This window comes from Teleopsis dalmanni, chromosome X (assembly GCF_002237135.1).
Source record: "Teleopsis dalmanni isolate 2A chromosome X, ASM223713v2, whole genome shotgun sequence".
NCBI lineage: Eukaryota > Metazoa > Arthropoda > Insecta > Diptera > Diopsidae > Teleopsis > Teleopsis dalmanni.
In genome coordinates this window covers 69,450,383-69,522,471 of record NC_051848.1, presented here as the reverse complement: position 1 = coordinate 69,522,471, position 72,089 = coordinate 69,450,383, and the positions used below count along the sequence as shown (strand labels likewise).

General features: G+C 27.5%; 3 protein-coding genes across 7 annotated transcripts; 2 read left to right on the top strand and 1 right to left on the bottom strand.

Annotated features, from left to right (window-relative positions):
• The first annotated feature begins 1,491 nt into the window (after positions 1–1,491).
• Positions 1,492–17,955, top strand: LOC119689007 (uncharacterized protein YJR142W). 4 transcript variants are annotated; one of them, XM_038103728.1, is made up of 6 exons: positions 1,492–1,779; positions 11,612–11,745; positions 16,826–16,948; positions 17,023–17,560; positions 17,619–17,779; positions 17,830–17,954. In XM_038103728.1, the coding sequence occupies exons 1-5, from the start codon at positions 1,701–1,703 to the stop codon at positions 17,756–17,758; spliced, it is 1,014 nt and encodes a 337-aa protein (XP_037959656.1). In that variant the 5' UTR covers positions 1,492–1,700; the 3' UTR covers positions 17,759–17,779; positions 17,830–17,954. The 4 variants fall into 4 exon arrangements, with proteins under 4 accessions (XP_037959656.1, XP_037959657.1, XP_037959658.1 ...); XM_038103727.1 differs by having other exon boundaries at positions 1,528–1,544; positions 1,650–1,779; positions 17,619–17,955; XM_038103729.1 differs by having other exon boundaries at positions 1,504–1,779; positions 11,612–11,742; positions 17,619–17,954.
• An 11,225-nt stretch (positions 17,956–29,180) lies between these two features.
• Positions 29,181–31,843, bottom strand: LOC119662762 (intracellular protein transport protein USO1). Its single transcript, XM_038072509.1, has 2 exons — positions 29,949–31,843; positions 29,181–29,858 (listed from the first exon to the last, which is right to left on the bottom strand). Exons 1-2 carry the CDS (start codon positions 31,827–31,829, stop codon positions 29,259–29,261), a joined length of 2,481 nt encoding a protein of 826 aa, XP_037928437.1. The 5' UTR covers positions 31,830–31,843; the 3' UTR covers positions 29,181–29,258.
• An 11,479-nt stretch (positions 31,844–43,322) lies between these two features.
• Positions 43,323–71,329, top strand: LOC119687812 (UDP-N-acetylhexosamine pyrophosphorylase). 2 transcript variants are annotated; one of them, XM_038102314.1, is made up of 3 exons: positions 43,323–43,550; positions 53,710–54,685; positions 69,418–71,329. In XM_038102314.1, exons 2-3 carry the CDS (start codon positions 54,349–54,351, stop codon positions 70,530–70,532), a joined length of 1,452 nt encoding a protein of 483 aa, XP_037958242.1. In that variant the 5' UTR covers positions 43,323–43,550; positions 53,710–54,348; the 3' UTR covers positions 70,533–71,329. The 2 variants fall into 2 exon arrangements, with proteins under 2 accessions (XP_037958242.1, XP_037958243.1); XM_038102315.1 differs by having other exon boundaries at positions 43,334–43,371.
• Positions 71,330–72,089: the final 760 nt, after the last annotated feature.

Sequence of the window (72,089 nt, the reverse complement as noted above, 5' to 3'; positions counted from 1 at the left end):
ACACGAAAACTATTTTTTATTTTGCATATTTTTTTTTTTTAAATTATTATGTATACCTGCAGGTTAAATAGTTTGTTCTATAATTGTATATTTATAATTATGTACGTATATAATAATATGTGATGTAGTATAATAGATGTTATATTAAAAATACATACTTTTTATCAATTTTTTCTTTGAAATTATGTATAATTATTATTGAATTATTAGAACAAATACTAAACAAAATTTGGCTAATCACAATACAGACATGTTTTTGGGCGAAATGACAATTTTTCAAATTTAAACAACTTTGAGTGCTAGTTCACACATCATATGTATATATGCATAGTATATCTTTGCACATGTTCTTATTTTAAAAATGTTTGTATACATTAGTGCATTAACAATAGAGTGTTATAAATTATTCACAATAAAATGGCATAACCGGTGTGTATTTGGTCCTCTATAGTTTTCTTAAGCATGCGCAAAGCAACATATGTATATAAAAATATCCTTGTTACGTACATATTTGTTTTTTTTTTGTTTTGTTACGATGGGATACATCTTCTGTATTCAACAGATTACAATGCGGCAAATATAAGATTCACGAAATTTTTTTGTTCATAAAATATTTATTTAAAGAAAAATATTGTTATCAAATACTTTGTTTAAATCTAAGATCAAAGCATGTTCTGTAAATATTCTACAGATTGGATTTAGAACTTCATGTTTTTATTATTACTAATATTAATACTATCATATTACAGCAACTGTTGAGAATAGCGGAATTTGGTTTGAGTACGATTTCTGGGGTGTTGCGATTTAACGATAAAGATCATAAATCTGTTTTCACTACGCTATATCGTCATAGCTTAATTCTCGAGATATGAAGCTTTAAAGTTTCAATTTTTTACGTAGAAACTGCTACTGACAGATGATGCTATAAGTTGTTAGATTAGTAAATGTGCTAAACATAAAGTGTCGCTAATTAATGTCTTTAGTTGTTGTTTTTGTAATCACTGCAAAAAGTTAATTATATCAAAGATCGATATTTCAAAAACCAAGATATATTTTAGAATGAAACTTAGCAGAAGGTGGTTATTAAATTTTTACACCTCAAAATTTGTAATTTAATAAAAGCAAACAGTATTCATATAGTTTTTTAAATGGCAAACAAATTCACACCGTACATTTCCATAAAGGGTGATATTTAAATGGAATTTGCACGGACTTAATATTTTCAGAGTCGTGGCATTTACTAAAACCTCTTGTATTAAATTAGGCATTGTGTGGTAAAGGATTATTTTTCCAAATGCGTGTAATATTATATTGAAGTCCATATATTTTTATTTTTTTTAATATATTTTATATTGAAATAATAGAATACTACAAATAAACACAAAATGTATACAATATTTTATATAAAAAATATTTTCAGTTTTATTTTTGCACGAAATGCAACCCTGTTTCAATGTCTTTATTTATGTTAGACATCTGCTATTATCTTCATTTACTTGTCGTTGGCCGCTGAGTTCGGTTTGGTTGTTCGATTCATACTAGAAGTTGTGACGATATTTTTTAATAAAAGTTGATAGGAAATTTGATTGACAAGTTTTTTATTAGAAATATAATAAAAATAAATATAGGTATTTTTTTTTAATTTACAGTTTAAATATTTAGATATATTTTTTAAATATAAAACCTCATTAACCTTGGCGATGGCTTCAGGCGATGTTAATGTTAAACTTTCCCGACTATTTCGGCTCGCGCAAAAATTTAATAATTTCTATTTATCAGGTAAGTAGAAATTTTATTTAAACATAAAGATTTCTATTGATTAACTTAGAATAATTACAAAATAATAGTTTTATATTGTAAATATTTGGTGTAAAAATGGGTATGGCTCGGCTTCGGCATTCAATTATCGATTTGTGTGTGTGCTAACGATGATGTCCTTCCTGTTCGTCATTAATATGTGGTTTGATGGTAGTGCTTGTTATCGGCAGTGGGCGGTTGCACTTTTCAACCCACATACTGAAACTACACTAAATTTTTATACGAATTAGCAGAATATTTACTATATTAAAATTTAGTTCTAAAAGACTTTTTCACACCATAGTCAAATAGCAGTCTACCATATTTTGTTTATCAGAAATATAATTCAACAGGATAGTGAAATATATTGAACTGTACTGGGCGTTTTCCATTAGATATCCTTGAATGTTTAAATTGCATATACTTATGTGAAATATGCATGTTTAAAGTGCAATCTCTCTCTATTTGTTCCTTCCTTTTTGCAATTATCATCCACAGCAATGTAGTTGAAGTGCTCAATTGTCCTTCATTATATTATGCGCTAATCAAATAACTGAACTAATGCAATGCAAATAGACTAGAAAAAAAAATGTTAATTAAATGAAGTCCATACATAAGATTTTTGTATTAAGACGTTAATTGAAATATTGTACAGCTAACTTAAAAATAATTATTTTGAAATTTTATGGATAATTTGTAAGATCTGGTAAAATGCAATATTTTCACATTATTAAAATTGATTTTGCTTTTGATTGCAAAATATGTATCGACACACAACATTCAAAATCTGCTGATGCAGCTGTTCCGAAGGTCCATGGTTTTGCGTATTGTAAAATTCGTTTAAATGACAAGGGGAAGGGTTTTAAGTAGGTTCGAGATATAGCATTTGACGAACGAAAATTTAAATTTTTTTTTCATAAATTAAATAGATATTTAAATTAAAATATTTTTGTAAAACAAAATAATTATAATGAAGAAATATAGAAATTTAATGAATGTGAGAATAGCTTTCATTATATATGTATTTTGTATGTCGCAGTATTTGTTACCTCATTTTAGGAACACTCAACTATTATATATGTACATAAAATGTTTTTATATGATTTATTATTTATACTTTTTGGAAAAATATATTATTTATATAAAAGTAATACAACGTTTACCGGTAATGATTTGCACTCCAATAAGTACAATTTGTTTAAAAAAAAATTTAAGAATAATTTATTAAGTAATAGTTTCTTTATCGATTATGATCGTTTATGTGCATTATGAAATATTACTTATTAAAAAGTAAATTTAAGCAAAACAATCTGAATATAACAACATAAATTGTTTACAATATGGTTATGTACTAAAACCTATTTGGAAATCTTTTCAGTTTTATCAATGCAATCTATACAAATATTAATCAAAATTGGTTTTAAATCGTGCAATAACGATAAAAATAGTTAAAGATAATTTTTAATTAATACAAACAAAGTAATGTTACTGGTTTAAACAACTTTTACTGGTTGCAACTCAGAGAAGCTTCAGTTATATTTAAGGATTACTAATTACTCACTGATTGTGTTTATTTCTTTAGCTATTTCTTTTTCCTATAAATAAATAGAATTGGATTTAATTTTTAAATCTATATTTAATTAATTAAATTATACTCAGAGAAACTTAAGCAAAGTTAAAATCGGAGATTAATGGCGTTCGATTCTATATCTCTAATGCATGTTGGATGTGAGTTTAATCATTGAGTTACATGACTCTAGTTTACGTTGAGTCACAATCTGCATAAGAATTTCACAATGTGAAACCATATTTGAAAGTTTAAAAAGGTTTTTGAATAGTTGTGTTGAGATCATGCAGTAGCTTTGTTTAAAGAATGCAATTCTAAAGTGTTTTTGCATCATACAAAATCGGTATGACTGCAGTTGCAGTCATACTGTTTATAATTCCATACATATACATATACATATATATATATATATATACATTGTGTTATTCTTAATATTTTTGTAATATGTTATATTTGCCATTAGATAAAAATAAATTAACTGAAGCAACATTGTAATAGCACAAAGTTCCGATTCCAAAAAAAAAAATTTAAAAGCTTTTCGATCAGTTTTACATTCCTTCCTTTATACATTTATTTTATTTCTTATTTATTTATTTATTTTCCCATTCTTTCTTATATTGCATCATCAGTGATCACAACAAAACAAAAACAGCTGTGATATGAAACTGTTTCACTCTGAATAAGTTTAACAAAAAAAAAAACATCTTTTGCAAGCAAAAAAACAAAAGCAAAACAATAAGTCAAAAAAAAACACTTCGTTTAAACAACTTGATTGTTGTTTTTCTTCTTTGTTTTTGTTATTGCAGTTGTTTGTTTTATCGGTAGCAGCTGATCGGCATAAAAACAGCCAAGCCAATTGCATATTTTGGTTGTGTTGTTGTATTATTGTATTTGTTGTTGATAAATTAATGCTTAGCAGCCACGACGCATGTGTGTTTATTCACTGTCATTGTTATTGGCTTTCTTCTTTCGTACTTCTTTCCTTAATTTCACCCTCATCAAGGTGATTTAATACAATATATTATTAAGATTTTATATTAAATGAAAACAGACTAATGCGGCGAATGTGCTGAATTATTTCTATTTTATCGTAAAAGAAAAATATGAATTCAATTCATTCAATTCATTGATAAGCTTCAATTAAGTTTAAGTTTATTTATTGTTTTTTTCTGTAAGGCCAACATTTTTTCTTATAAAGTTTATTTTTGCAATATAGTAAAAATCTTTGCAAATGCAAAACACATTTTTATTTATTATCATAACTAAAACAATTAAATCATTTAATAGGTTTAAAAAAAACACCTTTCATTTAAAAACAGTCGGCATATCTTATGAAAGGAACACACGCTTCAACCTGTTGTTCAGTGTGTTGGAACGTGTATTATTATTATTATTATTGTGACATGTTCTATAAGTTACAATCACAATTCAATAACTTAGCCTATTCACATATACTTTCCAGATATCCCTATTACGCGCTAATGCTCTATGCTCGCTGAATGATTTCTTACTTTCCCTATTTATCCATCTTCTCCATGTGCTTTTTGGCCGCCCAGTATTCCTTCTACCTTGTGGGTTCCATTCTAATGCTGAGTGTGCGAATTCACTAACCGGTTTACGCAGGGTATGTCCCAGCCAGCCATATTTGGAACGTGTATAACGAATACAAAAAGTTTGACGCAAATTAGAAGATATTGATTATCGTTTGGCAGAGTAGAGCTAAGTAAGTCTACTGTGGTTTTGTTTTCTTTTCAAGAATTTGTCCCATATCCAGAGATGTAGAGAAATGTTGTATGAAAAATTAGTTTAAATTTAATTTAAATTTTAAAAGTAATTAAGTAACCTTTAAAAACACTTAATTAAAGTAATTGAAAATGAATTTTCACCTACATTCAACATAAAACCTTGAATATTTCTAAAATGTCCAAACAAACTGATTATTAATTATTATTAATTAATTATTATTAATTGTTAATATTAACCGAGATACAGGGTGTCGCCTATATTCAACTTAAAACTCTGACAATCTCTAAAATGTCCAAACATAATGTTTACAAAATAGGAACTATTTGTTACAATAATCCTTAAAAAATGCAGTGATAAGTTCCCAACCCGTTTATAATCTATTCTAAATAGGAACTTGAAATATACATACAAAGATTCAACCTCAAAAAAAAAAAATATTCGCATTTAACAACAATATATATGGATAAGACATTATATATCGATATATAGATAATGGATACGACAGTTTATATTTTTTTAAATTTGTGTTTGATTTGAAAATTTGGCATCGGAGATAAATGGGTTGCTCAGAACCACTACATTTTTAATTATTTTCACAATTGTCAATACTGACTTGTCAATCTTAAAAGACAAAAATTTCGATTGTGAAAAGAGTTTATTTAAAAAAAAATTTTTTTTTAATGAAATTTAATTTTATATTTAAAAATAATATCAATGGCTGACAGTAGTAATGAATACAACATCATTATTGGTACTTTTGAAATAGTTAAATGAGTATAAGTACAAAGTACTTCTTAAAAGAACATATATAAGTGAGGATTAATCATTTTAAGTATTGTGTTAACTCTATATATATATATAGTACATGAAATCCGTACTGATAATGGCAATTCGTTATGCCAATTTATTTATAATTAAATATCTGGAAATGGTATTACGTATCGCAGTAAAACATGAAAGCACATAAAATTTAGAATTATCTAGAACGCTTCGAAGAATATTAGTATCACTGCTACTGAACGAAGTTTGATTGTATAATACTGTAAAAATATGTAATGAATATAGATATATTGTAGAAATCAAGACAATTTGAGTTTACATTCAAAATTGTTCTACAGAAAAACGACTCAAAGAACCTTACCTAGTCCTTGTAGAACTTTAAGTCAGATCACAACAACTACAATAAGGTTCATTAAGTAATTTGCTTAATATGACATGTTTTTTGACTGAGTTCTACGATATTTTTATAAATTTTATAATTTATTTATTTATTTATAAGTATATTTTTTCTTTTGGAAAACAATCAAGATAGATTATATTATGTGCGTATTAGAAGGCCGAAGTTCTGATCTTGCCAACAAATGCTAGTATATTCTCCATTTTAAGATACAAATTTTGATTGCGATACGGTGTTTAATTTAATTTTTCATTAAGTTGTTTTTTATATATTTAAAGAGCAACTTCTTGACAGTTTAGACAATGTCATTTAAACTTCACAACTTTATTTAGTAGTTTGGCACAATTAAATGGAAGTACACCTTCATTAGCTTCATCTACTTATGTCGCCCTTAGCTGTGTTTTATATTCTAACAGCCCCTTTTATTGTCTTCTCTTTGTTAAATAATATGTTATATTATCTGTTTAATAAGGCTTAAATAGTCTGTTGATTTGTGATGGATATATATCGATTTCTTTTTTAAAAGAACTCTCCAGAAATAAAATATATGTTCTGTAAAGCCTAAAGGCACATTGCATAATTCGTATAAGTTTGCCATGATTTTAGTATATTTTAATGTATAATATATTAATATATTTAAAGAGTTCTTATAATTCGCAAACCATAGATTCCGTACATTTATTTTTCGTGGACCAAGTTTAATAGTTAACAAAACCGACGCTACGATTTAAAGTAAACCTGATCTATATATCTGTTCCATGCATCAATATCTTTTTAGTTTTTGCGTTTTAGTTAAAACAAAACTAAGATCTAAGAACCTATTAAACACTAATAATCACAAAAAAAAAACATTTTGTATTTTATGATAAAGAAAACGTTTGTAAAAATAATGTTAACAATTTTATTGCATTATAAAAATAAATACGTTTTTATATTGGTCAAAATGTTATTATCATAACGTCAATAACTTTGGAAGTAATCTGTGGAAATATTTGTGCAAACGTGCTGATAACGTTCAAACATTAAAGTGTATATAAAATAAAACTTCTCTTCGATTTGGGATGCCCATGCAATAAAACATTTATCAACAATTTATATACTCTTCATTATTTTAGCTTTTGTACTATTAACAAGAGGTATATTAAATTTATCAAGACGTTTGCAAAGTGCTTATAAAAACTTAGAAAGTTTATAACTTTATAACTTTTATATATATATATACTCATTTATTAGAATCGTCGATATAGGCATAGATGACTGATTACATATCTGTTTCAGGATAAACTTATCTCTTAAGTTTTGAGATAGTTGAAGCTTAAAACTATTTTGAATAAGGATTATAAAAATTATAAACGAATCACCAATATTTATTATCTATATCCTGTAGTTACTGTAGATTCTGTAGATTTACATAAAGCAAACAATCAAATATAAGTTTTCTTCATCGTTAGTGAAATATTTTTATTGTTTTATATGAATAATATTTAATATATTTGCAATATGTTAAATACAATATCTAATAGTTTAAGAATCGCCTTTGTCTTTCGAATATAAATTCTATTTTATTTAGTTTAAAAATATTAATTTAACAAAACAAAAACACTTCACTCCCTTTAAATGAATACTCGTCATATATATATTTCGATAATGGCTTAATTGCGGACGCTTTCCACCCTATAGACATTAATGGACTAACTTCTTACAAAATCGACAGGTTCTCCAGTTATTTTTTTGTTGTATTTTTTTTTTTATAACGTACAGTTTCGTTTTTAGTAAAGTCGATATTCCTAAACTATTAGTTGCATTTGTATAAGTCGAAAATAGAAAACTTTAAAGGTTTTTTGAATATTTTTATATACATTGTTGTTTATATTTCGACCAAGTATACCTAATGAATATTCCTATTCCTACCTAATGAATAGTTTGTAAAAAAATTAAAAATGTTTTTTTTTTTTTTATATAGAAATATATTCTATATAGAAATATTCTTTTCTTTATAAAATGAAATACAGCTTCTCTTCTGATCCTACCAAAAAAGAAATAAGGAAAGCTGAGTCTTAATCCTCACTACAACAAAACTAAACCGTTTTGTAGACTTTCTCATAAAGTTTTAAATCACCAGTGGTGGCTAGATGATCAAGTCTAATAAGTTTACATAGCTTCTCCAACTGCTTCAAAGAGTATCACGATGTTTGTAATAATCAATAAACATATGACGTATTTCGTCCAAATTCAGTATTTTTTTTTTAGAAATTATCTCTTATACCAAAAGCCTTATCTATTATTGAGATGACTGCACAAAATCCACTCGAGTATAATTTTAGTTTCATTTTTTCAGGTTCAAAGGTTGATGAGCAATTTATATCTAGTATTAAGTATCGATCGCCCCAATAGTTGGTGCAGTCGAATTAGTGTTTTATTTATTATGTAGTTCCCTTGGTATAGTGATTCTAAAGTTTTCAAATATTGCTGATTAAAAATTTAATGCAAATTATGCTATTTTATAAAGAACCAAAGGGTCTTGTGGTATTCAATAACAACCAGTACAACGCAACCTAACCTAATCTTATGGTAATTGTGGGTTTATAATAGATAATTCGTTTGTATGTTAAAATTCATTTAAACATATATATATTTATATATTAATTTTTATTAATATATATATAGCATAGTACAATATTATGTTGTTGTTGTCTGTCCAATTCAACTTATAAAATTTTTATTCATTTATTTATTTATCTTCAGCAATATTTGACATGTTTTCCATAATTATAAATTTCACTGTTTCGTAAATTTTTTTTTTTATTTCAAATATAAATATCCATTGAAAAAAGAAATAGAAATTTTGGCGAAATGGCATTTAAAATTAATTAAATTTATTCACGCTGTTTACATTTGCGAATATGTCAATAATTTTTATAAAAATATGTTTACCCTTTTGACGCTTATCTTCGCAAATAATTTGTTAATGTAGCGATAATTAAGCTTTCTTGCCCCGATATGTTACTGCAATTATACAGATACATATGTATATGTATGTCAAAGAGACGGACGTGAGTGATTCACCTAAAATCATTTCAAAGTCACAACAGAACACACAAAAAAATTATATATAACTGCAGTCGGCTGTGAACCAATTTTTCCAATGTCTAGTTTAAGGTACTCTCCGACAAAAACAGATGACATTGTGCAGAGATTGTTTTTGTGAATATTCTCGAATATATATCTGAATAGTGTATCAACAATTTTTCTTTTCAAGTTTATATATGTATTTGCTTTTTTCATATTCTCAATAGTGATTGAAAATGTTATGCTATTATTAGTGAGAAAAACAAAAATTAATTTTAATATAAAATAATTACAATTAGTGGATAGAAAATGAAATAAGTTCAGGATTCTAAAACACTTTTTAAGCTTCAAGATAAGAAGAAGGAGAATGCAGTAGAATGAATAGGAAAATGCCGATTCAGAAATGATTATCTTTCAAGGCAACACTTAATTTTAATTATATATCCGTATATTACTTCAATTAAATACATATCAAAAAGTAACGAATAATTACAATTTTTTTAAAAAATATTTTTTAATTATAAATAAATATTATATATATATATAATATATGCAGCTATATAATGTATATATATAGAGTTTGTTGCGAAGAAGAGTGGCATTCTGTGTCACTGTGATACTCGCGCCAGACTTTAGACTTCTACACTTATCAACTGCCTATCCATTTATAATGGAATTAGATAATTAGGAAATAGGAATTATGTCTCTCTAAAGGACATAATGGTGTTTTTCACTGCTATTCGTCTATGGGACTAAAGTGGGTAAGTTACAAGTTTCCAACCCGTTTTTAAATCTAATCTAATCCAATCCAATTTATTATGTGTATTTCATATATTCTAAAGTAGTTCCCCTTTTATATTATGCACTAATCTTCAGATGAGCTTGTAATTTCATCTTAATATTATCTATTTTTAAAAAACGTTGTGCTTTGAGTATTTTCTTGATTTTGAGAAATTTAAAGAGTCGCATGGTACCGTATGTGAAGAATAGAGTGTTTGAAACATTATAGTAATATTATATTTTCCCACAAACTGTTGGATGAGCAAAACGGTATTTTGTAGCTTCCTAACGAAATTGTCTGTTACTCATTTATAAAACATATATAAAAATCAGTTCATATATGAATCATATGACATTACTTTTTTAATATTTCTTTAATGAACTCTCTAATGATAATTCTAAGAGCAAACACATTCTATGCCCATTTCTATGACATTTTCATAACTTCATTAACCTATCTAATAGTACTTCTTGTATTGGCGAGTATAATCTATTCAATTTTTACCATCATAGATAGACCTTTTACGGTGCTAAGAAATAAATTCATCTTAACAGTTTTTTTTTATTTTCTTGAAAGCATTTGTACCATTTGTAAATTTTAATACATATGTTACTGCCAGTACAATCAATGTATAAAAAAATTTGATACGATAAACGAAACACAGCGTGCAATAACAAAGTTATCTTTACTATTTTAAACACATCCTGTATATTGCTATATATATGTTCTAACTTCTCTACCCTAAATCACTTTGATCATGAAAATCTTTAATACTCGTATATTTGATGAATTTACGGTACATGCAATGTAATTGAATGTCTTTTTATCGATTATATCGAAATCCCTTTTTTTTAATTCAATCGTACCCTTGCCGCTTATATGTCTTCTTATGATATCCAAGAATTAAAAAAATTAAATAACTTTTTATATCAACTGACAGTATTGCATTATTGTCGCAGCTGAGTTTCTTATACGGAGACTGGGTGCGAAAATTTGTATTGTATTTATACATATATATCATTATAACAATCATATAAATAATAACTATGTATATATTTAAATATTTAGGAATGGTTGGTTGGTTAATTGCAGTAAATAACCTTCTAATAATTACCTACTTGCATTGTTCAAACCAACCAATAAATCCATGCCGCTAAGTTTATGTAATTTAGGACATATAAAATCACCAGAAGAGCTAAACTATATGTTTTTATTCTCTTCGATGTTCCTATAATCAGGAATCCAAATAAAAATAATGTCAGTCAGTTGCTTTAAGCCGCCGATTTCTGTTGTTGTAGTAACCCGCTGGAACCTATAAGTAGATAACATAAAAGGATATAGAAGACGATTACATGGGTGGGGAAGGGGTAGAAATTCTCTTACTAACTTTGATTTATATATATACATACTATATATACATTTCGTTTTAAACTTTTTAACCCATTTATGTAATAATATATCATATATTTTCTAGGATTTAATAAAGGTGACATACGACCCTTTTTAGTTGACGGTCAACAAGTAGGATTGGTTAAATCAGATGTAATTAAACAACTTTTAAAGTATCCTGAAGTATTTTGTGTACGTGATTGTGAATATACCAAGGTGGTAAGTACAACTAAACTATAAATTGTTTTTTTTTTTTAAGATACCAATATCTTCCTTTTTTTTTGCAGAATTATAATTTTATTTGGTTTTCGGTGCAAATAGATATTTAAACATTAAACATTAAATTTTGGCAGTATCATTAATAACATTGGATCTATGTTTACATCATTCCATAATTTTTTTAATTTTTTTGTTTAATTAATATTGTTTTATTAAAAATAACAACTAAATTTGAAGAATTTATCAAACTAGTTGCAGTTATGATTGCCAGCAAATAATTCATGCATAACAGATTCTCTGTTAAATTGATAACTAATGTTGTTAGCCAGACAGCTTAAGTACTGTGATACTCAATAATGACGTCGCATTATTACATCTTATATATGATTCAAACGCCTTAAAGTTATGACGTAATACAAAAGATCAAGTTAATATAAAAAAAATAAAAATAAAATTAAACATAAGCACGATCAATATTCTTTACACCTTCCTAGTCAGTAGGCTTGCTAAAGAATTGTGTATGGAAAATAATGCTTTCAATTATTATTCTCCAAAAAACTTCATGTTTTGGACGTTATTTCTTTGCAAACTGACTGGTTTGGATTTCGTGATAATTAGATTCGCAATGGCAGTCAAGAGTTCTTGGTCAGTATGTAAATATAAATAATGTATTTATTTACCACTTCATATTATATGATGGTGTGATTAATTACCATGTATTATGTTTCCTATTGAAAAAAAAAAACAATCTGGCCAAAACAATTATTATAATAATTATTTTAATTTTCTGAAAATATTTTTTAAATTTGATTATTTAAAATAAATTGTGTAAGTTAATTTTAGTTCCTTACCCGCTTAGTTTTTGAAGCGCCCAAAGATATATATAAAGGACAAGTTTTAACTTTCTCAGAAAAAAAATAAATGTTAACCTTAGCTTACTCTTCGACTATGCTTTGTAGTTTAAAAAAAAACAATAAAATTGATCATTTATAACTTATAAGTATCAATTAAAAGAACGTACCACAGTACCAGTTCAAATGACAGAGTTTTTATTTTAATTATAGAAAGAATTCAATCCAAGTGAGCAAAATTTCGACGACCAAGGTCAGCAAATTTTTTTAACGATTACTGTTGGATTAGTGTTGTGATTCAAAGGAAATGTCACTTATCTGATTTTCATTATTTATTATAGATTTCACTGTACCATTACTCACTTAGTGGGCTTAAGTGACAGATTTTTTCATGGGTGCATAATTTTTTTGTATTCTTTTCTTATTTTTTGTTACATTTTTATATTTTTCTTTTTGTGTTTTTTTTTATATTAATTTGTTGAGTTATTACTTTTTGTCATATTTTTTTTTTTGCTTTTTTTTTATTTTTTTAAAATTTTTTTTGTTATTTTTTTGAAATTTGTTTATTGTTTTTTTAATTTTTTTCTTTTTATTATAATATTGTTTTATTTTTTATCATTTTTTAGTTTTATTTTTTTATATTACTTTTTATCGTATTATTTTATTTACGTATTTTTATTTTTTTAAAATTATTTTATTTTTTTTTATTTAATTTTTTTAAAATTATTTTACTTTTATTTATTTTTTTTATTAAATTTTTTGTTTATTTTATTTTACTTATCTTTTTATATTATTGTCTCTTTCTTTAATATTATTTTCTCTTTTTTAATTTTATTTTATTATTTTGTTTTTTTTTTATTTTATTTAATTTTGTTTTTTTTTTTTATTTTATTTGATTTTGTTTTTTTTTATTTTATTTAATTTTGTTTTTTTTTTATTTTTTTTTTAAGTTAATTTTATTTTTTGTATTATTACATTTTTTTTATATTATTTTATTTTTGTTTATATTATTTCATATTATTTTATTTTTTTTTATTTTTTTTTATATATTTTTATATATTTTATTTTATTTTTATATTATTCAATTTTTTTTATATACTTTTTTTGTATTAATTTTTTATTTTTTTTTATGTCATTATTTTAATTTAATTTTTTATATATTTTTTTATTTTATTTAAGAAAAAATTGTTTTGTGTTGACTTATACGTAATTTTTGTATATTATTTTGATTTTAAACATAAAATTAAATTATCAAATTTTTAAACATAGATTGATTTATATTTTTAACAATGCTGAATACATTTGCATTTTAAAGTATTGCTAAAATATATTATTCGAAATTAATTTTCATGTTTATATTTCAATTAATATTTATATCAATTATAAATTATTCACATTTATTTATTTATGATTTTTGAGTACAAAATATCATTGCACTTTTGTCATTTTATTTATCTCCGTGTTTGGTGCTTTTGTGCAAGTTAATTTGGATGTTTGAGAAGTCTTACCTAATTTATATATTATTGATTTTTTCGATATGATTTTAATTGTAAACATTTTTAGATTTCGGTATATTTGTTTATTTTCTATATATTATACTATTATTAATTATAAATTATTATAAATTTTAAACTATTATAAATTTTAAACTATTATAAATTGTTAAATTCAATTGTTTAATTACAAATTAAATTAAATGTTGTCTAGTAATCTCACAGTGATTTTTGCGAATATTTGGTCTATTTTTATAAATCTGTGGATATGTAAAAATGTCCAAAATAGCATTCGGAATAAGTAGCAAGTTGTTTCCTAAAGCAACTCTGCTGTAGGTATAGTTAGCAGAGTTGCTTTTTTATATGGAGTTATACGTCAATTTTTGTGCGAAATTGATGTCAGTATTAAGTTTTAGGTGTTAATACGGTTATTGCTTATTGCAGCTTTATATAGAAAGTAAAAATATTGATTTTGCTCCGATAAATGATACTTCGAAAGTAATAAATTGTTTTCAAAATAAATGGAGTTGTAATGTTCTACAACCATTACAGCGCTTTATTTAATTTCCTACACATTTTTCGTAGGTTGACTGAGATAGAGTAGACTTGAAGTATTTCAACCATTTTACTTTTATGGTAATCACCTTAAAATGCCTTTTTCATAACAAAAAAAGTGAAACAAAGTTGCTAAAAACTGCTGCAAAACATAATATTCCTTACACATTTTTTACTTGTTGTTAATTCCGGATACTTTTGACACATAATATATAAGTTGAAACTATTATTTTAATAACATCTATCGATTAGCGACAGGTTTCCATTTTTTTAAATGTTTGTCCTACATATCCATTGATTTGTGTATAAAAGATATTGCGTGTATATCCAAAAGACGACGTGCCCAACCCAGTTTCCCCTCCCTAAATGTTTAATTGTCATTTTATATTGAAATCAGATGCCAGAATAAGTGACACTGGAGACAGTGTTGCCAATTTTAAAATAAAATCTCAAAAAAAGTACCGTTTATATCTACTTATGTTTTAGTGATTGTTATTGAGTAAAGTGTGAGATGAATGAAGTGTGAATAGATAACTTGCTCATAATTTTATTTAAAATATGTTTATTCGTAACGATTTATTTCAAAATCGGTTTTGTGTTTTAGAATTTCAACTTTAATTTCGATTGCATTTTTTTGTGTATTCCTATAGGTATTTCGACAAATTCGCTTTTGTCTCCATCAGGAGAATTCCTAATATTCCTAACATTTTTCACAATAATGAAAACAATAAACCAATTTTATTGTTTTCAAAATTAAATACTAAAAATCTAAGATCGACCTTTATACTTTTTATTAAGAACGTTATTATTAATCGAACTATACGTCATAATATTTAAAATGTATATACGAATCCAAAAAAAGCACTTGACTTATATATCAAAAGCCTTATTTTAACTACAAACGTTTCTTCAGTTTAACGGTGACGCTGTTTAATAAATAAATTGAAATCATTTATTTTTTGTTATTTATTTCCTAAGTCCAAACACTCAACCTTTTGCCCTGTTAATAGTTTCATTATCAGTTAATCTAATAATCATATTTTAGTTTAGGTAGTCATAAATAATGTTTGTTTAATTCATTTGGTGTACTTTAGATTGCTTCCAGAATTAAAAACTCTTCAATACAATAATATTATATTACATACATAATTTTACATACATAAAGTTCTTTTGGAATCATAATAATTCATTTAATTATTTTATTATCATTTATGACCAAACAACTTTAGTTAATTACAAGTAATGGGGGTGAATTATTAATGATAATTCATCGATCGTTTTTCAAATAAATTGATAGTCACACCATTTTGAATAAAAAAAAGTATATAAAATCTAACTGAATATCTATTATACAGAAACATCTATATAAAAACAAAAAAAAATGTCAACAAAATCTACTTATTTCGTCAAAATTCACAACGTTTATCTCATACTAATAAAATAGCCTTGTATTTTTTAGAAGTTCTCTTAAGCAGGAACACAACTTCTTCTTCAGAATAATAGAAAGGGATTGAAGTTTTGTTTTTGTCTAAATTAAAAGTGTTTATATGGGAATAAGCAAAATGTTTAAAAATATATATAATTGTGTGATGTACTTTACTTAGTTTACTTTAATATTAATAAACGACACGATTTCGATTTCATAGGCACACCTATTTGACAACGGATTTTAGTAAAGACCAGCTATGATGATCTATTTTCACAATGCTATATGTTAATAAAGCTTAGATGTTGAGGTATTGGGTTTTAAAATTAAAGACATGAACAAGTAAATACGCCATCTGTTTCTATATTGTTGTTGTTTTTAATGAAGACCGCATATATCTGACAGTGTAGTCCGTTTTGGACTTCTCAAGCACTTGGCCGTCAAATTCGACGAGAAGCCCCGGGACATAGACCCGGACGTTCTTGAAACCATACTCATTATTGGTGCTATATCGCGTATGTAAAGTTTGTTACTATAATCAGTTTATAACCTTACAACTTGATACCATCTTAAATTCTAATCTGTATTGGCGCATAAAGTAGTGGAAAAAGTTATTCAAAATAGTTGATTCTAGTAAAATTTGTTGTCTAATCGAAGTGCCCGAGAAATCAGAGTCACGTTCAATAAGCGTATCTACATAATACAAACAAAATATGTTTTTGATTTTACTTTAAATAATTATTAAACTTTTATAGGGTATTGTAGAATTAAATCCCGCATTTCGTGATTATTCTGAGCGAACTAAAAATCTCGATATAGTATTGCGGCAGCTACGTTCGCAAGGCATATTTTCTGCCTTACAAGGATGGCGTGAAGAGGTACTCGAAGAAAATATTTTTCTTTTTGTTCTTGAAAACGTATAATTACATTTGTATCTCTAATTTTTTTTCAGTACTATGAAGTCAAGTCGGAATATAATAGCTTATTAAAAATGGATCGTTCGGCAACACCATTATTTGGTGTACGCAAATATGGCGTTGATATTAATGGTTATGTACGGCATCCTACTCATGGATTATGCATTTGGTTGCAGCAAAGATCAAATACCAAGGAAACTTGGCCAGGTAAATGGGACAACATGGTCGGTGGAGGTTTATCAGTTGGATATGGCATCAAAGAGACTGCAATTAAAGAAGCCGCTGAAGAGGCATCCATTCCTCATGATCTCGTAAAAAATCTCGTTTCAGCTGGTTGTGTATCATTTTTCTTCGAAAGCGATCAAGGCTTATTCCCAAATACTGAATATGTATTTGATTTGGAATTACCACTTGATTTCACACCACATAATGCCGATGGAGAAGTTCAAGCATTTGAACTACTGCCAGCCAAAGAATGTATAGAACGAGTCTTTACTGCTGATTTTAAAACAACAAGCTGTCCAGTTGTGATTGATTTCTTAATACGTCATGGTTTTATAACACCTGAAAATGGTAATATCTAATTATTATCTTATGAATTTATAAAAAATATTTATTTTTTATTTTTTAGAATTTTATTTTACGCAAATAGTTGAACTATTACATGTGCCATTGCAATCGCTCTATACTTACAAAAATCAACGGCAAAAGCAAGAAATAGATGGAAATATAGGAAAGAATTGTGAAAACGGACACAACATTCAACAGTAAACTATATTTTATACAAAATGGGTAATTATCAAAATTTAATTTATGTGTATTAATAACAACGAATATTGCAGATATAATCGTATTAATACTGATTTATTTTTATATAAGTAAACATTTTCATAAAGAGACTGCAAAATTCACGCAAATTTAAGCGCACGTATTAGCTTTCTTCCTTTTACCTAAAATAAAAAAAAAATAAAACAATATTTTATCATTGTTTTTTTCCCAAAATAAAAACTTATTAGTTTGAATATATAATTAATGTGCTCTAATTCGAATCGATACATAATTTTCGTTTAGAAATACATTTAACGTAAACACCTCTATAAGTTATGGTTATTAGCAAATTATAAAATATTTAAAATATACTTATAAATACAAGTATTTATCATTTGAACCCGCTAAAACCACCTCTAAGGAATGAATGGAGAAGATTTTCACAGCATTCAGAAAACTTCATTTCAGTAATCAGGGGAGAGAGATGTGAACATATGAATGTTAGTAAGTGAAGTTATTAGTAAATCGCACAGCAGTTTCTTTGTTTATAATAATAGCCAAAAATATTTAATACTAAATTCACAATAATAGAAATATAAATTACAGATAGGTATATTTTATTTTATATATTTTACATAACTAAACTCAATTCACTGTCAAAAAAGTTGCCATTATACTAAGCAGGGAATACATTAAACTTTATTATTAAGAATATTGCACTTTAATATAATAAAGTTTTTATATATAGGGCGAATGATCTAGCAGTCCAGTTTCTTATTATTAGTTAACTTTAAAATTAATTTTAATGTTAACTAACAAATAAATTAATAAATATATATATATTTATATATATATAATTTTATATATATATAATTTTATATATACATTTTAATATATATTTTTAAAGTTTAGAGTATTCTGTGCTAAGTATAATGAAATATTTATATAAATATATGAACATATATGCAGATATTTCAACAACACTAGCTGCCAATATAATATATTAGTTAACATTAAACTGAGAGAAGTTGTTCGAATACTAAACTTACAAACTTATGATAATATAATTTTAGAGCTAAATTAATTTACTTCATTTCAATTGGCCTGAAAAGTTAAATGCAGGTCAAAATATTAAACTCAATAAATGTATTTTAATGATCGAAACATGTTCAGAACAGCTAAACGAGTTTATAAATTTGGTTTATTTATCATGTTTTATTTATTCATATATATATTTTTTCATAAAAACAACAATGTCAAAATAAGTATGTATATTAATTACCAAACAGAACAAACTACATTTTCAATTTCATCTCTGAGTTTAGAACTCATTTAAAAATGAAACCAGTTTCATTTCCAACAACAATGGCATTGTATTGAAACGTATTTATAACATGGTATCTATAAATTATTTCATTAAAGGCATTTTAACGAAATAAATATGTCAGTTTGGACATAACTTTTTAGATCATATTAACACAATATACCTTAACACAATAGAACAAATTATAAAATATGTCTATGTGTTTTTCAGTTTAACTGCTAAAAAATAAAGAATTCGCTCAGCTTTTAAGCAAATAAGCTTCATTAAAAATAAATTAATTAATAAACATAACAAATAGCTAAAAACGATAAATTACTAAAATTTATTATGTCTGTCATGAAGCGACTATATATAAACATTACAGAAAGTGAGTATATAGTTCATTAAATTCTATGCACAAAAATGAAAATTTGTAAAGAACCGATTGGGTAGTTCCCAACATAATTTACTAAAGTAATTTAAATTATATATTGAAAATATTACACTGCATATAAACTACTGTACTAAATTGCAATCATATCAACTACGAAGTAAACTTCTTCACTTTACTTAAGCAAGTATTTAATTTTCAAGTTAGCTTATAAGCTAAAACTAAAATGCTATATAAAATTACTTAAAACTGACAAAATAAGTACAGAAAAACAAAACGGAAGAACAATTAAATAAAGACAGCTCTAAAAATAAATAAAAGTGCTAGCTAATTGCACCAAAAATGGGCAGTAAGACCAGTGTTGATGAAGAAAGCAATAAACTTAAAAATTTGAGTAGAATAACTTTGTATAAACATTTTCAATAATTTAACTATAAGAAAAAGTAAAAAATCGATTTTTAAAAACTATTTGTTTTGCATATACTGTATTTTAAAATGTTTAAAACATAAAATACTGACTTCTTCGAAGAAAACAACTCACATAAAAAAAAGCGAGGAAGGGTTAGTACAACCAATAGTTCCCTTAAAAAATTTTAGATTCTTACTTATGAATATTATGTAGTACATACTTCGTTAACATAATAAAAGCAAAATCAAGAATTTTTTATAATAGAGCTATTAAAATCTAACTCGGTATACTTTTTGTAGCCATAATAAATCAACTGGTATGGGTAAGTGGTAGAAGGCCTGGGTAATTTTAGCAATACAACTTATTCTTTTTACTGTTAATTTAAATAAAATAACAACTGATTTAAGTGGCCAGTTCAATTAGTTAAAAAAGAAATGACAAAATACGTTCCGAATCTTAACATTTTTCAGTGTATCAATAACTGAGGTCAGTCTGAGAACCTCTAATATTTCAATAGCTTAGTGATGCAGACCATAAAGAGCATGTTTATTATATTAGTTATTGGGAAATAAAACAATTTGATTTAATTTCAATAAAAAATTTCAAATTTAAAAATTATTTAACTTTAACATAATAATATGTTGTTACGTCAAAATGCGTATAAAAATTATTTTTTATTAAAAAAAGAATAAATTAAAACGCTATAAGGCAAACAGCGTTACATTTTGCACCATCATATTTAATTTTTAAATGGATATTCATAAGAAAAAATTTTCTGCGATTTTTTCATATAAATAAAAAAATGAGAAAACAAAAAATATTATTTTAACTTAAATCTAATATTGGCTTAATAATTATATAACCAAAATTGCATGTTTGTGGCTACCCTATATGATTGTCAGTCACAATTAAAAATATTGAACAATAATATTAAATGTTTATAAATACAAAATACTTCTTAGATGTTGTAATAATTTGCATACAAGTACTGCAGCAATATATTAATGTAACAATAATAATATGTAATAATATATCCTTAAGATCAGTTCTTATAACTATATGATTATAAATATCAACAATTTCTTAACTTAAATATATGTGTGTATTATAATTATTACGTTTTTAATTATATTTTGGATAATAACAAAATATTTTACTAAATTATATTATTTTAATATTTAAAGAAGCATATTTTATTATATTATAACTAATAAGTGATATTATAAATGATTGCTATGATATTCTAAAATGTTTGTAAAAATTTTTAATCATTTTATATAAAATGCTTAAAATATTCGGTGTTATATTCAACATATACTCTACTTAAGCAATGATCAGTTATATGGGAGATATATTATATAAAAAATAAAAGCAAATATGTATGTAAAAAAATACAATCATTTAATGTAAGACATTTACTGAATATGTTTTATATTTAATTTTGATGTTATTCATCATGGGCACTTGTACCCACACTTGTACCCAAAGTCCATAAAGTTTAATTTTTTGTTTTGAAGATATTTAGCCGAAAATTTGAGGCCGGATTCTCCGTTTGGAGTTACAATACATCGACAATGATGATCATATTCCAAAAAAAATATTAAATCATTTTAATAATTTAATACGTAAGTTACTTGAATGGTGTGTTGTGTTACGGGCAATATCCAACATGCTTAAGGAAAGTTTGTAATAATTAAAAAAAAATAAATAATTACATATATATTTTAACAATTGTTAGCATAAATGAAAAGGGCTGACAGACATTACACGTACAACTACTGGCATGTTATGTTAAAAGATTGTTTTAAACAAAGTAATGTATAAGGCTATGGAAAATTAAGAGAAAACATTTGAAATAAATAAGTTAATAATTTTATCATTTTGTTATACATATGAAAGTATCTATATTTGATTTGGATACACTTAAGACTCCTTCTCTATAATTTGTTACAAATTAGTTGCATATATAAAGTTTTTCATTATATGCGGGTACGGATATTTAACTAAGTTTACTTGTGCAAAGCACAATTAATTTTACTTTATATATTTAATAAAATATTTATATATATATATATGTCTACGAAAATATATATATGAAAAACAAACTATTTATTACCTTAAAATTGTTCTTTCTAAGTCTAATATGGTAAAGACATATATTGAATACGCCACATTCTCAAAAATTTTATTGTAATAGAAAGCTAATAAAAACATATTTTAATTAAAATAATTATGCGATATATACAAATATATAAATGTATGTAATAAGTATTGTGTGTAGATATTTATATTTTGACTAATACAATATTATATTAATTTATGAAATTGATATTTAAATGATATATGTGTATGTACCAAAGTGCTCAAAGTAGTAAACTTTCTGTTGATTTATTTAAATAATTTAAATTTTTTAAAAAAATAAATTAGCTTACATATTACACAATATGTATATTTATATGTATACACTTAATTTTTATTAAATTATTTACTTTGGGTAAGAAAAATATTTAATATTTTTATTGTTACTTTTATTTGTCGAAAGCGACGCGTCTTTTAACAAAAAAAAACTATTTAAAAGAGTAAAAAATGGTTCGTATAGAAATGAAAAGACAACCACAAAAATTTTAGTTAATTTATTAAAATTTGGCTGACCATACAACGCTTGTCAAATATTGCCAAGTACGCATCATCAGTGGTCTTAGGAAATGTTCGTATTTTTTTAATTAGTTTATAGTACGTATATATTTATATATACATTATTTATATAATTTTAATAGTTTTTATTCGGCCCCTTTTCAAAATTTATTTATAGTTCAATCTGTTATAAAATTTTTTTTAAAAACACCAATTAGTATATTACAAATTAATTGATTTTATAAGGACAATAGATATATTCCACATTCTCTCCAGAGAACTAGCAAGAAGAATTCATAAGAAATATACAATGAATAGCGAATATAATCAAAGTAGATGGATGTAGGAGATATTTTAAAAAAATATTTATAAGAGTTCCTATATTCTTATGCTAAGATGATAAGTATAGAAAAAAAGCGGTAATGAACTAGGTAAGGAACTTAAACTGATGTTTAATTGAATAAATATTTGTGAAGTTATAATACTAAAGGAAGTATACTTTTGATAAAAAAAGCTATCATATCCTACTTGTTTAAAAAAAAACATATTTTAAATACATATTTTTAACTTGAAATAATCAATCACTTTACGATTCTTTAAGTGTAAGTCCAGGAAAGTTATAAGTATTCTTACAAGTATAGATTTATAGGTTAGTTTTAGTAAATACAGACTTTCATCTTCTGTTCAACACATAAGTGCTGCTCTATTAATATGTTACAGATTCAAAATTTTGAAGTAAACCTGCAGTGTTGATAAAGAAAATTATTTTCCTCATTACGTTGTTGTTATAGCCTGCGAGGATCTATACATGAAAGGAATTACAAGACATATAAATGGGTTAGGATCTGGATAGGCATTGGTGATTTGAGACGGCAGGTGATTATTTAGAAAAGAGAATGGATTAAAGATTGGAGTGGCTAATCAGGCTACTTCTCTGCCTGTTATTACTTTGCAGATTGTCATAATGGAATGAATTTCTTAATCATGCCAGGATTAGCCAGTTATTAGTAATAAAAATTTGATATTCTACAATAGTTTGTGTATGGTATTTTATCAAATATAGAAAATTGAAACGTTGTTGTAACCTCAAGGAAAAAGAAAAAACCTATTCGATATGTAGATGTGTATGGAAAAGAAATATTTAACAACCATGAGTGCTAGAACCGCTTCGCAAAATTTCATTCCAGTGAATTTAATATTAAAGAATCATCATATTCTAAAAGGTATTGATTAATCGAATAACACTATGAGATTGTTAAGAGGTTAAGTTAACCGAATTCGATCATTCATGGTTACATGAAGTGTCTTTGTTTAAAATTAAACTTAGAATCGAAAAATTTGCTTTGCCACATTGACATATATGATTTCATTCTTAAATCCAAACAAAGTTTATTTTAACATATGTTATTTTTGAGGCCAATCATCACCGGGAAGTATATATAAGTTGGCTACCATTATATTTAATGCAAGAGATAATGGAGTTAAATGTTAACCGTCTTAAAACTTTGTACTTTGATAAATCTCTAAAAATGAAGTATATATATATTACCACATCCACTATATCATTCAATTCTGGAATCAAATCCGAATCGAAATACATTGGTCTGGTTTCTAATGAGCATGTCTAAGATAAGCAAAATCAGCTTTTACCAAAATGGATCATGAGATCATGGATCATGAATTTTATGAGAGTTTTATAATACTTTCAGGAAGGTGAAAAAAGGTATTGAGACAAACTAAAGATTATATAATTCAATATAGTGCTTATATTACAAAAAAAATTGTATTTAATTTTTATATATTTAAAAAAACACATTATTTCATTTCTGCTTCCTGATGAATATATATATATATAACAGCTTTAAACTCAGAAGAATGACTATTATGAGTTTGGAGAAGCTTTGCACTTAAAAGGCGAGGACTTAACTTATATATCGGCTATAAGACCTTTGTAATGAGCTTCGTAGCTTTTTAATAAATAACATTATAATAATTATAACATTATATATAATATATGTATTAATATATTATATAATGCATAAAATATAATTGTATCTCCAAAAATAATATTCTTCAAACAAATCAAAAGAGTATACAAGTATAATTAAATGTATTAATATATAATGTAATACATATTATATAATAGTATCTCAGAATATAATATTCATCAAAGAAGTTGGAAGAATGTATGAGTCTATTTATATTAAAAAAGTTGGAAAAGTTTTTTTGTCTTATTGTTGACAATATTTTATAATACTATAGATCAGGGTTGTCCAAAATACTGCCTGTTTTTAATCTACTACAATTACGAAAATTTTCTTTTTGTGTACTAGTAAAACAACATTATTTTATTTTTATGATATACCAAATAATTGAATTTAAATTGATAAGTTAATAAAACTAAATTTAACATTATAACCATGTTTTTATTTTTGTCGAAAACAACTATGAACATATGTATTTGTTTCTGCGGCACTCCAACCTGTATAGTGATTTGTATTGGCCCGCGATCGCATCTGGTCTGGACTGTCCTGCTATAGATTATCACGTTCTCGTCGGGAGATTTTGAAATATTCTAATGATGTATATTTATTTTGATATAGTTGCTCTACCCTCCACAGTAACGTCGTAAATCCATTACAGGCGCGTCTAAAGCTCAGTAATATAGTTTTTCTGATCTCTTCTACTTAGATAAGAATAAGTTAAAACTAGTGACAACAGTAATAATAAACAAGGTAAGTTTATTTTTGACTTATGAGGGGCAGTCTGATCTTTATAGACGTAAGTGCCTAGTTGAAAACTATGTGAATTTTGCCATTTTTGGTATATCTTAATGCTTCTATGTTTACCCCTAATATTATAGGTATAATTGACTGAACTCTTTGGAGGATTTCAATGTTACACGTATTTAAATTGCTTGTGCATATTGAAGACTGTATATCTAAATTATAATTTTATCTAAAAGAACTTAAAAGGGGATTATTTATTGAACAAGCAGTGTAACTTAAGAACTTAAAGTTTGTTTTGTACTTTCTTTGTTTCTAAAAGTTTTGACCATGTTAACCTTCTATATAAGTGAATTGTTAAGTAGATGAAATTATATACATTGAAACATTATTACAATGTATGTAATTACAGGTAAAGTATAACTCCTAATCTATATGTTTATTGATCTTGAATTTTTATATATGCACCTACTTTCATATGTAAAAAAGTTTGGATTATTAACAAAAATCATAGAACATTTTACTACATTTAATCTTGAATTCCCTTGCTATTGGGAGACTCTGAAAACATTCCCTCAGAAATAACGATTTCTATGACTAGTATTTGATCAAATGCGATCAGTGTAAGAATTCAATGTATGGGATTTTATCTATATGCTCAGTGTTCTGATATAAATATTACAGGAATACATTATATACGTATTATAAAAGTAATAATTATTTTCTTATTACTTGCAGTTCGTTGTCCTCAAATGGGAATAAAATTGTATATAAAAAAATTACTTTCTTCGATAATAGCCATGATAATCGGAAACAAAATAATTCAGTAAGCATCTGCTTACATATTTGTAATGTTGTTCCTTTCGTACTTGCAGACATGAACCAAGGTGATTTCAACCAAGTCAAGCAGACATCTGCACACCAGCACCGGCGTTTCCATTGTACTATACCGTCACACCGAATTATTATTTTCTCTCCGAAGGAGAATTCATATAAGAATAGAAATACGAGTTCTATATATGCAAATTAAGAGCAAAGTAATTGATAAATTGTTCGAGTGTATATTAGCATTTAGCTGTAGCATTGTATAGTTGTATAGTTATAAATAAAAGATAAAAGGATAATAAGATACTCGAAAATGTAAAGCTTTACACTAAAGTCTTGAAGTTATTTTAGTAGATCGATACCAACTAACTTCTTATTTACTAAATAAAAACACTTTTAATCAACTTTAATCATAAAATATTTCAGTGGGTTACGTACCGGACCGCAGTACAGAATATTGATGTCCCTCATACTGGTTTTGCAGTGTAATGAAGGCAACAGCTGCTTTAGTTGCGAGTAAAATGTTCAACTTTGCACGGTACGCTGCGTTCAAAAGTTTTGTTGTATTTTATTTTCTAACCCCAGAACATTTTTATTATTTTTCCTTCTTTACTTATTACGATTTCGTCACATTTTTTTTCATTGGAAAAAAAAAATTGTATAAAGAATAAAATATAAAAAATAAGGAAAAAAATGTTTTGAAAAGTAATTGCAATACTCCCTAACGTTCCTTTTCGGTTTTTAGAAATTACTCTTAGAGGCAGTCCATATAACTTGTTTTTGTCTTCAATCCGTTTCCTGTGTTCAGTTCACATAATATTGCACACCGATGTGTTGGTATTTCTCAATTATGGATTTCATTTACATTACAACAACGAAAAAGAATGACGGAGAATCCTATTTACTCTTCCGCAACAATGCGCAGCAAACACATAAGCCGTACCCTTCCCCATTGATTTCTTAGTTAATTAATTGCCTTTTCTAAAAAGAAGCTCAGCCCTATGCGCAACAGATTTTAAGTACAAATACCATATACATATGTATGTACATATATAAAAATATTTCATATATAAAAAATTTAATTTTCATTTCTATGGATAACTCTAACCTAATAACTCTGATTAAAGTTGTTAATAATATGTTATATTTCTATTACAGAAATATTGATAAGTGGCTACACCGACGAACTAGTAGCGACTAAAAAGTTGTGAAAGGTGGTAAAAAATTGAGGTGATACAATCCAACAAGTGAAAAACTGTTTAAAAAAAAATAATCTATAAAAAGCAGACCGCAAACTAGAAGCGGTGCTGCCCAGTTACTGTAAATAAATCGTAAGTTTCGATATCTGAACCAAATAGTCTCTTCCAATATTCAAATCAAATTTTTTTATTTTTCTGTAGTCCTCTTCTTCTTGTAGAGCATATGGCATAGGCCTCAAATTAAATACCACTTCTCACTTAAATTCTTCCCAATTCTTCCCAATATAGTTGCTGACAATTCTGCTATTATATATAAGCATATAAGCTACGTCTAAATTCATCTGACAATACTAACTGTCCAGGCGCAAGACTTAAAAAGCGGCCTACGTATTTTGTGTTGTAGGTATATTAATCAGTAGAAAATCATATTTGGTGTACTCGTGGATATTATTACATCTACAATTGATGTAATAATATGTTATTTATAGTTAATATGTTATTTTATAATATGTATATATAATATTATATATTATATATTATCATAAAATTTTAGTTCTACTAAAAACTTCGAAATAAAAAAGAAAATTTATTACGTATAGTACATATACTATATTTAATGAAAACTACAGCGATTCAGAAAAATGTTTAGTCTCATTAATGAATTGTTTCGTATGTTTATAAACATGGATACTAGAGAATATCACTCAGGAGAAAATGTGAATTTTTTAGATTTAAGAATAAAACGTTTGAATTCATCTGAAATAATAAGTTAAATACCTATTAAGTATAATTTAATATATAGTTGATTTCACAGTATTGTTTTTAGGTCAGAGTCTCTCAACCACTGGTCTGTGGACCATTGCCAGTTCAAGCCATAACACCCTCAATATATAAAATATTTTATTTTTTTCTTTCACGACATTATTATATGAGAATATATTGGTGTCGATCATTATAAAACACATTTTAAATTTTTCTGATAAATTTTGTGCTGAAAACTACTGTAAGATGTTTTCTATCTAAAAAATACAGTCGTATATTATATATACGCTATATACGTACGCATTGTCGAAAGTTTCTAATTTGATATTGAATATATATTGTTTAACATAAAAAACACCTTGCACCGATGCAATCGTATAAAACTAACTAATTTGAGTTTAACTATTAATAGAGTGCTTACGGATATAGAGTTTTAGGATATTACAAATTTCTGTTCTATTGGAATCAAATTTCTTTTTACTACCCTCGCCATCATTTTTACACTAAGGGGTTGAATTTTGAGAATACGAATATCAAAAATTCTTTTTTTTACATATATTTTTAGAAACAAGTTATATATTTATAAGTTATTTTACTGAAAGAACTCACAATTTTCTCACGTTGACTTAATTAATACGGTAAATAATATTAATTTAGTAATTGGACTACGGAAATCTGACATTAATAGTAGTGCGTGAGCCTACTGTTATTATTATATTTTTATATCTGAATTATGTTAATATTATTATATTACTTTTGGTAGTATTATATAATATTTTGGTAATACTAGTTTTGGTATTATAGTGATATTATATCAATGTTTTTCAAAACAATTTCTACAGATTCTTAAGTATTTAAGTCAATACATGAAATTCAAATCCTCGGTATAATTTGTTATTATTTTTCATTAACTTTTTATTATTTTATACTATATAACTATTATTTGAGCAGTGATTAATTTGAATAAAAGAACAAGATAATATATTTTTAACCCATATATTTTTTTTCTTAAATTCACATATGTATTTATAAAAATTATATAGGAAAAAAGATACAAAATTCCAATTTGTAAAGAACATTTTTGTGTATAAAATGATTTTTAATATTTATATTGTATAAATAAAATAAATAATATAAAAACTATAACTATATAGTATATAATTATGTTAAGCCTCCTAACCACAAGCATGTAACAAATAAGCCTACATAGATCACCCTCTTGATTAGTTAGCAAGAGCTTATTTGCATCCTTAGTTACATATTACGTGCTTTTAGTACCTGCTTTTGTGGACTTGGTACATTCTCTTTACCTGCAAATAGTACCGTTTTCTTTGGTGTGGTTCGAGGCGTATGTGGTGTCTTTGGTGTACGTGGTGTCGTATTGTTCACTTTACCAGCCGATGAACGTACCGGTGTGGTACAATTACGTGTTTTATTATTTGGCGTCGTTGGTTTAAGTAATTCAGAAATTTCCGTTGAACTCTCATGGCGCACACACTTTTCCGATGTGTTTAAAAGCCATGAAGTAATTTTTTCACATTCCGCACGCAATTCAGAATCAATAAGTAAATCTTCAATTTTCTCCAAATCAGTGATATTCTCCTTTTTATTGGCTGTATCGTCAATTTTTGATTTTAACGATATATTCTCCAATTTGAGTTTTTCACATTCGTCACGTACCTTGATTAGTATTTTCTCTTTGCTATCAAGTTCCAATTTGGCAAATTGTAATACAGTTGCAAATTCATCTAAAGCCTTCTTCATATCTTGCATATAGATTTCTCGCATTTCGTCCTTATTTTTCAATTCATTGTACAAGTCCAGGTAATTTGCAGCATCCGCATCGATGCGCTCCTGGAATGAAGAAGCAATCTTATTGAATTTAGCCAAAGTTTCCTCTTCTGAGGTAAGAATTTGATTGAAAATGCTTTCTTTAATTGATACCTCTTTTTGCAGCGTCTGTGATGAGTCACGTAATCCCTCTAATGCCTCTTCTGATTTACTAAACTTGTGCCTCATTGACTCCAGCTCTGTCTGTAGTGAAAGATAACTTTGTTCTAGTGCACCCTTAGCCAACTGTACAGACTCCAACTCCGCTTTAAATTGTTCAACATCAGAATCGGACTTCTTCAATCGCTCCATAAGTATATTAACTGTTGATCTAGTATTACTTAAAGTTAACTGATAGTTATACTTTTCAGTAAGGGTTTTTGCAATGTCTTGCTTTAGGTCAGCTATTTGTTTTTGCAATGTTTCATTTAATTGTATGTAGTAATCAATACCGTTGCGCAACTGCTCCTCATATTTTTGTATCTTTTCATCACGTTCTCTCAACATGTCATTGGTAGTTTCAAGTAGCATAATCACATCCTGTTTTTCCAGCTCGATACGTATAATTTCATTTTCTGCTAATTTTTGACGTTTCTGGAGTTCGGATCGCCAATAAGCTTTTTCTGTTTCAATGGCGTTTTCTAGATCAGATTCTAATTTTTGAACCTTCTGTTCTGCTTGCACTTCAGCCAAACGCACTTTTTCTTCAGCTGTTTCCATAAAGCGTTCCTTCTCCACATACTTAGCGTTCTCGCGACATAGTTGTCGAATAGTGTCACAATGAGCATCTATTTCGCAATTCTTATCAAGTAGTTCATCCTGTAGTGAACGTATAAATTCACACTTGCTGGCTAAATCATTTTTCAAAGTATTACGTTCATTTTTAAGGCAATCCATTTGATTTTGAACAGCCCTAGTTTCTTGCGCATACGCGAGTGCATCTTGCTCTATTCTGGATTTGAGCTCGGTGACGTCTTTTATTAGCGCATCGTTCGTATTCTTTAAATTCTGTATTAGTTCAAAATTTTGCTTAGATTTCTCAATATCAGAAGCAATCTTCTCATGAGCGCTTTTAATTTCTTTATTGAGCTCCTCAATTTTTTCCATTTTGGTGGCATTTTCAGCGCTTCTTTGTCGCGCATCTTGTTCTAATCTATTATTTTCATCTTTCAGTTTAGCTGAAACAGCATTAAGAGCTTCAATTTCTGCAGCATGTCTTTCGTTAAGCTGTTTCAGTTCAACCTCCAACTTGGAACATTGTGTATATGCTTCAGCATTTTCAGCGCTAAGTTTATCGTTTAGTTCTTTGTGCTCAGAATTTTCAGCGGTCAGTGCCAATACCAGTTGCTCAGTTTTCAGTTTGGCATTTGAATTCTCTTCACGCAATTTAAGCTCGGTTTCTTTGAGCTGCTCTACATGACGTTTTAACACATCTATCTGACTCATGTAGCTTTCAATTATTTCATTCTTTTTGCGTATTTCATGTTGCAATGCTTCTTTACCTTTAAGACGACTAGCAGATTTCGACAATTCTTTGATTGGGGTTGTGGTAGCAGAATGCAAATGTGTGGAACTGGAGGCAGAAGCAATACTGCCACTGCCACTACCATTATTATTATTATTATTACTTGCTGCAGTAGCATCGGAATTGTGCCGAAAACGTAAACGATGCGGCAAGGATGGTGTTCGAAACAAACGTAATCCCTTTGACTTTTTGTCTTCTTTAACAGCGCCATCTTTTGGCACGGCAAACTCTTTCGATTCTTTACTGCTGGAGGCGAAACGTACTGCATCTTTAAAAAATTTTTCGATTTGTTCCTTGCGTTCTGGATGAGCGGATGAAGTTGACGATGTTGAATTTATAGTCGGTGTTGGTGTACCAACGGCATTCATTAAGTCGGCTGTACTGGACTGCACGAGCTTAGCGGCTGCAGGCGAACCACATACTATATCAACATCGTTAAAACGTTTTAGTTTAGCTTTCGAGAAGGACATGTTTTGTTTTTTACTAATACAACGTTTTAATAATTATTATTTACAATAATTTTTACAATATGGAATTAAAGTAATTTTTAATTAAATTTTGTATTATTTTTATAAAATTAAAGCAAATATTCGTTTTTATTAACAACTCTTTTCACACTTTTTTCTGTCTATAAAATTTATTAACTTTTATATAATAAATGAATACTGTTAATTAATGTTACTTTTCAACAAAACGTATAAAAACGAAAATATTTATTTAACAATTTTTTAAATTTAATATTAAAAACAAATTTAAAACACAACAAAAAAGAGCAAACTACACTAACTACGTTTAATTATACCGAAAGGATACTTTCTTCTGTTTATAGAGAAGTTCCTGCGCGTTCCGTTGATCGAATCTAACTGATTTGTCTTGAGGAATTTAAAAATAAAGGAAGACAGCAGCGAGTATTGAGAACAGCAGGCACCCTTTGAATTCTGTAGTTCCTTGGTAAAGTCAAACGAAGTTGTCTTCGTCTTCGACTTCGACTTCGTATTTGTGTTCGTGTTTGTAGTTTGTTTCAACTGCAACGCAATAGTTCCGTTGGTGGTTATATTTTTTTGGTAGTTGTTTGTTCACTTATAGATATGGTACGGAGAAATAGGTATGGTGTGTTTGTTCACTTATAGGTATGGTATGGAGAAATACCCTCATAAACGCGAAACAAATTAAAACGGAATATCAAGAAAAACAATTTTTTTCTTCCGTACTCTTCTCTTCTATGTTGTGAACTGATGTGTAGAACGTGCTAAAGAAACCCAACTGAAGGTTTCTTGTTTTTCGAATACAATTTTTTTTTTAAAGGAAAATAAATTTCAAAAATGCGCGCAAATTATGGAACGTGTACGTCGACGCACTAACACTCACTTACTGAGCCTACACGACATTGGGGTGCGCTATACATATGGAAGATTGTGCGGTAACCGATGCGTCATTACGTTACAGAAATATATACAAACAGTTAACAGCCGAATTACATACTCGCGGTGTTTATCAGAAGACTAATACATATTTCATAACGTTACGTGTCATTCCATTCCATCCATTGTCATTCCAAGAGGTGCACTTTCTCATACGCTTTCCACGGATTTGGCTATGTGGCATATGCAATACTAATTAACGATTAGAATTTTCTCATTTACATATATGTATGTAGTAAAATTCCTTCATATTCACGGGTATGTTGAGATGGCTGTAAATGATTTTTGAGGTGTCATTACACGATGTTTTCGCTGTTAACCTATACATTTTTATAGAAGAGTTTTAACTTGTCTATTGGAGTGTGTAAAATTATCACAACTTCTTGAGCTATTCCCAATTTATGTATATATAGAGTAAGATAGTGAAAAGCTCACTGAAGTATTAAATATTTTAGACGGATTTGAATAGCAAAGAAGAGACAAGGTCAAAAATTTTATTTATGGTTAAAGTATAGAACTATGGATTCTATGGCACCAGAACACCAGCCCGTTCAAAGAAATTAAATTGTGGATGATCCAGTTATACAATGATTAAAAGCAACTTGTGTAAAACAATGAAAAATGACTGTTTAACCACAGTGGGCTGCAAAAAATGTATCATAATATAGTCAAGCTACAAACTTTTGGAAACAGAAAACTCCAAATTTCTATCTGACATGGCCACCTATTGGACATCCCATTCAACCAAAATTATAGAAGTAAGGGTGTGCAAGAAAAAACATAGCAAATTGAATACTGTCTTCAAAAATATTTATGTGTGGTCAGATTAAGACTAAGCACACCTACAAACAAATTTAGAGAACACAAATATATGTAGGTCATTAAAAAATTTATATATCACTAAAAATAATGTTTTATAACAACCACACCAGTTGGCTGCAAGCTGAATTCTAAATCTTATCTCTGAGTGACTGCTAACAATAAGGTACCTAGTTGGTACTTGAACCAACATATTAGATAAGAACCAGTTATAATAATAGATAATAAAACCAGTTTTAATTTATAGAATTGATTGAAAAGTTCACATATTTACTTTACAAAGGCAGTTGTAATATTTGTTTATAGATATTAAATCTATAGGTATATGAACTAAATAGTTGTTTGGTGTTATAGTCATTCTGAGTGTAGTATATATATTATTTGCCTGTTTATTAACTTAAATACACTTGGAAAAGCATAAGATATATATATGAGTAATTAAGATCGAAGCAGTGAGAACCACCTGGTTATTGTATTTACAATCTTCAAATTCTACTATAAACACTAAGGTGGGGATATTCATTTGGAAAACTTTTTTTATAACAGCATTTAAATTCTTTTACAATGGAAATAAATGTTATTAATGGACAGCCAAATATATCTTTCGTTCTGAAAACAATCAGTTAGTAAAATTTGTGTAGGAACGTTCTCATGCAAAATTTTGAAAGCGTTCTTCAGAATTGTTAAAATTTTTTTGAAATAATATAATTAATTTATTAATAAAAGAACATCAACAAAATTTATTTTTATTTAAATTAAAGCTATGTTTAATACTTAATTTTTTGCGAATATCTATACATATATCGGTTTTAGTAAAACGATTTTATTATTATTATTATTGTTCTAAGGGAATGTGGCACTGCGACCATTGGGTCTATTGTGCCCCCTTCTGGGTTTAGAGTGGGTCTCTACGTCCTGTTGCGTCAATAAAAAGTAGTATAGAACATACTTTACAGAATTTTATTGCCTTTTCCGTAAAAATATACATTCCCAGGAGCCTATTCCATATGTGCATTAGCGCAGGGCATTCTACCAGCACATACATATGTGGTCGACTCTTCATTCTCTTCAGTTTGCAAAAACAGTTGTAAAAGCAGATATAAATTTCATTAACAATGTAACAATAATAATAATGAAATAATTTACAAATATATTTATATTTATTTTATTGCACATTTATTTTAATCACAACTAAACAATTCAAACCAAGAAATAAAAAAGCTTCGTAAAACAATGATTCTTTCACTACTTGATAATAATAATTACACTAATTTTTATATAAGTAAAAAGTTAGATGAATAAATTTATATTAAAAAAAATGTATAAATATTTAAAGATTTTTTGTATTTAAATGGAATATTGCACCAGTAATTAAAGTATATATAGTATAGTAGCCATCGCGCTTCTCTAAGAACTCATTAGGTAGTCATCGACAATATGGGACACACTCTCCATAAAGTATCATTAAAATTGAGAGCTATAAAAATTATGAAAGAAATCTGAAGTTATATTAATGTATATAATAAATATGTGAACAATTATTAAAATAATAACATATGCTTATTTCACTATATTGTTATTCAGAAATATATTGTTTATACCATAAAATAACAAAACTATATAAAGATATAAGGATAACACTAATAATTAAAACCACAATATTAATAATACGATTAAAGTTTATATAGAAATAAATTAATGTTAAAATTCATTATAATATATCATACCAATATACATATGTTATATATAAATAAATTAATATTTTCTTTAAAATTCGTTACGAATATATCAGATACATTCATTGTACGTATTATATTATATATTATGTATTATATATACTAACAAAAATTCATTATTGTCAATATTAAGTGTAAACACAAATCATTCCTTTGATCGTTAAAGCATTCTTCTACATATATATATATATATATGTATGTAAATTATCTGTAAGGGATTTTTTTAAAACGATTGAGATATGAAATTATATGAGTGTATAGCTGGTTCGCTAAATATCTTCTATCATTTTTAAGTTTTTTGCATTAAACTTCGTATCTTTATTGTTTATATAATAAGTTACTTTGTATATTAATATAAGATGAAAAGGTATATTTTGGGGAGTACTGCTAGTGTTCCATAAAAAAGCGTTTAATTCTACAAATACGATATTATAAAAACTTGTTTCGATATGATTACTATTTTAAACTAATTAATTATTTTATTTTTAGAGTATTTATTTTGGAAGTGTAATAACAATGTATTAAAATTCATTATTAATTACGAAGAATGCAGTATATATTATTTCCATGCCGCCTTCTATATTCATCTTACATGCTATAGGTATGTATACAGGAATTACAAAAATTAAGGAAAAATACTGACAAACCGAATAAAATGGTATAAGAGTCAGGTAAGTTTTAATAAACATTTTTAATAAATAATTTTACTTTTTCTTCTAATATTATTTTACAAACAAAAAATTAACATTATAAGAAATAATGATACTATGTAGTATAAGAATCAGAAAAAGAAGTTAAAAAATTAGCCTTACTGGAAAGTTCGTTGATTCGCAAACATGTGGACAAAATTTTATTCCCAAAACCTATTGTTTTAAACTAACACTTGGTATTAACTCTTATTAGGTAAAGAGGAAATAAATTGGTAATCTTTAAAAAGAAAATACTATAACATAAGTTTTGGAGTCATAATTGGGAATGTAATCTGTAGAAGCTTATACACATATAGCCACATAAATATACCTATTATATATAAACAAATCAAGGCCTTGGTATTAATTCGTGAAGTACTGAACAGCCAACCGTGTAAGATGTTCGCGTCTAAGATGGAGAGATGGAATCAATCACAAAGTAAAAAATTTGGTATTATTTGCTGGAGAATATAATTAATAGATCGTAAAGAATGTAATCGAAATTACTGCAAATACTCTGACTGAATTAGTTACATATTCAGAAAAGTCTATATCAATGTCTTATGTTTCTTTTGAAATATTTCAGTGTATTTGTATTTTAATTTAAATATTTTCCGTTATCGGTAGTTTTTTTAAAAATCTTATTTATTTCAATATTTTTTTTGATTTTTGTTTTTTATATATTAGTAACTTATTGTCTCAAAAATATATCTTGTCAAGAAATTTTGTATTTTTTATACAACTTTTTACCAAAATAATGATATAAGAACTGCTTTCTTTAGGACTACTAAGAACTATTCATATCTACACTTCAGAGAAAGAAAAATCAAGTATATCAATTATGAAAAAATTGGTAATTAGATAAATTGAAAAACAGTATCTCGTACAATCCGAATTATCCATAACACATAATTGCAGCTATCCATTTATTCTATTTTTCTATTTTTTACAACATATTTTTGTCAATTGTTGAATTCAGCTTTATAGGAAGGAAAAGTTAAGTCATCAACTTTATAGCTCTATTCCTCATAGCTAACGTACACTTTATCGGAGATATTGATATTGGCAGTCAATTCAGTTAATCTTATAGATTTACTATCAATTAATTAATATCTTAATATATATATATATATATATGTACTTTACTCAGAAACCGAAATTAACTCTTCTATCAATGTTTTTCCTATTGTACACATTTCTCTAATTGTTATGTTTAAGTTTCATTCATTAAAAATTCTAAGCTAATACATGTTAGTACTAAAAATATATTAGAACTATATAGTTTTTATTATCTGCAAATTATATTTTCAAGGGGAATTTATTCCTTATTCTCCCGCTGAGTATGCCCCTATGTGAATATTTTCAAGCTTTGTTTCCCGTTTTTGATACTATTTTTGCAAAATTTTTTTTAACTTTTTTTTCATTTGTTTTTCACTTCTTTTTTAGTGCTATTTGATGGCACTTTAACTTTTACTTATACTACTATATACATGTTAGCTATGTTGAACACTGATTGCGTGCGTAAATAGAGTGAAGAAGCTTACTCCGAAAATCTTAATTTACATCTTTTCCAATTGTTTTTCACGTTTTTTTTGTCTTATTAGCTGATACTTTAAGTTTTACTTAACTACATGTGAGTTATGTTGAACACTGACTGCGTGCGTAAATGGGGTAAAGAAGCTTACTCCAAAAATCTTAATTTAGTGGGGTGATTCATTTGTACTGACACATTCAATAAAGGACTTAGTTTAGTAAATTACGTTGAAAACCTCAATTTATGGCAATGCATTATTTCTGACATTTTTAATGAAGGACTTAGTTTGGTAAATTCTGTTAGGGATTTCTTCTTTGAAGTTCAATGAGACTACGTGTTGGCTATGTGACTGATTAAAAAATAAAATTATTCTTATTATATAGGAGGAATAACTCAATTTATTACTTAATCTGGTCAATTTAATTTATCAAAATATATTTTTTTAAATAAAAATTTTCTGAATTTTCAAAATATCTGAACAATTTTTGTGCTAAAATTGCGTAGGTAAAGAAGAAAGCTTATATTTTTCTATTAAATAGTTCTCTATATTTCGTTATGTTCATGTATTTCTAACGCCCAATGGCGGAGGTGATACGTGGGCTATATTAAACGTTAAGAGTAAAATAATTATTAATTGAAATTACGTACTAAAAAATTATAATTAATAACCTTCTTGCAACTATGAAAAGAAAGCAGTGTGTAAGAATAGAAAAAAAGTCGAATAGAAAAACTTTTTAACGATTCAACAGGACATGTTTTGTGTTGGGTTGGAGTGGATATTTTTATTGCGCATGTGACACATTTTATAATATGAGGGTTGTGATGAAAAAAAGTTGATTTACTGCATACATCCATTGATAATGTACACAGTAAAACGATCCGAATGGAAAATAACTGAGAATAATATGTTCTCGTTATCGAGTTATGAGGGCCTTAACTAGCCAGCATAAGCTCGCACAGAGCCGAGGGGTTGATCGTATAATTTTAGAGATATCTCTTATGTACCACAAATATTGTATAGACAATCTCTGTATATTTATTATTGCGATGTTTTCAACTGTTATTGTTGCAATCAGCAGAAGGAATATCATAACACAAAAAAAAACATCACAAAAAAAAACAGAAGAAATAAGTACACGTAATAGAATAAAGCCAGCCATAAGCAACTACAGGCTAGTATGGGAATATAACGTAATTCGACGACGACAGTTTTTCTTCCAAACTTCTCTGTTGAAGTATTTATTTAGCCACAGAAAGGTAGGAAGTGTACTTCTTGCATTCATTGAACCCGACTGGAATTGAATCACTTTAACTCGTGTTCTTCTCGGGGTGATATTTTCTTATTCACACAGCAAAAACACGCACACATGCTTGTTCGCAGCGTTACGTGTATAATTGCCGAGGATAGTTGAAAGTCGCGCAAAATCTTAAGAATTAAATTCAAAGCAAAACCAGAAATTGAAGAAAAGCAACAACAGAGAAAAAAATAATTGTCAGGACTACATTTACAGGAATAATCTTTCATTATTCTACGTACACACATGCATATAAACCCCTAGGACAGCTGAGATTTGGATCGGCACGTAAGTATGTAAGTGCGTCGTATGCATTTTCTTATATACTTGCGTGTCAATGTAAATTCATACATTTTAATGCATTTAAATAGTTAAACAGTTTTTGTACATGTAAACACCTTGACGTTTTTTCCGACATTTACCTTTTGTGCAGTTATTATAAATCTTAAGCAATGACAACAATAACAACAATAACAACAACAAAGCTCAATTTGGATTTACGGCGAAGATAATGTGCATAGAAAAGAAGGGCAAGCGCATTAAAATCTTATAAATATTTTCAATTACAGTACATAGGTGTGTACTTATGTACATACATAAATCTGCATATACAAGTACATATGTAAAGGGCAGATGTTTTGAAAATTTTTAGCAAGTATTTTAAACAGTTTGCATTATTAATATAGAAGTACTTTTAATCTCTGCGCACAATTGATTTTATCTAACGTATTATTAACTGTGTTAAACCAGATTTGCAAACAACGAAAAGAACTGGCTTGCCGATTGATTGTACCTGTTATCTCATTTCCAAAACATGGTACATTTAAAACAGTACCTAGCTGTGGCAGACATCCTGACGCGTCTAACTTTCTTTGAGAAAACTACAATGACTCATCTTTTCATATACATATTTCGACCTAAGCTATATGTTTTTAGATATAAGGTGCATTCCTAAGTTAATAGGCCTATTAAAACAGAATTCAATAGTTTTATAGTAGCAATCTATTGGCAATCACATGCGTCTATAAACGAGAGGATTCATTGGTGGACTGTCAACATTTTATATCATTTAAGCAAGTAGAAGTGGAATTATTACGCCTTAAGTGACAGACTCAATCATTTTTTTCCACTGTCAGAAAGAATGTCTACGTTCTTCCTAAAAAATCTTTTTCTTCCATCAGCAAATGCATTTTTCCGAAAAGTAAAAGTAGTACAGTGCTAAATTTGGTGAAGGAAACAGTATTTGACAGTAAAAACGGAATTTAAAGCCAAAAAATCCGTTACAAGTGTCGATCGATGAAATCAAATTTTAGTCATAAGCCAATTTGCACTGAACAACCGTCTATATACATTTTTGTAGCCGAAATATTCTATTAAATGTGAACAGCAATGAAGATTTGGGCTCATCTTTGATTATATAACGCGGTTTTGAGGAATCTGTGGCTTGGATCTTCTGATTCTTAAGATATTATATAGAATTTTCTGATCTCAAATAGGCGTACTTGGCAAAGGACTGTAACTGATCTAAATATTAATCGATTGAGGAGATTTATGGAATTTTTGAAGTTTTACGTTTATAAATGCAAAAAATATTTATTTAATTACACAATAAACTGTTACAAACTAAACACTTTGAAGTTCAATAGCATTTCTTAAGGTTCCGTTTTAATTGCGATAAGTTATCGCACACTTGTCACTTGTTTAATTATAAATGCCTACAAAATATTGACCGCATCCAATAACGTGCGTTACTGTTAAAAAATAAAAAAATTAATATGTAATTTTATTTTTTATATAAATAAATGTGCAATGAACTATAAAATGAACTATAAAATGCAACATAATGAAGTAAATATTTGCGAACAAATACTCCGATTGACATACCAAAGTAAAAATCCCATTGGCAGACATTCTCCATCTTTTACGGTTTCAAAAACAAAACAATCTTATGAATATATCTTAAGAACTATTCAAATTTAGATTAGTTTGTTTATGGTTATAAGTTTAAACAGTTGCAGAAGGTAAATTACTAGTTAGCTTTCACATTTTCAAATTGTTAAACCTTATCTCCAAATAAGTATATATATATTATATTAACAATGGCCTCAATACCAATTTATTCATAATAACTGTTTTCGAACAATTATTTATATTAATAAATCAACAAACCACATAAGAATTATAGTTTCAAACAACCACATAGTTTCAGAATCGCTCTGCTTATACAAAATTTAAGCTAATACATAGTTCAGCAATCCACATGATAATTATAATTTCATTCAACTTTAATACTATTTAGAAAGATCCAGCTTGCACGTAATTTAAACTAGTACCTGGTTTTTTTTTAATATTCAAAAGATTTTAATATTTCGGATATTTAATTTTTCTAAATAGTTCGGATATTAAAAAATATGAACAGCACTCATAATAATCTATTTCGAACGCATGGCTTTAATAAATTTCAGTTAGCTAATATGTTACTCATCCTTTATACTTTTAAATCTGGTTATCAGCATTAAGAGTTCTATAAAATTTTGAAATAGTTTGAAACAATAATTAATATTATTTTTTAACTCGACACACATTTCCATATCAATAACATAAACGTACTGTCAGTCGATTTTCTCCAAATATGAAATATATTTTCTTCAAGTCCGATTTCTTTAATGAAAAACAGTATAGAGCTTATATTTCCTAGTCTTGAATTCTTATGATCCATGAAATTTCTTTAATGAAAAACAGTACAAAGCTTATATTTTCTAGTCTTGAATTCTTATGATCCATGCAATACTCTCTTAAGTGTTTCTTCCGCTTGTGCACCAGCGTCGGGCATTCCCCAAGCATATGGTATACAGCTTCTTTCTCTTCTCTACAGTATTTGCAGTCTGAGTTAGATTGAATTCGTAACCTCGTTAGGTGATTATTCACTCTACAGTCAATAATCCCGTGATGATTATTTTTTGATTTTTCTATGCAATCTTTGAATCGTTTTAGGTTGTAAGTCCCTAAAAGCATTTTAAATTGTAATAGGCTTGGTAGCCTTTCCCAATATAGTTCCCTTTCTTTTTCCTCAGCGCCATTCATAAGAATGGATAGAGTTCCTTTGCCAAGACCACAGAAAGGTTCTGGGCCTTTCATTATTAAGACCGCACCTTCTGTTGCAAGTTTGTCTGTTATTTCATTGCCTTGGATATCAGCAGGCATCTTTGTTTTTTAATCTAATTTAATTGCAACACGAAACAAATTTTTTTTAAAACAGATAAAAGTGAATATCAGACATGTAAGGCAAATATATTAAAAGTTATTAAAAATAGAACAATGTAAAGATATTTCTCTTTTATTTAATCAAATCTGAATAGGTTATATACAGATTAATTGATTTAGTTTCGAAAAATATAATTTAGCTAGCTAGGAGTTGGTTAAGTTGTGTTATTACAGTGCTTGTACCTTCTAAAGGATTTTTAAACTATTTCGAACCTTTCATAAAACTTAAGAGGCTTTTGAAGAGCTGAACTTATCTAATATATATTCGCTAAAAAATGAGTTTCAAATTGTAGTGTAGTGGATTGTAGTGCTGTAAACAAGCATCAAGGTTTAACTTATGTATTTACATATTTATGTTATAGGTAATTATGTTATAAATTATTCCAGAAACCAAAACTCTAAAAAACTTATTTGCAAAATCCAATAATGCAAGACTATTGCTACTGAATGGTAAATATAACCAAGAATAGGATAATATGGAATATTATAGGATAATAATAATAGGATAAATAGGATATATAGGATAAATTGCATAAAGAATACATAGTTTGTATGTAAAATAAACTGATCCGTATACAAAATCAATTAACAATCAACTGAGATTAAACATTTAATTATTTATATGCATAATAGTTTAATACATTATAAACCAAAATAACAACTAAAAAAACAATTTCGAACTTATTAACATGTTGTATATTTAATAATTGTTGGCGTTTATACTTAATAATAAAAACAAGTTGTACATGTAACTTGATTTCAATTTAACAATTAAATTTAAAAATAGAATTGATCAAATTCCAATATAAAAAATACCAACCTCAGTAAAATCAATATTAGCTTTTTCTTGTTTTAATATATAATTAATTATTTTACTAAATTATTCAATAATTTTTTCAGTGTATTTCTTTGGCACAGCTGATGTATACATCGGTTATACACATGGAATTTAAGACCTAAACTGAACATACCCAAGACACATGACATCAATACAATTTGTTGTTGTTTCGACGTTTGTCGTATTAGATTAGTACTTGGTACATTTTTTCTGTTTGTTTACATTTTCCTAAGCGCGAAAATGATGAAAGTGAATACAGAAAAATGTTTATAATGTACACATAATTTTATTAAAATTTCAATATTTGCACATAAAATACATAAAATGTAAAAGTATAATATATTCTAAGAAATATTAATGGATTTAATAGAGGCTAACATTAAATATGAAAAATGTACTAATATTAGGTGCTTGAAGTGAGTTTAGTCATACAAATGAAAATAGTAACAGATATCTGTTGGTATCTTGAAAATATCGAATGTTCGCAAAAGAAAAATTAAAAGTAGTTAAACAATAAGAGTAAATAAACCAGCACATACATTAACTAAAAGTTATGGGGAAAAGTCTTTAAGTGGTGTTGTACGTGGTATAAAATGTGAGTGCACAAAAAAAATATTTTATAATACCAAGAAAATAAAATTTTGCATAAATGCTGTGTTGTTCAAAATTAAATCAAATGTTTTTTATTTTTTAATTAAAGACTTTAACTCAAAACACTTTAATGAATTAATATTTATTCAATATTAATACAGATTTTTGTATATCCATAAATTCAACATTAAACTAGAGAAAATATATACATACATGCATACACACATAATTAATGCAGCTCATTTTCACTTAATGCTCACCAAGAATTTCAGAATAAAAATAAGTCGTACACCCACCTATCTACCTGCTGTCCTCTCATATGTTAGGAAGGAGAGAGTGATGGTAGTGATTAATTTCTTGGCCCTTATATTGTCTATTTGTGAATTGCATATTCAATTTATTTATAATAAATGAACAAATTCGTAAAGTGAATGTCAAGAACTCATTGGGTGTGTGAAAATATACTTTATAAAATAAAATGTAAATGTTACCCACTGGTTGCTTTATAAAAAAACCAACTGTTACTGTTGGTAATACTATTTGTTCCAAGTGTACTCGCTTATAAGAAAATAACTTTGTAAGCAAATAGATATTGATAACCTTGAACAACGAAATAAACATATAACGAGTATTTATATAGTAATATCTGTTTTAGAGATACTACGTATGTTAGGTGTGAAAGTTTCATCAGACTTGATATCATGTACTAAAAACTTGCACTCTGCAAACGACATAATAATTCTGTCTCTGCCTATTAGGTTAGGTGTCATATGGAAAGAAAATATTTAAAGTTTTTTTAAATACTTTTTATTTCTTTGGTGACCGGTGGTGATGTCCTAGTTCAATATTTTAAAATCCATAGATATTTTGAAAAAGTTATGCCAGTTATTCTAATTTTACTAAGTCAACGCGGGACCTAATCCTTATTACGTTTTTCATAAGCTGATTGAGCTGATCAAAAGCTGATTTTTTGCAGTAGGTGGAAAGCATCGCAAGCCACAGTGTGAGACTTGAACCCACTAAAACAACCTCTTAGGAATGAATGGAAGAGATTTCCACAGCATTAAGGAAACTTCATTCCAGTAATCAAGGGAGAGAGATGTGAACACATAGGCTTAATACTTAGTGGACTAGCTTCATCTAAGCCAGAAAGCAGGAGCGTTTATTAGGGAGAAAGGGTAATGGTAAAGGGAGTAGGGTGATTTCTTCAGCGATTTTATTTTTATATTTGTAAATACGTCACTCTAAGTGATAGTATTTTTTCAAGACACATGGGTATAGCAAAAAGCGAGAAGTTGACTTTGGGCGGATATCAGATAATGACATATGTGTAAATAAAGTCATTCCATTTAACTCCTCTTGTTCTCTCCTCTGACTACGCGTCTGATCTCGGATGAAAACGATGCGATTATATTCATTACATTTTTTTTCACCATATGTATATATATGTATATATGAGTATATCCATTTTTTCTCTTGGAATATGATTCTTTAAAATATATACACCAATTATATACAATATATAGTTTACAGTGCTACTGTGAATCGGCTCTTGAACTGATTTAGAATCAAAATCTCTGTTTCACGAAGCTAATTATTCTGAAACAGATTAAAGTATGACTTTTCTGACCGCAGTACCGGTTGTTGGGCGATTGCACATCAATAATTTTAATAATGTAAGAAAAATATATTATTGATAAATTGAAATAAAATTATTTTCACTGTAAATACAACTAAAAGTATTTTAATAAAATATTTAGTCATATTACCCTTATTTATAAACATAACCAATACCAATCATCATGTCCAATCATTGAACCGTTCCGAAAATTTGCTTCTGAAAAATGGTTTCTTCTGCTCAGAAGACGGTTATATGAAATTAAAAATTTCAGATATTTTTTCAATGAATATACATACTTTAGCAAAAGAGTTTGTTTGTTGAATAGTTAAGGAAGTTATAGTTAATGAGTCCATACTTATGTAATAATCCAACTTTATACACATATATAGCGAGTCGCTTGTTTTCAGCTAGACTCACCTACCTAACCACACGTACCTTTGGCTTATATATGCACAATTAAACTTACTGGCTATATAAGCTCTACCAGTGGCTATATTTTCACCGATATTGTTCACATGATCGTTTTACGCACCGTGTTTTGTACCCAATAATAAGATTGCAAATCCCACAAGAGGTTCTGTGTCCAATTATTTTATACTAAACTATAAAATCACAACAAATTTTCTACATTATCTATTAAGATGTATGATAAAAATTGAATATATATCGAATATAAGCAGTTAACACCTCTGCAAATTTGATACAGTTTGATTATGATTTTTATATTACTACTATAAAACTGATAATACAGATATACGCGCTCATAAGAAGAGCATATAATATCTAAATTTTAAATATAAATCTAAATGTTTTAATGCTAAATATTATTAATTACTGATATATCAGTAATATATTATATATTCCATTGATTCAGATTTCAAAACATTACTTTATATTAATATCGTATTATAGACTGGAAAATATTTACTTGGGAATTCACAAACAAACTGCAATTCTATAATAAAATTCTAATTTTAATTTTATAAATAGTTAATACCATTACTTTATATATATTTAACTTAAATTCTATCTGCAGTGTATTTCATACTCGGCAGAACAAGAATATAGTCCTTTTTATTTACAATAAGCTGGGTTTGTAATGCTATGTTTACACTTAGAGATGATAAGCGCAACTCAATTAGAGTTAATTGCACATATAAGACTTTACGCTAATGCAATCTTATTAGCAAACAATGAATCAAAACTAAATTCAATTAATTAAAATTAAAATTAATTAAACATTTTTAAAAATATATTATTTTTTATTTTAAATTTATTTTTCAATATTTTATATTTGTTTTTATTAGCATTTGATTGAGTGTTCTTATACATTTATATCAATAGTGTAAACGTACTAAATGTTCTTTAGTGATGAGTTTGTTCTTAATTAATTTTAGTGTGAAAATATAAGGTTTATTCACGATCTTGTGTAACGAGCTTGGTAACCGCGTAACATAGTAATCGGTAATAACCTAACGCATGTCGAATGCAAATATATGTTGTTGTTATTACAAAGTTATCTTATTATTCGAATACAAAGATCCATAGTCGAAAAAGTGAATACACTCAAATCAAATAGAAAATGTTCGATTCGATGAACGGCTCTCAAACCCGTTTGTAGTTATAATTGCCTTCTTAGTTAAAATTATTGTTATATTTTTTTTTCGAACATTGCTACTCTCAAGGTTGTAGTGAAGAAATGGCTTATACCCAAAAAGTATTTATTTAAAATTTGCATTCGACTAAAAAAATTTATAAAAACTTTAATTCTTTTGCAACAAATGAACATTTCTAAGAAAGCCGTATAAGATATTACCTAGAAATTTCTAATCTCGGATTCTAATCTCGTACTTGGCAAAGGACTTTAACTGATCTAAATATTGATCGATTGAGGAGATTTATAGAGTTTTTGAAGTTTTAGGTTTATAAATGCAAAAAATATTTACTTTACTACATAGGTATATTATTGAAGTTCATTTAAAGTCTGAATTAAATACTACTTATTTGCTTGAAGTACTTACATAGCAAATAATAGGCACAATAAACTGTTACAAACTAAACACTTTGAAGTTCAATAGCATTTCTTAAGGTTCCGTTTTAATTGCGATAAGTAATCGCACACTTGTCACTTGTTTAATTATAACATAAATGCCTACAAAATATTGACCGCATCCTATAAAGTACGTTACTGTTTTTTTTAATTTTAAAAATAAAAAAATTAATATGCAATTTTATTTTATATATAAATAAATGTGCAATATAAATGGACTATAAAATGCAACATAATGAAGTAAATATTTGCGAACAAATACTCCGATTGGCATACCAAAGTAAAAATCCCATTGGCAGACATTCTCCATCTTCTACGGTTTCAAAAACAAAACAATCTTATGAATATATCTTAAGAACTATTCAAATTTAGATTAGTTTGGTTATGGTTATAAGTTTAAACAGTTGCAGGAGGTAAATTACTAGTTAGCTTTCACATTTTCAAATTGTTAAACCTTATCTCCAAACAAGTATATATATATTATATTAACAATGGCCTCAATACCAATTTATTCATCATTGTTTTCGAACAATTATTTATAGTAATAAATCAACAAACCAGATAAGAATTATAGTTTAAATTAGTATCAAGTTTTTTCTTCAATATTCAAAAGATTTAAATATTTCGGTTATTCAATTTTTCGAAATAGTTCGGGTATTAAAAAATATGAAGAACACTCATAATAATCTATTTCGAATCGTAATTGTATTCAATGCTTTTTGTACAGTTCTTTGGTGAATCGCGTTCAAACACCACATATTTTTTTTTAATAAAAATATGTTTGGTTCAATAAAAATAATACTATTTTTATTATTTTAATTATATATTACCGAAAGGTTGCAATATTGGTGCTTTCGAAACACGTTTCGAAGATCCTATTTTCAAAAAAAAAACGTCCTTCTTGGAGAAAATTTATATTTAAGGAAACTGGCGGACAGACAGACATTAAATTTTAAAATTGACAATATATTTTAGACATTAAATATTAAAACACACATAATATACTCATGTTATCGCATGTTGAGTATAGAGAAATAGACCTAAATCCTTATTGAGTTTACTTTTGAAATACATCAGTTATTTATATCAATTATGTCTATTACATTTATCTATATAATATTAACAGTTCTTAAGAAAAATACCTTGTACATGCAGATACACAGGTTGTCTAAATTGAACTGTACCTTTTCAAGTTACTTTATTTTGTGATATTAATTCAACAAAAAATATGCTAAGTAAAATTTAACTTTTTCGAACTAATATTAGCTTCTAAGCCGATCAAACAAAAATATCACACACTTGCCTTTTCGATAACAACATTGGTATTCTTAGTGCTTACATTGTCGAACGAGCTTATAACCGGTGACCGTAGAGTCTAGTGGAGTCTTTACGGTCTCTTGCTTTATAGGAATGTACAGAACCCCTTTATATATAGAACGTAAACTTTTTCTACCTATCTATCTCTTTTCATTTTCCTAACCAGCTTCACAGTCCATAAGCCTTAACGAAAAACGATCATTGTTAATGCTGTAGATAAGATAGGTATATGAATTATTCTCAACTCCACATATCTCAATAGAACTTTTTCCCTTTATATGTTAATAATACTGAAAATAAATGTTCACACACAATTATTTTCATTTATTCTACCAAAAAATGACATCACAAATCTTTACTATAATGGAGAATACCTAGTATGTAGTAATTTCGAAAAATATTTAATAAATATTCAACTATATATTTGCATATGTTAATTCATACCTTATAAGAAAAATTTATTTACAATTTAGTTAATTAATTTATTTATTTAATTTGCTGTTTTTATTTTAAAAATTACACATTGCACAATGGTAATTGGGTAGCTTTATACACTTAGCAAATAAAAGTATTTAAATAATATATTGTAAAATATAAAAAATGTTTTTATGATCTATTAATAGTAGTCGGTTTATCCATAATGAATACAAATAGATTTAGCCTTAGTCTTCGTGAAAAATTTCTATAAAATATATTTATTAGATAGTTCCAATGATACTAGAAGACTTAAAAAGATATGACAGGTTCAGTAGATAATAATAGCTCCATTCTCCTTCTCTCTTTTTCTCTCTTATCAGCATTAAAGAATCAACGAAAAATGACTATCATCGGTCAATGACTAGACAAATCATCAAAAATGGTGGTGCTTGATTGCTACCCCCCACTCCAATATTCCAATTTTTATGTGACCTCTATTTTAAATAAACGAAATGTTTTTTATAGTTTATTCACGATTTGCTAATATTTACGGATCCTTTGGATCGCCAACATAACCTACGAAAAATTACTATCATCGTTAAATGACTAGACAATTCATCAAAAATGGTGCTGCTTGATTGCCTCTCCTCATTCCAATATCCAAATATTTATGTAACCTCTATTTTAAATACATCATATTCAATAGCACTAAACATTCAGCTGAAGAATTTATTTGTTCAAACTATGTTATAGTATTAAAACATATCTTAACTCGATTCGCAGTTAATCCCTTCGGAATATATTAAATGCATATATATAGCACATTTATGCTCTGTTGCACCAATTTTGTTTTTAAAGCTTTTTTGTTTATTTTATCTTATTGAACTTTACTCACAACTGTCAACAAAATAAATATAGCAAATAAGTAAAAAGTATAATTTTAGTCTTAAATATAAAATGAGGTGTATTAACAATTGTTTCCTGTAAGGTAGAGTGGACCTACTTTTCATTATACAAGAACTTAATTTTCTAATTTTTCTAGAACTACTTTGTTAACATATTACACTGGTATTTTCATGGTTACTTAGACTGTTTAAGTATTTTTTATCAAGACTACAGATATCCTTCTATGTAATCATCAATTATAGATAAACAAGGGAGTGTTACGAAGTTTTCTAACAGCGTTTTCGGTTGGTAAGTCTGGGGTGATTTTTTCAATCGAGAAGTTTAGTGCACTAAACTTTTAGTGCAATTTTAATTTTCGATTGGTAAATCTGGGGCAAAATGCATTACACTCGCGATTTATTTATAACACTCTAGATATTTTGCCAGAGTAATCCGATTACCCTGACTTTAATAGTAGTGTTATATGATTTGACAGATAAACAGTAATAAATGTATTTCTGAAAAATATAAATGCCTTCTAATACAAGTAGAAAAATGTTAGATCACTCTAAAAATGTTCGATTGGACAACAAAATTCAATAGATCGAGAATAAATCGAGATTGAATCCAAATTTACCAATCGAAAAAGTTATAAGAACTGTTAACTGAAATCTGTCTTAAGTGAAAGATTTCTATGTTAGAGTCGCTGAAAGTTCGCATAAGTGGTCATTTGATTGTAATTAAATAAGACCATTCTTCTATGTGCTTTTTTCACGTAAGTCTTCGGTCGAGGTGCATTCCCAAGTATTATGTGTAATTGCATTGGGATATTACTTTCCCATTGATACGGAGAGCAGGGCAGGTATCTCGTCGTAGAATTAATATTAAGTGTACACTTTTCGATTCGTTGATTTTTATTCTCCAAATATCAAGTCATTCTTGCAGTTTGTTGATGTGGTCTTGAACTGATTAATATAAATAACACAATTTGTTTAAAAATTTTATTAACATATTTTTCTATTTTCAGAAAAATTAATAGTTATAATAGCTTATATATATTCTAACTCTTTTTTCTACTAAATTCTGCCTATGTTCTTAAATCCTGCTCAGCACATTAAGCAAATCAACGTACTCAGTTAATTTTTGGATCTCTCTCGTTTTTTGACTTCTGCCATCTCTGTTTTAAATATGTTTAAGGTTACTTTTTCTTCTGTCTTATGTACGATGTGCTTTATCTATTTTGGCTGCTAATTTTTTTGTTTGTCTCTATTGTATCTTTTATTTTATTTTTACTTGATTCTTATTGTGTCATATACGATATTACCATTTTCTGGTATCGATATAAATACTTTCCTCACCATTTTTTTTTAATTAGCTTCGAAGCTACAGCGGTTAACCTCCAAGTTTCACACCCATAAGACACAACCGGTTGAATTAGCATCTAAAATAATCTCACTTTATTTAGTGACGTCTTAAAGTTGAGTATACCTTAAATTGTTTCTATAAGTCGAAATGGTTATACCAAATAGATTTATAAATAAAATCCAAAACATTACAAATGAAATACATTCTTTTTTAGTTTTGAGTGAATTTTATTTAACTTAGCATTTTTTTCTTTAGATGAAATATTATTAATTCCAGTCACGTAACTGATTTCTATTACAGTATAAACTACGAGTATTTAAATTTCTAAATAATATAAGCCAACATTTAATTTAAATATATATAAAATAATTAATAATATAAAAATAAATAATGATATAAAAATATAAAGCTTCCTTTAATGATTTTTATTTATATTTATAAAATATATAGTATAAAGTATAAATATTTTATTATTTTTTATCACCAAAAATGCTATATAATAATTTTTGAGCAAGCTAATTGGTCATTTAAATAAAAATTACAATTTACTATTTATATTATTATTTATATCAGAATAATATTTTAATAAAATACAATTTGTTCAAATATAAATAATAAATTGTGGTTTTTATTTAAATGAACAATTCTTCTTCTTATTTGGCACTACAGTCCAGTATGAACTTTGGCCTCCCTCACGATCTGCCTTCATCTGTCCCTTCTGTTACTCTCTTCCAGTTCAGTACTCCAATCGTTCTTGCTTCACCATACACGTTCTCATCCCATCTTGTTCTTGGCCTATTTCTGTGCCTGGTTGTCATCGGCTTTGCGTTGAATATACTGTTCGACTTTCTCCCCGACCCCATTCTTATTACATGAGCAGCCCATTGTAACCTTTGCGACTTAATATATCTAACTATATTTTCGTTTCTAAGGAGTTCTTCAATTTCATTATTTGTTCGTCTTTGAAAAGTTTCTGCAACAATTTGGATTGGCCCGTAAATGAACAATTATGAATATATATATGATATAATATATAAAAATAAATTAAGTATAAATAAAATTTTTATAATTTTTTAAAGAGTTACTACATAGCAGTAGGAGACACTCATTTTACTACACCCCATCTTACTTTATTTATTTGTGAGTTAATATTAAAATTAATTTTAAATTTGAAAATTGAAAATAAAATTATAATTAATTAATTAATTCAATTATGCTACAGCTGGTTTATGATTTCGTTCTAATATAAACACAGCAAGTAAAATTGTTAATAAAAACATTTATAAAAAAGTAACAAAACTGCAGAAAAATATGCGAACATAAAAAAAGTCAAGTACGGCTTTGGATCAGCTGGTTAAGGTGCGCTGATTCTGAGCTCCACATTTGGCAGGACCCGAGTTCAATTCCTGGTACTTGCAGTCTCAAAAATAATTATTTACGAATAATTAAATACAAGAATTATTTCCAAGACCACTGATGATGGGTATTTGGCAATACTCGAGACAGCTGTATGGTCAGCCAAAAATTCAATTAATTAAAATAATATAAAAAATAAAATTTTTGTTGTTGTATTTCACTACTGTTCAAAAAAAACCTCTTAATAAAAATTAATTATTAAAATTATTTTAAAATTAATTTTAAAATTAACTGAGTAAGTTCCTGCTAGGTCTGCTAGGTCCTTCGCCCTGTAAACACTTCATCTTATATTATGATCTAATATTAGCTTTTGAAGCAAAAACATTTTGTTGCCAGCATTTAGCTACGAGAATAGGGACTTGATATTTAAACTTTAAAAAATGTATACATTATAATAATTGAATTGAACACACCAGCAACGATTTTAATAACAGGAATTTAAATTTTCCGCAATCTTGCAGCTTTTAACCAACTTTTTGAATATCTTAGAGAACCAGTTCAACATGTACTATATGTACATATATTGTATACTGTTTGGTAAATATATTTTTTGTATAAATAACCATATGTTGGAGTCTTAGTAGCTAAGACATGCCCATCTAAAATAGATAGGAAAGAATAAAGCCAAAGTTGACTTTCACTAAACGTTCAGGGACGTCTTAATTCAAGAAATAACTCGGTTAGTCACACATTTAAGACGACGACGACGACGACGACGATCTGAAGCTAATCGACTGAACTCAATATTTCATGAGTACTTTTCAATTTTTTTAATTCTTTGCAAGAAAATATAACAAAATTAAACAAACGATAACATTTCAACAGAAATAAAAAAAAAATTAAAACAAAAAAAATAAAAAACAAATTGTTTTAATACTATAAACATAAATGTTATATGAAATGTTATATTCGGTCTTATGACACATACGGACACAGAATTCCGAGTCATTAGTTCGATTGTATAGTGCACTCACAAAAAGCCAAAACTGTTAACTGTTGGCTTCTTGGCGTTACTTTTACATACAATATGTTATATGTTTTGTATTGTTTATAAAAATGCGCAGATATTTCATATATACTTTATCATTGCAGGGAATCAAATCAATCACCGAATTTGTGTAGCGCTTGAAACGAAACCGAAAAACTGTATTTGAATCATGCAAGAAGCTATGCAAGCAGCAGCTTAGCATACGTTAACCAAAAGTTAAGCTTGGAGCCAAGCTACGCTCAGCCACGTTCAGCCACGCTCAGCCACACCAAACCAAGTCACACAAATAATCAAGTCAAGACGGCATCGCGGTACCGCAATTATTATTCCCCACAACAACGCACCGCACCTCCCGCGTCCGTAATTAGCAACAACAGTTGTAGTTGGTGCAGTAGTACAAGTTGTAGAAAAACTAGCGTATTCGATCGTAGCATAGCGCACAACTTCAACCCATTCGCTCAATTATTCAGATATAATATGGGCATATCGCTTTTGTTCACTTTTAGTTACACTTTGGTTACGTTAGCGTCCGGTTGGGTATAGTTTTGTACGCTTCTGCTATACACAATTAATAATACTATAAAGCAGTATAAGAAAATTTAAAATTATTTTTAATTATTAACAAATTAAATTTGTGCTTAATAAGTGCGTAGTATTATTGTTCTTTTACCTTTGAAACTCGATATCGTGCGGCGGTAATTGAAAAATCTGCACTTGCTCAACTCTATTAAAGTCCAATAAAGATGACCGTCTATGATGATTTGCATAAACGACTAGCCAATGTTGGCCAGGAGCATTTATTGAAATTTTGGTTTGAATTGACACTGGATGAGCAAGAGCAATTGGTACGTGATATTAATGAATTGAATTTGAATGAGCTTAAGGACTACTTTAACCGGGCAACTGCATCTCTGAGTGAAGACAGTATTCAATTGGACGATCGTCTCCAACCGATTCCTGAGACCAAGCTAGTGAGCATTTCGCGCACTACCGACGAGCGTTTAAATGAATATTGCCTAGAAGGCTTGAAGCAAATAAGTAATGGACGTGTTGCGGTATTACTTATGGCCGGTGGACAAGGTGAGTGAAAATTAAGTTATAAATAAAATATTTTTGTTTTCTTTTATAAATTTGAAGTCACATAAGCATGAGTAATGCGGATCGCTTGAATATGTGAGACATTTGAAAGTTCAGTTACCTCTAAAGTTAATAAACAAAAAACGTTACAAGTTTTCATAAATTTATTAATTTCAAAGAGAAATATTAAAAAACAACTCACAATACATAAATAAATAAATAAAATCGATAAAACTTTACATTTTAATCATAAAATGAAGGTTTCTGTGATGAAGATTTCTGTGATGAAGGTTTCTGTGATGAAAGATGAAACTTCTCTTACTACTGTGTGATTTGTAATCATATTTATATATTAAATGCTACTACTTTTTCCATTTTGAAGAGTAATAATTAGATCCACTATTATCATCATATACATATAGGCGCTAACTTAGTCTGAAGTATTAAATATAATTTCGGCAGGCAATTAGTTCATATTAAATGATTTAAACTTTTATTTTTCCTATACATATATGTGTACGAAGGGTATTCGAAAAGTTTAAAATAAAAAAATTAAAAATAAAATTTTTGTAATTTCTTATTGTTTATAATAGCATTAATTGATATTTTTTTATTGTTTATATCAAATTTTTATGATAAATTTTTGTCTGCTCATTTTTTGATATAATCTCGTCTACATATCTTCAAACAATATTCCAACTTCTTTAACTCAACTTAATTTTGCATTGCATCAAAGTCCTTAAATATCCATTTACGAAGGATATAATCTTTATAATAAATGCTATTGATATTTTTTTATTGTTTATAGCAAATGTTTATGATATTTTTTTGTTTGTTTATTTTTGATATAATCTCGTCTACATATCTCCAAACAATATTCCAACTTCTTTAACTCAACTTAATTTTGCATTTACGATGGGCTTAATCTTTTTTTTTTTGCCAAACGTTTTCCATTTAATCCAAACTTTCTACACAGGAAACTGAAATTATCACTAGAAACTATGTCTACTGTATAGAAGAGATTGTCAAATGATTGGAAACACAATTCAAAATTTTTGAATTATCTATTTACGATGGTTATAATATAACCAACTATCCTAACAATTTCTTAATATCCTAGAAGAGATTGTCAAATGATTGGAAACACAATTCAAAATTTTTAAATTATCTATTTACGATGGTTACAATACTCCAACTATCCTAACCTATTTAAATTGTGTATTATAAAAAGTCTATAATGTACCTCCAGCTCAAAAAGTACCCGGATTTTGTAAATGATACAAACAAATTTAAATTTTATTCCAAATTTATTTTATCTCCTTCAAAATATGCTTCTTCTGAAGCAATACACATATGCCAACGCTTAACCCAATCTTCCATACACTTTTCATAGACCCTTGAAGGTATGGCTTTTAGTTCCTTCAGCGAATTCTCTTTTACCGATTCAATCAACTCAAAACGCTTACCACGAAGTGGCAATTTGAGTTTCGGGAACAGGAAAAATTCGCAAGGATCCAGATCTGGCGAATATGGTGCCTGAGCAATGACAGTGGTCAAAAAATCGCGTACAACAAGAATTTTTCATTTCGCTAAATGCACTTGAAGTAGTCTCACATTAACAGCTGCTGTAAAAAACTAATTGACAGATGGCGCTTAAATTTGTACAATATCACAAGAAAGGGTGTACCAACATAACACAAAATTTATTAATTTCACCAAAATTTTTACCATTGAAGCAATATTTTCAGCTATGAAAATAAAAAATAATCACTGAGAACTAGATCTGGTATATATGGGGTAGTGGTCAAATAATTTAAAACGTGATTTATGAATTTTAACTAAGGCGACTGCTAGAATATAAACCAGTGTCAATTTTTTTTTTTACAAATGGAAACATTTCTGTATAATTCAATTTACCCTATAATATTGCAAAGAATATTTCAGTTGTCGGGCAAATCATTTCATTATAGTCAATTAGGAACAACTATAGCTATTCCAAAATACAGAGATCATAACATATACGACTGATAGCACAACCTTACTTTTTTCCAAAGCATGTTAGCCTATTTCAACATACTTTTTTGATTAATCGTTTGATTCCAGTGTGTGTTTTAGAGTGGATGTCCATTTCATTAACATTAACGAATATACTTAAAAAGTTTTCATTATTCGCTTCAACCATTTTAAGAGAATTTTCGATATGTTTAAGCCATTGTATTTTTTCAAAGGTTAGTAAACGCCGTACTCTCGATATATTTTCATGGCTAAATCTTCACGCAAAATTTTCAAAAAGTGATCAAGCGAAACGCTTATAGCCTTAGCAAGCTATAAAATGTTTATTCAGCCATTGTGCAATACAAAATGTTGCACATTTTAGTTGTTCTCATCAGTCCCTAGGGTTGTTTTAACCTCTCCAGAATGGTTTTAATTAACTAATCTGGTGTGGTCATATTTAAACACAGGTAACCAATTTTTTACTGTCGCATATGATATTGCATAGGTCTGATATTAAAATTTAAATTAATTTGGATCAAATTTAAAATAACGTATAATTATATTTACAAAATATGAAAATTAAATCTCAGCGAGATAATTGTTTCTTTTATTTTCACAAACATTTAAAGTCGTACAATGAAAAAAATTATTAAAAATAATTTTTACGTTTAGAAAAAGCTGATATTTTCAAGTTTAAAATCGAAAAATATCACTGTAAAGGAACTGCTTCATGTTCAGATATAAAACTTTTTGTATACCATAATGTTTGTTTCAATAATCTCATATCTGTCTTTAAATGAACAAAAATGTTTGTTCTTGTCTTTTCTTTGCTATTCGAATCCTTCTAACTTTTAAGTAGTTACTTTTTGTCATATTGTTGAGTCACTCTCGGCAAGAAAAAATTAACATTAAAAAAATATTATTTTTTTATAAAAACAATTGAAAAAATTGTTTTTATTTGTTTATATATATTTTTAATTAAAACCTGCTTATCGTTTAAAATAGACACCTTCTATCTCAAATTGTGTTATGTACACTAATCAGTTATAAATTAATGCTGTTTTAATTTTGTTTTGTAAAAATTAGAATGACTTAATGAATATAATAATTGATAAGCACATTAATAAATTTTTTTAATCCATTATTTGTACAATTAAAATCACTATGGGAACCCATCGTACACTACTATAACTAAAACCCAGTGAGATCATACTATAAACAATTTTTATATAAACATAAATCAAAACCAAGTCTTAATGTTGATCATGTTTATAGTCTTTTTTTTATTTAACAATATATCTTTATTGAATCGCTTTAAATTAAAATTATTACAAATTACAAATTATTTTATATAAACATATTATAATGAAATGATTTGTGAATCGGAGCCTTTAAGGAGCCTTTGAATAAGTAACCAGGGCTTACTTATACCAGATATCTCGGCGTATAAGTGAATTAATCAGGGTGATCTTTAGAAAAGTGTAGAATTTAGAGGAATTTGTCATATTAGCAAGAGGTCTAGCCACCGGATTCACATGGTTTTCAAGATTTGAAATATGTTTCTGCCTTATTCTCTCGAACTCAACTTTAACCATCGGAACTTCCAAATCATAATGTCTGTTTTTATTTCTGATATACCAGGGTGCACCAGTTATCATTATGAGAATCTCTGCTTGAGATCTCAAATCTTTGCAGAATTTCTATGTTTGACGAACAGGCATTGCCATATAGCTGTAAGCCATACATCCAGATTGGCTTAATGACTATATTTACAGTCTTGATAACTAACATTTATAGAGTTGCTTGAAATATTAAAACTTTATATTTTTCTGATCTCAGTTTTCATATCATAGAATTCCCATTAGTGGTAAAGTAATCTGAGTTATAACCATATAATATATTTTCCTAATGAATATTATTTGTTTGCAAAATTAATTAATTCAATATATTTCCCGTATTTATATAATGTCTCAAAATTTTAGTTTTAATTATTTGAGACTCATATTATAATAATTATAGAAACTACATAAATCATTGGGAAAGTTAATGCCGATTACTACATATATTAATTTCTTTTAAACGTTTATTTCATATTTGATATATATTATAATATATAATAAAATAATTAGTTTAGAACGAGCTAATATTCTTACATTTATCTCTTTAACATGACGAACGATATTAATATAAACGTGTTAATAATAAATACAAACATATTTAAACATGATTTTAATATGTGTTTTATTTAAATATTTTTGGTCTAATATAATATTTTGTCTCGTTTTTGTAAGTTGTGTTATTTATTTGTTTAAGTAATATAAATGTCAATGTCAACTCGTATTTGATAATATTACAACAACAATTAATACCGCTAAATTATTTATATTTTTACATTATCAGAAATGTAGAAAAGGTTTTTATTCCATATTTGTACATTGTAATGTCTTGAAAAAATGTTTATATCTATAATTTTTGAAGTTGAAGAAGTCATTATCTTATATGAAATAACTTAATTTCTATAAAATATTAATATTTTTAATAATAATCGTGCGATTTCTATCTGTTGTATTCAACACTGTAACTAAGTCCACTCCAAGTCAAGTCTTAATGAGATTTTGGTACATTCACATTTGGTACAGTCAATAAATTTTAAATTGGATTTCAAATGTCATAAGTAGATGCTTAATGGCACCACACCAGGCTCTCAGATAAGCTCAGTAAAATTGAAACTGAAATATATATATAATATAAACTATATACTATGTATGGAAAACTGCACTTCTGATATTATTAATTTATAGTGCTTATCATTTAGTATCAAAATCGTCGAACCAACAAGATATAGGCTTTTAGATAGATATGAGAACCTTTTATAGATTAAATCTTAAAATGCATACGTTGTAATGCGTGGTCTTAAGAGAAGAGAGAATGCGTATTTCAACTACTCAGGCATGCATTCTCTAACACCTATTAGAAAACTATAAATTGCCCTAGGTTTCTCTTCTTCTTCTTTTTCTTCTTCGTTTAATTTCCTTTTATTGTATCAAGCTTTATCTATTATGGTATGTTAATTCTTAAATGATACTTATTTTCTTTGAAAGGTGCCATCACTAATTACTACCTTTCATACTTTATCTTATTAATCAAATTAAAACAATTGATACATATCTGGTTTGCCAGATATTAAATAGTATTATCTGTAATTTTATATTTCATCCATATTTATTTTTATTTTAACCACTTTTCAGTTAAATTAAATTTAAATATTTTTCCAATTGTGTTATTTATGCACTTTAAACCCGCACTGTTCCCATTTCCTTTAAGAGGTAAACTTGGTCAGCTTAGATAAGTGGTTCTGGGACAAAGACCCTGTCACTCTTAAAATTTTTAATATTTCTTACTAAGTACTAATTTCCATAAATAAAAATTTTTCTAGAAATAAATTTCTGTTGATATTTAGAAAGTGTTATGGATAGTTTCCTTATTTGTGTAGTTATTCTAGCTCAGTTTGATTTAAAAAGCAATCACATATAAAACTGTGAAAACTGCACAATGGGAAGGAAGTATAAGAAAATAATAAAGAAAGAGATGAATAGAAGTGTTGAACCTAATCTGTATATAGGGATGGAATCTCGCTACCGCAAGGAGATAAAAAAATAAATCAATTGGACTTAAATGTATATATGTATATGAACATGAATGGAGATAAAGTTATGAAGATGAAAGCACTCAGTTGGAGTAGACATTGTAACAAGTAAGTGTTATGCATGTCGCAGCTGTATGGAAGACGATGAGAGTGCCTCATCGTCTTAGGAACCCCCTTCCTTGAGAATCTTGATCAATTACAAGACCTGCCACTAAACAGCATTTTGAGCTTCGCCAAAGGTTCTAGATGGTTTTAAACCCTGAGTTTTCCTCTATATACGGTAACACAATGGAGCAATAGGTGGATCCCCTCGAAATCGTCGGTATAACCTAATCTAACGTAACTGTTATGCAAGTAGTTATATCTAGTTATATCTTATTCAAACTATTTTTTTTAATTTTTGTTTTCTGTTCATCTATGATTTCTTCGCATTTATAAAGAATGTTAACAACGTGAATGATATTTAAGTCGTTTTGTGCTATAATATTTTCGATTTCCCTAATTATAAAATACAAGAAAATTTCACTTTACTAAAGTTTAGTTTCAATGAATGAGAGTACACTAAAAAAATAGACTAGTTTTACATTTTCAGAAATCTTCAAATAAAAATTGTACTTGCAGTATTTTCAAATTATTTTTAAGCAATAAAAGAAATAAAACTATAAAGTATGTTAAGTTTTTCATTGTCATTTAATGTATTTTGATTTCCTAATTAACATACAAATAACCAGTTGAGTGCTAGATGCCATGTGACATCACTTGACAGCTTAACCAAGACTACAGCCAAATAAAGTACTATCATTTATTTATGTATTTATTTACTTATAGACTTATAAGAAAATCGGCGAAAGTATTTAGATATGTTATAAATTAATGAAATAAATCAATGAAAATCAGCGTAAAAATTATAAAATATTATATAAATAAACAATAAATATCTTAATAGACCCTTTCACAGAAAATACTACAGATTAAATATTTTTAAAAATATTTAAATAATATTTTTTTAAATAGAATAAACACAATTTTTGTAAATAATTGATTTTGGAAAATATGATTGAGCTTCCCAACTTAATCAGCTTTCAACTTAAATATGTATTGTATATTAAGGAAAAGACAAAAAGTAAAAACCTAATGACAGTAGCAAAAAGAATCTAAGCGCAGAACAAAATAATTGGCAAATAAAAGTTCACTTCTTTTTAAACATTTCTAAATAAAAATTTTCAATATTAATCATCCTACCTGCATATGTTTAGGTATTAACCACAGTTACCACGACGCTTCACGAAAAGGTCAACCCAAATATCCAGACGAATAAAATATTGCTAGTACATAGATTCCGTATAACCAGATTTCACTTCTGGTAAGATATGACAAATAAAATCGAATTACTACCGGTTATAAGTGCAATAATGTGTTTGGTCCAAATGATTTTAGTTGTTTCTTTCGACAAGCATCCTTCATTTCGGGAAGCTTCAAACCTCTATTGCGCAGACAGTTTTGTCTTATTCTGTCTGATATCGGATGGATATCTGGTCCTCATTCATAAGCTAGAAAATTTACCAATTTAAAAAAAATAAAATTTTTTTAGTCGCAATGTTTTGCTCCTCATAGAAACTTAAATCTCTATAGTTCATATAGCTAATAAGCAAAAAATCATCATCGTTTATTTATGAAATCATGTTACTATAACTTTATAATATAGAAAAATTACTAACATTGTTTTTATTTTAAAATCGTATAAGAATTATGGTACTAAAACACGTAAGCCCTACGTTAGGCGTAATAAAATTAAGTTTACTTTCTTATACGACAATTGTTATAACAGGTTCCAATATTGACGAAGAATAGTTAAACATTTACGTATTTGGAATGTTTTCCAAGTGATGTATATATGTACAGTGTATATATATATATATTTTTGATATGTTATATATTTTTGAGTATTCTTCAAAAATTTTAAGGAAGAACCCTAAAGGAATGTGATCGATGTGATTGGCTATAAAACAAAATTCGCTTAGGAAATTCAATGCTATAACTCAGCCAGCTTACGAAGAATATATTTATGGAAAGTTCTGTCGAGCACTAGCATAGTCGTCTTAATATTAATGGGTCTGCTAGTAGTCAAACAAAAAAAAGATAGATGGTTTTTTATAGTTTATTTAATAATTCCGGACACTTTATATATATATATATATATATATATATATATATATATATATTTATATTAATATAATTGTTCGAAAAAAGTGTAAATAAGATAAAAAATAATTTCACTGTTTAATATAATCACTAAAAAATTAATTAAATAAAAACTGTTTATATATAAAAAAACTTGAAAAGATAAAATTAAACGGAAGAAATAGAATGATAAAGATTCAATTGATACAAAAAAAAAAAAATGTTGATATATTACCCAGTTATTGTTTACAATTCTCAAACACTTCATAATAATTTGAACTTTCGAGAGCGATAAGTGCAAACACTAGACAATTAACACCTATAGCTAATTTGCAACTTTAAATGTTATTGAAACAAAATAAGTGCTACTGTTAATTAGTAGATAAAAATATATAATTTTAAAATAAACTGAAACATAAAGAAAGTTATCTTTTCTAATTATTTAATAATTGCTTATTAATAAAATAAAACAGTTTATCAGCTTTTCTATTTTTAAACTTATAACTTTGCCAGAATATTTGACAGTTATACGAAAAAGGAAATATCCCAGATATTCGATATACGAAAAAGAAAATATATATGTAATCATATGTATTTGTATCTTTTTTTTAAATATTTTTTGCATAATTGTGTGTGAAGAGTGTTTCAGCTACGACAAAACCCAAGAGAAAAGCAGCTTGATTGGAAATTACTTCACTTTGTTTACGATCTGCATTGCTCTTGATGCAATAATACAATTTTTTTGCTTTTATACATACACAGTGTATCTCAACTATTTCACATTTTAAAAATAAACCTCTCTACATACTCGTATATCTTCATTTATGTATACAAATATATACACGTATCTTTTTATTTTTGCACTTAAGAGTTACGAATGTTTTGATAAAAATGTAATAATAAAATATAAAAAACATCAAGCAATTGTTTGACTTCGTCTTTCTGTATTGTACTCGAAAGTACCAATTGATAATAATTGAATTTCTCCAGTTTTTATTATTAATTTTTGTATCATTTTGTGAAGAATTTAATTATTTATATTTATTATCATTAAATTAAAGTAGTGTGACTGAATTCTATACAATAATCATCATTTTTTCTTTCAGAGTAGCAAAAAAATACTCACAACTTAGGAAAGAAAACATGTGAAGCAACAACAATGCTCTCAAAATCTTCAGAGTTAGGTTTAATAGTAAAAAAATTTAATTTTAAGTGTCAGTACAGCCAAATTCAAAAATCAATCTATTGTGAATGTTTACTGGAAATATGTTGTAAAAATCCAGTCATCTGTTAAAACCATGTTGCACACCGTCTTCGAAAGAGGCACAGCTTGATATGCGTCAATTTTGAGTTAATGTATGGAACTTGCTTATAGTTTATCTGTCTACCAATATGCATAATTTTATTCCATATTTTTATTGCAAATTGATTTTTGACGTCATCTAAAACGGCAGTAACTGTTTTACTAAATATAAACTATTGCATTTATTAGAGAACAGTACTGAAATGCAACAACAAAAATTTTTTATTATTTTTAATTAATTGTATTTTTGATTGAACTGACCATTCAGTTGTTCATTCAGAGTATTCCCAAATTTTCGAATTTCAATTTTAATCATTTTTAAATTCAATCATATGATCTTTAGCTAAGAGAAGATCAAAAATCTTCGGGTCACTTTTCTTACCGAGCTGTCATTCTGCAATATTAGGGTCTTAGCAAAATTTATAGAACTGCCAGGTTGGTTTTCCTTCACCTAATAGGGGAGTTTTTACCTTTTTTAGCATTGGTCGTATACTGATTTGAGCTGAAGTGGACTTTTTTGCAAACAAGGCAATGGGCTTATAGGCGTAAGTGGATCGCCGGTATTACTTAACCTAACCTCATACATTTTTTTTTGCAAATTTCAAATTTGAAAAATTAGTATTTTCTTCCGGGAGGTACAAAGATTGATAACAACTAAAATTCGTTAGTTTTGTCAAAAAGTCACAGATATTATATTTTATTTTTATCTATAAAATTATTTCACAATGCAAAGAAGAGAAGAAAAAAATATGGAATTTAAATTTCCTTATCTGCGCTTTTTGTCAAACGTTTTGAAGTCTGTGTATTGTACTCGTGTATACTTATTTTTATTTTATTTACAAAATTTATTTTTAATTAATTCAAATTTTAATTTTATTTAGTACAATTTTTATTTTATCAAACTTTTATTTTTACTTTTATATTATCATTTTATTTTTATTTTTGTAATTACAATTATCTGGAGACTACACTAAGTTATTAAACAGTATTTTGGGTCAGGGATGTTTATTACTATGCCTCTAATATAAAAAGAACTTACTTGACTTTAATTACAAATAAAAATGTCTCTATTTTCTCTCAATTTTATTATTATAAGTTCTACTTTTAAATTCGTTTTAATTGTTGCCATTAAATTTACGAGATTTCTAGGTTACAGTATTAAATTAACTTAACGCTTTAATAACAAGTATAGGATCCAGTAAATAAAATTTTCGCATTTCCAAATTAAGTTTTTAAAGATACTCAAGAAAAACCTACTTAACAAAACTGAGATAGTGAAAAATATATAAGAATATAATACAAAAAAGCCGCGTATACCATATATACATGAGCTTAAGTCGAACATATTCATATACTCTATCTCCGCACAATTTTTATATGAACGATACCGCATTTAAAATAATTATAAAGTCTTATAATATGGTCTTACAACCATTGTCACAATATTCGAAAAAATTAAATGTGAACTATATTTTTAGCGTTGACGCATATATTAGGCGGATTGATCAATGTCCGGCAACAGACATGCATAGAGATGTAAGAATTGACTCAGTGAAAAAGTATATCAAGGACAGAGCCCTAAAATTGTTCACAAAAGTTGATATGTTGCCCAATCTCGCTCTAACAAACCTTAAGTCCACCTCAGGACGCGCAGGAAGATATGCTGATCTACGGTCCGTCATCAGTTAGAAAATAAATAAATTATAAAGATTCTAGTATAGTTAAAGTTTAGTGTGGGGCAGAGATAAGCCCCCCAGTCACAATAGAGTATTTTATGCTTCAATGTAGTTCCCTTTTAGCTGGACACGCCGAGTCCAATGATTTTTTATATTTCATTTCATTATGAAATGCAAATCATTGGAGCCATATTTTCAAGCTTGGAAACTGGTAATAGTAACTAGGAGCCAAATCTGAAGAATATGATGGGTGGGGAAGCAATTCGTAACGTGATTCATATAATTTTCCCATAATTTTCATTGACGTGTGAACAGGTACGTTATCCTGCAAAAACAAATTTTTTTTCTTTGACAAATGTCGTTTCTTTTATTTCCTCATTCAATCGATCCAATAATATGCAATATTAGTCTAAGGTTTATATGGGTTTATGTACTTCTCCGACTTCATTCTTTAAGCATTATTATTATTTTCTATGCAACAATTAAGAGCTTCCTTATAATGTACAACAACCACAATGCTTTGAAGTAAAATTTTTACTTATGAATTCCCAAAATTATAGAGCCATCATCTTACTTTTATTATTATTTTTATTTATACTACTTATCAAAATGAAAACAATGACCTTTATAGCCAAGCTACAGTTGACTAGTAATCGATCAACAATATCACTCGATAACTCCCTTCTAGGTAAGGAAATGCAAAGAGAGGAAGGACTAAACATTAACATATCTAACATTTGCTCACCTAAATTTAACTACTACCAAAAGTTTCGTGTACTAATACCAGACAGAAATGACTGGGAACTGATCATGCCTTCATGTGTTAAAGATTACCTTCTGTGGTACACAGATGGCTCTGAAGCGATGGAAGTAGTGGACGGGAGTCTATGGGTTTAAACCAAAAGAGAAAATATTTGCGAGTATGAGTCAAGAAAACTCAGTTTTACACGCAATTGAACTATGCCTAAGGGAATATAAAAAAAAACCCACCACGGGAAAAAACATATATATTTTCTCTGACAGCAAATCAGCACTTCTACCACTACGCTCACCTCGAGTGACTTCAAAACTAGTGTGGGAATGCTTTTAATTTCTCAAAGATCAAAGGCTCCACTTAATATGGATCTCAAGACACAGCGGATTCGAGAAAGACGATGAACTAACCAGAAAAGGGGCAGTCCCATATTCTATTGGGTCAAATCCCAATAATGAAGAAATTAGACTCGATAAAGTAAATTTAATACTACGATCTATCGGGGAAATTAGACTCTGAACAATACCCTGAATCCATGAAAGGAGCATGAACGATCTCTAGGTCGCAAAGCAAAATTCCACAAATAAATATTAATAATTAGTATCAACCGTTTGTCGTCAGATAAAATCAAAAAACCTGCTTTATATTTAAATGAGAAATAATTAAGTTTTTTTTTTTTTTAAAAATATTTTGCTAGATTGATTTGTTTGTAATGAATACTTATAAAAAATTTTATTTATGCATAATGAAATAAAAAGTGTGAAAAAATCTGCTGAACTTAGTATTACTTAATATGCCAGCGCTGAAACCTGTAACCAAAAGAAAACGAAAGAGACCAAATGAGATAAATTTTATAATTCAAAAGTATATGAAATGCCAGTCGATCAACTTCTTAAAGACAATCTCTGCTCGCTTTGCTGCTTGTACCTTAAAATGATATTTCTTGACTTATTAACAAGAAGCAGAAATCAAAACATGTTTTAAAGGTCAACCAGATCAAGCCAACACCAGCACCAACCAAAGCTGCAGTTTAAAAAATATGTTTGAATTAAAAACCTGCATTAAATGTCAACATTTAATTCTTGTTTGGATACAAAATATAAATCGAATAAAAAACAATAAAAAGAAAATAATGGAGAGATCTATGTACTTGGTATCAATTCGCCAGATTTGAAATAATGAATCCACTCGAATGATATTAATACCAGGCGTTGTATTATGTGAACTGTTAGGATTTCATTAAGTTTGGAAGTATCTATGTTGTGTTATTTATCAAAATATAACATTTGAGTCGATTTGCCTAGTATTCCCAACCTAATAATAATATGACTCAAATGCTCGGACCTCACGTCAAGAACTAGACTCAGTTTATGGAAGGCAAAAAAGTTATGAAATTTTATTCTATTTTTTAAAATAATTTTGTTAAGACTTGATTAAAAGGACTATTAAATTTTAACTCATTATAATGACACATTGTAATATATTATATATACGAGTATACAACAATATTCTAGTCTCTAGTATCTAGTATTATGATGTGCGTAATCAACATACCTGTTCTATGAGATTTAAATAACTATTATTTTAACTATTTTATTTTATACTATACATAACTATACATGATATGTATAGTTCCTTGATAATGACTATAGATTATAGTCGAAATATTGGACAATAAAAATTTTATAAAACTAAATAAAAAAATTTTTTATTTATTTAATGACTGACCAATTAGACCTTGGAAAAAATTATTTTTAGAAAAATTTCTTTTGGTCATTAAAACATTTAATTATTAACTATTATTAAATTATATTTTGTTGTAAATTGAAGTATTTTAAAATATTTAATAGTTTGTTTAATATATCAATATACGAATTAGTTAAAACTTATTTTAGTTCTAGACTTTAGGTAAACTTAAGCTTGCAGAGATATCACAACTCTTCGTTGATAGTTTTATATTGAATCGACAGACTACTAACTCTGTAGAGTTAGTCTTTTTTTGTGATTTTAAAGGATTTACTTATCATCAAAGATAAACAAATTTATTATTAAAAATCAAAATTAATTATACATTATCATCACATTACGCGTTTAGGCACATTTAAGCATGTATTCCTCCAGTCTAAATGTTGCCTAGATCCATAATCTAATGACGGAAACAGAAAAAGGACAGAATAAAACGGCGAAAAATTGGAGAGATTTTGGAGAGATACAAATTTCAAATGAATACGTTCATAATATTTTACACAAACATTCATATATATTTCGTCTATTCTTGAAGTAGATCAAAAACGTACTCGTGTAATCAGTTTCTCACCACACGGCATTTGATCGTCAAGATTGACGAGTAGCTTCGGGACGTAGATCCGGCCGTTCTTGGTACCGCTAAGACATAGTCAGTGTAGACACTGAATACGCCAAGCTAGTTTAAATATCAAAAGATTTTAAACAGCACGAATTGAAGCGCAAAAAGTATAAATTTTATATATTATGGCGTATTATGGGTTATCTTTTCATACTTCTTTCCTTTAGTTGTTTATCTTTTTGTCGGTATCTCTCACTCATAACTTTACACAACTTTCGCTTTCGATTATCTATTAAAAAATATTAGAGGTAAATTCAAAAATATGCTTAAGAAGTAATTAGTTCTATAACTTTTTTCACCCTGAAGCAAGCAATTCATATATGGTTGCCGGGACCTATGGTCCACTAAAAATAATAAAACACACTTGATTGCTGTCGTAAACGGGAGAATAATATTTATTTTTATTTAATGACAGGTCTACATCCTGTATTGTCTTGTCAATATTGACATCCAAATATCGCTCATCATTCCCATTGAATGGTGGTCTCATAGATTATAATATTTAATTGCAGTTTAGACAATAAAAAGATGTTGACTTGCATGAATGAACAATAAAATATTGTTCCTGATTTTTTTTAAATAATAATCATATCGTAAACAAATATGGAAAAAAACATGTTTTTATTATCAGAAAACTTTTACTGATATCTTACCATTGACTATTTCAATAATAACTTTTCTTAGAATAACTTTTATAATTTCTTATTATTGTCACTTTTATATGAATTGTTTAATTTGTTATATTTACTTATCATTATTTTTTTTACAACAATGTTAATATATCTATTAATACCTCGATTTTGTCTATATTCTAGGTACGCGCTTGGGTTTTGCACATCCAAAAGGCATGTACGACATTGGTTTACAGTCACGTAAAACATTATTCCGTATACAAGCTGAGCGTATACTAAAATTACAAGAGATGGCTTATGAGTCAACTAGTAAACGTGGCTCAATAACATGGTACATCATGACATCAGAACATACCATACAGCCCACATATGAATACTTTGTTGCAAACAACTACTTCGGTTTGAAGAAAGAGAATGTTATTTTATTTGAGCAGGGATCGTTACCTTGTTTCGAATATGATGGAAAAATCATACTCGATTATAAGCATCGCGTCGCACGTGCACCTGATGGTAATGGTGGTATATATCGTGCCATGAAACAACAAGGTATACTTGCTGATATGGCTAAGCGTGGTGTCATGTACATACATGCCCATAGTGTTGACAATATCTTGATAAAAGTAGCTGATCCAGTTTTTATCGGTTACTGTGTGCAAGAGAATGCAGATTGTGCTGCAAAAGTAGTTGAAAAATCGCATCCAAATGAAGCTGTCGGTGTTGTTGCAGTTGTTGACGGAGTGTACCAGGTTGTCGAATATAGTGAATTATCTGCTAAAACAGCTGAAATGCGTAATTCTGATGGACGTCTAACATTTAGCGCTGGGAACATATGTAACCACTTTTTCACAACAGCATTCTTACATAAAATTGGTTCCGAATATGAGACAAAATTGAAATTGCATGTGGCCAAAAAGAAGATACCATTCATTGATAATTCCGGTAAACGTATAACACCAGAGAAGCCAAACGGCATTAAAATCGAAAAATTCGTCTTCGATGTTTTTGAATTTGCTAGAAAATTTGTGGCCATGGAAGTACCAAGAGATGAAGAATTCAGCGCACTTAAGAATCCTGACTCGGCTGGCAAGGACTGTCCATGCACTGCACGCGCTGATCTTCATCGATTGCATAAGAAATATATTGAATTGGCTGGCGGTATTCTACACGGGAATGAATGTGAAATTTCACCTTTCATTAGTTACGCCGGTGAGAATTTGGCTACACTTGTAGATGGCAAATCTTTCACAAGCCCATTATATTTACGCAGTAGTCGCGACCAACTGAATGGTCACTTGTAAGCGCATTATATATCAATATCTTCAAGGAAGTTCGTTGTGGCAAAGATGACATCATCATTAAACGATTAACATAAGTAATATCATTTTTCTTGACAAAATGACTGGTTGACAGGACTGAAGTTAAAGCAAATTCTTTTACAGAATGATAATTAGCAAAATCAAAATATTTTAAATGAATGAAATTATGACCAAACTTATAGTTAGTGAAATGCTGTGAATATATTTTGTGCTTATTTGTTAGTGATTTTTTTTTGTTATTTTTATTTCGAACTTTTTATTTTAAACGCATTTTGCAAATATTGTCCATGGCCCTAGCAGCTAGTGCTCGTCTTAAGTTAGCTATAATATTGTATATTTTTTTATTATTTTATAAACAAATATATTTGTAAATTTTTTAAAAATTTTTGTTAATTATTAATGTTGTTCTCCTTTTGGTTTAACACTGTTAAAATTAATTTTGGCGAAATGAAAAATTCCATTACTTAAAATTTATTATATATTATATTAGTAAAAGCGAGACATTATTCCTAGTTGTATTATTACTTAACATAACTGATGCATGTAGAAATATCTAATTTTGTGTACATTATCTTATATTTTTGTAAAATTTTAGCAAATACTATTTTAAACATAAAAGACTCTTAATCGTTTTTGTCTCTATACAAAAAGAGAAAATAATTTTTAAAAATTTTATTAATAATGTTTAGACCATAAAATATTGACGATAGATATTCAATCAATACTGAATCTTACTTAAATATTATAAAAGTTATATTTCAATGCATATTTATATATAATATATCTTATGTAAAAGCAAAAAAGAAATTATCAAAAATGTACTTTAAATAAAATCACTATGTTATGTGTATGTATTTATACTCAATAATAAATTTTTTTTGCTTAATGCAAATAAAATATCCAACGTTTTTTGTTATTAAAATGTATTTAATTATTAAAATTCGAAATAGTCGAAATAATTTTATATTAATTTTTTTCGTGCAAATATATACTTAATTTATAAATTTAATCATTTTTAAATATTACTATATATATTATTATATATTTATAAATATATAAAGTCAAACTTCCATTACTCGAACTACCATTTTTCAAAGAAAACGTTCGACTTATGGTCGAAGTCTCCATAAGGTTCGACTTATGGAGACTTCGAATTAGAGAATTTTTTTATTCTTGAAAGAAGCTAGAATTACGTTTTAAAATTTTATTTATTTATTTAAAATCAAATACAGCACAGAAGTTATATTGAAGTAAAATGTTCAGAACTTAGAGTTAAGGATAGGATTTTAATTTCAATAAAAAGAGATTCCAATATATTCAAAGCCTTATAGTGATCATCAGTTGTGGTGTCATTCACTTGCAATTCAGAATTTGAATAAGTCTTCTACTTCATTCTTGGAAGGCTGATAAACAATTTCATCCAACAAACCCTCATTATCCGTTGCGCTTAGAATCAGATTCACTATAATGAGATACAGCTTTAATGCTCAATAATATCGTCATATGTAGGAAAGCTTGATGTACAAATTTCATTGTCAA

What these genes read in the sequence shown, in the direction of transcription:
- LOC119689007 (XM_038103727.1), top strand. Translation starts at nt 1,701, where the DNA reads ATGGCTTCAGGCGATGTTAATGTTAAACTTTCCCGACTATTTCGGCTC. An exon ending in TAATAATTTCTATTTATCAG is followed by an intron (nt 1,780 to 11,611) that starts GTAAGTAGAAAT and finishes TATATTTTCTAG; the next exon opens with GATTTAATAAAGGTGACATA. An exon ending in TACAAGGATGGCGTGAAGAG is followed by an intron (nt 16,949 to 17,022) that starts GTACTCGAAGAA and finishes ATTTTTTTTCAG; the next exon opens with TACTATGAAGTCAAGTCGGA.
- LOC119662762 (XM_038072509.1), bottom strand. Translation starts at nt 31,829, where the DNA reads ATGTCCTTCTCGAAAGCTAAACTAAAACGTTTTAACGATGTTGATATA. An exon ending in CACAGACGCTGCAAAAAGAG is followed by an intron (nt 29,859 to 29,948) that starts GTATCAATTAAA and finishes TCTTCATTCCAG; the next exon opens with GAGCGCATCGATGCGGATGC.
- LOC119687812 (XM_038102314.1), top strand. Translation starts at nt 54,349, where the DNA reads ATGACCGTCTATGATGATTTGCATAAACGACTAGCCAATGTTGGCCAG. An exon ending in ACTTATGGCCGGTGGACAAG is followed by an intron (nt 54,686 to 69,417) that starts GTGAGTGAAAAT and finishes TCTATATTCTAG; the next exon opens with GTACGCGCTTGGGTTTTGCA.